General features: G+C 45.7%; 4 protein-coding genes across 4 annotated transcripts in view; all 4 read left to right on the forward strand.

Annotated features, from left to right (window-relative positions):
* The window catches only part of ints3 (integrator complex subunit 3), a 31253-nt gene extending 28677 nt beyond the window's left edge, over nucleotides 1-2576 (forward strand). The window contains exons 27-29 of the mRNA XM_056298349.1: nucleotides 1-4; nucleotides 255-411; nucleotides 699-2576. The exon at nucleotides 1-4 is cut by the window's left edge and continues 69 nt beyond it. Of these exons, the coding sequence (XP_056154324.1) occupies nucleotides 1-4; nucleotides 255-411; nucleotides 699-776 (239 nt within the window). The 3' untranslated portion in view covers nucleotides 777-2576. The remainder of the gene's footprint in view (nucleotides 5-254; nucleotides 412-698) is intronic.
* A 2260-nt stretch (nucleotides 2577-4836) lies between these two features.
* Nucleotides 4837-37404, forward strand: gon4la (gon-4 like a). The gene is made up of 26 exons (XM_056298046.1): nucleotides 4837-4849; nucleotides 6992-7245; nucleotides 9399-9607; nucleotides 11860-11934; nucleotides 12066-12116; nucleotides 12258-12308; nucleotides 12804-12899; nucleotides 13005-13097; nucleotides 13397-13558; nucleotides 13865-14072; nucleotides 14869-14970; nucleotides 15100-15140; nucleotides 16736-16851; nucleotides 17759-17942; nucleotides 18757-18843; nucleotides 20818-20995; nucleotides 21496-21646; nucleotides 23701-23848; nucleotides 28434-28550; nucleotides 28789-29646; nucleotides 29781-29954; nucleotides 30108-30305; nucleotides 33102-33245; nucleotides 33352-33719; nucleotides 34327-34429; nucleotides 35729-37404. Exons 2-26 carry the CDS (start codon nucleotides 7005-7007, stop codon nucleotides 35843-35845), a joined length of 4272 nt encoding a protein of 1423 aa, XP_056154021.1. The 5' UTR covers nucleotides 4837-4849; nucleotides 6992-7004; the 3' UTR covers nucleotides 35846-37404.
* Nucleotides 37405-37772: 368 nt separating this feature from the next.
* pdia8 (protein disulfide isomerase family A, member 8) lies at nucleotides 37773-60351 on the forward strand. Its single transcript, XM_056298350.1, has 15 exons — nucleotides 37773-38007; nucleotides 42822-42900; nucleotides 43130-43247; nucleotides 44497-44604; nucleotides 44782-44911; nucleotides 46240-46353; nucleotides 46533-46658; nucleotides 48880-49062; nucleotides 50212-50320; nucleotides 50430-50558; nucleotides 53866-53945; nucleotides 54372-54429; nucleotides 55148-55268; nucleotides 55383-55822; nucleotides 59721-60351. The coding sequence occupies exons 1-13, from the start codon at nucleotides 37844-37846 to the stop codon at nucleotides 55235-55237; spliced, it is 1488 nt and encodes a 495-aa protein (XP_056154325.1). The 5' UTR covers nucleotides 37773-37843; the 3' UTR covers nucleotides 55238-55268; nucleotides 55383-55822; nucleotides 59721-60351.
* Nucleotides 60352-61655: 1304 nt separating this feature from the next.
* Nucleotides 61656-71087, forward strand: part of cct3 (chaperonin containing TCP1, subunit 3 (gamma)) — a 12635-nt gene continuing 3203 nt past the window's right edge. Inside the window, exons 1-8 of the mRNA XM_056298260.1 lie at nucleotides 61656-61759; nucleotides 63853-63914; nucleotides 65121-65171; nucleotides 65269-65331; nucleotides 66309-66405; nucleotides 66907-67024; nucleotides 68419-68605; nucleotides 70848-70997. Of these exons, the coding sequence (XP_056154235.1) occupies nucleotides 61732-61759; nucleotides 63853-63914; nucleotides 65121-65171; nucleotides 65269-65331; nucleotides 66309-66405; nucleotides 66907-67024; nucleotides 68419-68605; nucleotides 70848-70997 (756 nt within the window). The 5' untranslated portion in view covers nucleotides 61656-61731. The remainder of the gene's footprint in view (nucleotides 61760-63852; nucleotides 63915-65120; nucleotides 65172-65268; nucleotides 65332-66308; nucleotides 66406-66906; nucleotides 67025-68418; nucleotides 68606-70847; nucleotides 70998-71087) is intronic.

Below are 71087 nucleotides of genomic sequence, written 5' to 3' on the forward strand. Positions count from 1 at the left end.
TGAGGTACAGAGAGATAGGGCGAGATGGTAACAGACATAGACAAGATGGCTCTTAGACCCGCAATTGTGAACAACAAAAAATATGCACTTTCATATTTTACATGCTTACTAAAGTCTTCTATCAAGGTTACGTCATTAATTGTTCTGAATCTCTATTGCTCTTATCTGTCTCTGTCTCTCGTCTGTCTCTTGTTCTCACTGTCCCTCCCTATTCTCTTCCTGTCTGTCTGTCTTTTCATATATGTCTCTCTCAGATTCAGTGACTTGTTCGCCATTGCTGAGGAATATGAGGATTCCCAGTCCAAACCTCCCAAGTCTCGTCGTAAAGCCCCTGCCTCCTCCCCCCGCTCCCGCAAAGGAGCCGCGCCTCCCACCAACAATGAGGAAGAGAGCGCCTCCAGCAGTGCATCCGTACGTAACCTGGCCGTCACAGGTCCAATCCACCCCACTGCCCTGGGGCAAGGCACTAAGTCCCAGCCAGGCCAAGAAGTCCTTTTCTGCTTCTAGTCTGTTGGACAAAGTGGTGGAAAAAGGACAAGACTTGAATACAGATATATTAGTCTATACTGTTAGCCTAGATTCACTAAACTCTAGAATTTGACTGAGAAACAATGTTTGTTAAATCAAGTTCTACTTTGTGTGTGTGTGTGTGTGTGTGTGTGTGTGTGTGTGTCTGTGTGTGTGCGCGCGTGTGTTAGGAGGAAGAGGATTCGAAGCCTAAAGCTCCAAAGAGGAAAAGGAAAGGCTCATCGGCCGTCGGCTCTGACAGCGACTGATTGATCAAACACATGCCAGTTGCCATAGTGACCAGCCCAACCACTCAAGGAAGCCCGTCCTCCTTGCTAAGAGACACACCTGTAAGCACTGAGGAAGGGGCGGGACTCTCAAATGGACTCTGAGGCACCATTGGCCTGAGCCATAGATACACTCCCACTTCTTCCCACTCCTCCTCTACTCAATGCTTATTGGCAGGCGGGACAAGTTGCTCCTGTGTTGATTGGTGGATCGAGGGAAAGGGGCGGGAGGAGGACAAGTGACCAGAGTTGTCAAACAGTTTGGCAACAGACGGACGGACATTTTGATGTTGAATCTGCTCTCGTTTCCTTGGAGACAAGAACTGACTAGTTGACTCGGTACTGTTGGAGGGATGGGATGGGAGGTTAGAGGTCAAAGGTGACTCTGTCGCCACTCTGTGGATGTCCTGCCGCACTTGATCTGGTCTGTTTTTACCACAGTCAACATGACAGTGATGATGATGACAATGGTGGTGTTGAACATGAAGATGAAAGCAGGCCTAACAGGGAGGTGACCTCTCTGTTGTTTCTTCTTCGACAATTCTGGACTCAAACGTTACTCTGGTGGAGAATCTTGACTTCTTGTTTTTTGCCAGCTACTTCCTGTCTCAGCCTGGCCCTGATCTTAACATTGCTCTCAGTTGACGTCAAGTCAAGTCAATTTTATTTATATAGCCCAGTGTCACAAATTACAAATTTGCCTCAAGGGGCTTTACAGCAACACAACATCCTGTCCTGAGACCCTCGCATCGGATTGAAAACTTCTCTGTCCTGAAAATCAGTTTGTTATCCAGCTTTGTAGCCATGAGTTATTTTAAACCATTAGATGTGTTCAAAAAACCAACAGATGTGGAGGTGTTGGGAGTGTGACTCCTGAAGTCATTCAGAAACGAGGAGCAGACGACTGACGACTTTTACGTTTAGCTGATCCACCACAGAGAGTCTGATAAATGGAGACCAAGTGCTTGAACAAAGGGTTTTTATCATGACAAACCTTCTGAACTGCAGCAGATTTAAGCTGTCCAACCTAACCTGGATCCAAAACTGAGATTCAGGAGAAACCAGAACTAAAGTTAATCATGAACTGCAAGGAATATTGCCTGAAGTTTAAAGTTGTTTTTTTTTTCAAGGCCTGGAAAAAGTTTTGGAAATTTCCTTGTTGTTCCAGTTATGTTCCTCTGGTTATCATAGATGTTGTGATGGAACAGGTGAAGTGTTGGACTTCTCTTTGGCTGGTTTTATATTTAGATATACAGTGTCAACTCGGAAGACATTTCCTGATCACACAAGTACCCAAGACCAGACCTTTTAGATTGAAATCAGAATTTTAATCAGGAAAAAAAAAGCAGTTTTAAACTCGGTCATATTAAATGACGTGGAACAGTGCTGGAAGTTGAAAAGAACACGCCAACGTGCCGTATATGCTTTAAAATGACGGTCAACTTGATAATTGGGGTTCATACAGTCGATGCCTTCATTTTCATGTCCTGCCAAACCACCACCAGTTTGATTCTGGACGCAACTGGTACAGCCGGTGACCTGCGAGGGTGTTTGAGAACATACCCTGCCTACTGCTTCATAAACTCACGAGATTGGTTGATAACCTGCTGCTCCTCTTTCAAATTGGCCACAGATGAGACCACGGAGATTCTCACTGTATAATTTTTAATAAGACTATAGGAGGGAAAGAAAAGAGGAATTTTTTTAATGGAAATTTCTTTCTACTGACCTATTTTCATAAAAAGGAACATAACTATGTTAAATATTAATAAAAAGGGCTAAAAAACGAATTGTTTTCCTTGTTAAATGAGTTCAGCAGATGCTTTCACGGTGTTACTGCAGCGTTGGTCTGTGGCCAAAAGGTGTTTGAATATGTCGCAGTCCAAACCACAGAAAGTTGAATCGGTTCATCTGGACACGGTTATTGACAGATACGTTTCATCACTCATCTAAGTGGCATCTTCAGTCTCAACTGGCTGCAGGTATCCCCACCCTTATAAACAGTACAGTGGTATAACGACCAAACACAACATCAGTTTCATATGCAAATATGGGTGTGATCACTGTGTAGCGTTACAATGGCCACGTGTACTATGCACAGAGGATTTGGGAATGTTTGCAGTCACAGCATTGTAAGATGGTGGCAGATGTACTCTTGGGGCCCCCCCCCCCTCGGTTCAGGGATGGTCGTTCCCTCTTCACACAGGTGGCCTCTTTGACTCCCCGTTCAAACCAGCGTTCCTCCCTATCAAGGATGTGCAGGATGTGTTATAGTCCAAAAATACATTTACTGTGAAAATACTTAATCATCCATTTGTCACAGCTGACTTGCCCTCAAGGAGGCTTCAGAGCACCCTTCAAGTGTCGGTACGAATGTTCACCTGTGGTCAAAGAAGGAAACAATGTATACAATGGTTCTCCATCCTGTTCTCCCATATCACCAATGTTAATGGATTTATTCTACCAGGTTTTAAAAAAAACCCTAAGAAGCGTCCTAGCACAGTTTCTGGGGCTTCAGAGGAACCGAAGAGGAAAAAAGTCTTTCTATGCCTTCTATGCATTGCCTCTGTGCACCTGCATCCTGTCTCAGACTTGGCTTTGTGGCCCTGTTGTGTCAGCTCTCGCATGTACGTTGCTTAGCTAAAAGCGTCTGCTAAATGAAACTGCGGATTGTAGTAAATAATAAAAAAAAGAGAGAAAGTGATCGACGGCGAGAACAAACAAGGATAACCATTACTTTTTTCTCGATGGAGAGCGCTGAACGAAGAGAAGTAATTACTCTCCCTGCCAGAAGAGGGCGACAAAACGCCGGCGCTACAGGTTTACACATTTTAGAGGAACGAAGAAAAATACTTCTCATCCGAAAACAACGCCGCTGTCTGCCAGATGTCCCCGAACCCGGTCGCAAAGGATTCGTCGATTTATCCACAAAATTAATCACAGTTAAATGCCCAAATGTTGTAACAGCTAACGTCTTGATCCGCTGATTTCTTCTCCTCTTTCCAGCTGTCTCCCGTTAGGGGGCGCCACAGCGGATCATCCGTTTCCATCTCTTCCTGTCCACTGTCACACCAGCCACTCGCGTCTCTCACCACATCCATAAACCTCCACTTTGGCCTTCCTCTTCTCCTCTTCCCTGGCAGCTCCATGTTCAGCATCCTTCTCCCAGTATACCCAGCATCTCTCCTCCACACATGTGCAAGCCATCTCAATCCTGCCTCGCTTGCTTTGTCTCCAAACCCTCCAGCCTGAGCTGTCCCTCTAATACAGTGGTTCTCAACCTTTTTGGGGTCCTGGACCCCCTGCTTATTTTTGATCTACCCTGAGGACCCCTCCACCTGATCTTGGGGGAGGGGGGTTGCAATTTGATAGAAACAGTAGAAACTGCATTTTAAATTGCATTATAGCATTTATTCACTCTTTGGGGCAAAAATAAGAGCTTTCAGTTGTAACTTAGATATAGTTAACATAACAGAATTCTTATGCAGTAACTTTCAGATATATGTAACAACAGAATTTTTATGCAGTAACTTTTAACAATGCAAACGGGAGCGAGATTTCTTATTAAAATACAATAAATTACACTTGTGAAACAGATGTAATTAGAGAAAAAAGTCCTGTTACCCTTTATAGTTTAGGTAGATAAAGGTCTCATTCACATTTGAGTAAAATAATCCTATTTCTATAAATGTCATAGGCTCTTTTTTGTAAAGATATTTTATTTTCACGGACCCCTTGCAATGACACCACGGGCCACTAGGGGTCCGCGGACCCCCGGTTGAGAAACGCTGCTCTAATATACTCCTTCCTACTCCTGTCCTCCTCCGTCACTCCCAATGAAAATCTCAGCATCGTCAACTCTAACGCCTCCAACTCCGCCCGCCGTCTTTCCGAAATTATTATTTGTTTATTATTGTTTATTTGGCTACGCGAACGCCACATTTACGTGAGGTCATTTCCGCCACTCACGTGACGCGCCGGACAAGAGTGCGCGTTACCCACCCGGAAATGTAGTTTTTTTTTTCAACGGCAGACGGTCCGCGGCGTTGTGGCGGGTAAGTGACGTGACCTTTTAACGAAATACCCGGCGAGAATTTCAAGTTTTGTCTGAATAAAACTTCTCCCCCGCGTTAAATTGACGCGGCCAAACTTAGCGCGGGCGTGGGTTTGTTTTTTTTTGTTTTTTTTCAAAACGCGTCTCGTCGTTGAATTGTCGGCCGGCAGCGGTCCGGTCAGCCCCGACGGCGGACGAGCGGACGGAAAGTAGCCATTCATTCGCGTTGTCATGCGGACCGGACGCCCAGGGCTGCTCTCGGACTCCAGCCGGTCCGCTGAGACGGTCTTGGTTACTTGCACAGGCGACGCGTTTTGGTTTCGGGGTTACGGGGAGCTTTAATGGCGACCTGACGTGCATGAAAACAAGAGCTGGACATTTGTACCCCCCTTCACTGCAAAACAGTGAGTGCACGCAACGTGTGTGCGCATCGGCTGCGGAGCAGCCTGAGACACGCGTGAAGCCTGGACCTGGTCTCTGCTCCGCCAGCATGGACCCGGCCCGGTGGGTCTCATGTGTGGTGTGACACAGGGGAAACAGCTGAGATGTGAGTGCCTACAAAACTGTTAAAACACCGGAACACTGCGAGACTCAACCCCCTGATGTAAACCGCCCTGTGAGTCTGACATCACTTGGCTTAACGTCCCATGAACTAAAACCGGACTTAGTCCAGTTCTGGTCCTCTGGGAAGTGGTCTCGGGAGAGTTTGACAAACTGGTAAAAAGTCAAATGGTTTCGGGCGTCCGGGTCGCGTAGCGGTCTATTCCGTTGCCTGTCAACGCGGGGGTCGCCGGTTCGAATCCCCGCGTTATCTCCAGCTTGGTCGTGCGTCACTACAGACACAATTGGCCGTGTCTGTGGGTAAGCCGGATCCCAGAGAGCAAACACTCTTTGGCCCAAATATGGCCCACATCTGCAGTTATTTTACGGACCACATTTGGCCTTGGATGACGGCGTTGACTCAGGGTGAGTGTGGCTGCCTCAACTCAGCCGCAGGTCCACCTTATATGGCCCACATCTGGCTCACATAGTGTGTGCTGTAACCCAAGTCAAGACCGGCTCATTACATTTGGGCCAGACTCGGTTTATGACATTTGGGCCACGTCTGGCCCACACAACAGGTGCCAGTGCCGTAACTGAGCCGTAAGTACCAAAAGTGCCCCAGATTAAGCCCAAATGTGTCTGCTATCAGGGATGTGGGTGTGTCCTGGTCGCTGCACTGGCGCCTCCTCTCCTGTTCAGGGGGCGAAGGGGGAACTGGGGGGGGGGGGGTAGCATGATCCTCCCACGCGCTGTGTCCCCTGGTGAAACTCCACTGTCAAGTGAAAAGAAGCAGCTGGCGACTCCACATGTATCGGAGGAGACGTGGTAGTCTGCAGCCCTCCCCGGATCAGCAGAAGGGGTGGAGCAGTGACCGGGACGGCTCTGAAGAGGGGGGTACAAGTACAATTGGGGGAGAGAAACCGGGGGTGAAATGGTTTCAGGTTTCACATGTTTTGGAAATTGGCAAAAATCTTTGTTATTATAAAAGAACCTTATTTTAAGTTTTGTTTTTTTGTTTGTTTTTTTGGTGGTCAAGTGGTCTCTCCTTCACAGAGAGTTGAATCGGTTCATCTCCACACAACGTTTATTGCAAGAGAAACGTTTCATTACTCATCTAAGTGACCTCTTCAGTCTCTACTGACTGCAGGTATCCCCACACTTATAAACAACACAGTGGCATAGCGACCAAAACCAACGACCAGTTTCATATGTAAATTACCATGACCATAATGTGGCCAGCTCAGGGGGGCAGCCGGGGACCGACCCCGGATCTCCCGCACCACGGGCGACAACGTTAACCAGTCGACTAAAGGGTTTGACCCGTTAGCCAAGGGCTAACGTGTCTACTTATTTGTGTACGTTACACTACCCCCCCCCCCCACTTTCGGGAAGCACGTCCCCGCGCATGCGCTTCCGCCGAAGAAGGGGAGATACGCAGGCAGAGCCTCCGTATTTTCCTCTCTCCCGGCAGACGAAATAAGGGGTGGTTTGTCACCAAGTGCCAGCAACGGAGAGGGGGAGATGCGCCTGTTGGGGTTCTGCACTCTACTCAGTACACTCTTCTAGTTTTTCTTTGTTTTATTTTCTGTCTTCTCCTCAGGTTATGGTTCTCCATGATGAGTTCGGTCCGCAAATGGCCCAAACTCAGCCCAAGCAAAACTGCACCTTCCACCAAACCCCCACAGCATGACAGCAAGGAACAGCTGGCTCCTCCCACCACATCCCACAATGCACTGCTCTTCCTGCCGGTGCTTTCAGAGGGAGGAGAAGAAGGGAAGGAGATCCAGGAGGAAGAGGAGGGTTACCTCCTGGTAGAGGAAGATACAACAGACTCCAGTCTAGTCATTACAATGGGTGAGAAACTCTCACATTCACAACACTGATTACCAGTTATGAAAAACAAATGATTCTTTCACTTCTTGATCATCCATCATCATTCTGTCTCTTATCACTCTTCTGTCATCCATGATCTTCTGTTATTTGTACTTGGTAGCTTCCAAGTGTGATGTATGACAGTGTATAACTCTGAATCATGTTGCTTCTTCTTAGTGTTACTCAGATTCAAGACAATATCTTCCACAACACCTAAAAGGAAGCTTATGGCATCAAACCAGAAAGTGATCCAGACATTGGCTTGATTTCTTTAGATCAAGAGAAGGCTTCTGACAGGGTTGATCATTGCTATTTGTTTAAAACACTCGAAGATTTTGGTTTTGGGGATAAATTTATTCATTGGATCAAGTTGTTGTATTCCGGAGCCAGTGTTCTGTTAAAGGTAGGAGGTGGACTCAGCCGACCTGTCTATGTTCAGAGAGGTATAAGACAGGGTTGTCCCTTATCTGGAATGCTGTACTCCCTGGCCATTGAACCTCTTTTATTTCAGCTGAGGCAGGGGCTCTCAGGACTAACCTTTTCAGGGAACATCACCAATACAGTTAGCTTATCAGCATACGCTGACAATGGCATGGTTTTCTTAACTCAAAACTATCTAAAAATTCTCAAGCAGAAATTGGCCTTATAGTAACAAGCTTCCTCTGCAAAAGTCAATTGGTCAAAATCTGACGGTGTCTTACTGGGGGAGTGGAACAATAAAGAGAAGCCAACATTACCAGCGGGGCTGCAGTGGAGTACAGAAGGGATAAAATGCCTAGGTATCTTTCTGGGGAGTAACCGCTTTCTGAGCAAAAACTGGGAGGATTTAATTTAAAAGATCAGTGCCCGATTGTCTAGATTGACTTGGATCCAGCCGCAGTTGTCCTATAGGGGGAGAGTCTTGATTGTTAACAGCTTGATTGCCTTGATGTTCTGGCACCGGTTTACAGTTGTAGAGCCTCCAGACACGCTCATAAGGGAAGTACAGAGGACGCTGATGAACTTCTTCTGGGGAGACTTTCACTGGACCAAGTCTGCTGTACTATTCCTACCAGCGCTAGAAGGAGACCAGGGCCTGATTGACCTCTGCAGTCGTATCACGTTTTTCAAACTGTGTCAATCCGTGCAGCAGTGGAGGACCAGGAGGAAGTGAAGGGGGCCATTCGGTCTTTCAAAACACCAGAACTACATAACTTCTTAAGTACATCACAAAAGGCCTTGTATGCAGTCACTCTAAAGGTTCTCAACAGAACATCACTGGCCGGCGTACAGGAGTCGAGGTGGTTGAGTGTGTGGGCACCAGGCCCCATAGAGAAACGCACTACGGATCTACAGTGGAGGGTGGTACATGGGGCTGTGGCTACGAGCAGACATGTGGCACCCATTGAGCCTAGGGCAGGGAGCCACTGCTGTTTCTGTAATGATGAAGAAACTCTACAGCATATACTATACCAAGTCCAGTTGCACTTGATTAAACTCCTTTGGATAACCATTACCTGGATCAATGAGAACATTCACAGACAAACTCTACAGCACTTGTGGCTCAGATGTCCCAGGTTGAGCCCTCTTTTCTCTGTACTGCAGCAGTGGCTCAGAGGTTTAGGAGAGGTTCTCGAAGACAGCCTGTTTGTCTTTGCTCTGAGGTACATGGCAGCACAGTGCAGACGTGTCACCTTGGTTAATTTTCTGATAGGTCAGGCAAAAATGAGTGTTTGGCTTAGCAGAAGAAACAAAATGAAAGGCACAAGGTCCACGGATGCTACACTTATATTCAGGGGTCTAGTGGCTGCTTGGCTGAAAATTGAGTTCATGTTTTTCAAAATGATTTCAAACTTGAAAGAATTTCTTTCTATTTGGGGACATGAGGATGTGCTGTGCACCGTAGAAAACCAAGTGCTTCTTCTTAATTTCTGAAAAAAGGGAAGGTCTGTATCTTTTTGTTTTTACTGTGTATGGTGATTGTTGTGTTTTTCACTATGTAAATGAGTATTTGTGTTAATATTGTTATCTTGATGTGAATGAAAAATTGGACCATTAAAGGCTTGGTTAAAGGTCTCTCTCTCTCTCTCTCTCTCTCTCTCTCTCTCTCTCTCTCTCTCTCTCTCTCTCTCTCTCTCTCTCTGTTTCTCTTTCAGAGGAGAGTCAGCCTGTGGGGCGAGGCAGGAGGAAGGGGGGGCCGAACAGAAAGCGGAGGGTGCCACAGGAGGAGGAAGAGACAGGAGCATCTGAGAGTGAGGAGGAGGTGGGAGTTGAGGTGGAGATTGACAGGCAGCTGGACCAATCGCTGGAGACCAAATCCAAACAGCACAACCTGACCACTGTGAATGTAAAGAACATTCTCCACGTGAGTCTGGTCCCAGAACGCTTTGTGGTGTGAAACGCACAACATCAGAGAGAAACCCGGAAGAATAGTGTCTATCCTGCTTTTTCGTGGTGAAAAAATGTGTAAAAGCTTCAGCAGCTGTATGAATTCAGTACTGTCAATATTAAGAGAAAACTTATATTATCACTCCAGCAGCACTGATACTGGATGACCAGGTAAAATGGATAAACACACTGAAGCATTAATGAAGCAATGATCAGTAATCAATCTGATCTCTAATAAGTGTCAAAGAGCTGGTAAACGTGGGGGGTCTGGGTAGCGTAGCAGTCTATTCCATTGCCTACCAACACGGGGATCACAGGTTCGAATCCACGTGTTACCTCCGGCTTGGTCGGGCGTCCCTACAGATACAAATGGCCGTGTCTGCGGGTGGGAAGCCGGATGTGGGGTAATTGGCTATGTTGGGAAGAAAAATGGGGGGAGCTGGTAGACTTAAAGGGTAATTCCGGTGTTCTTAAACCATGACTGTATTTTCCCATCATTTGGGGTCTAAATAGCTGCTACTACTTTTGGCTGCTCCCATTAGGGGTTGCCACAGTGGATCATCTGTTTGCATCTCTTCCTGTCCTCTGTATCTTCCTCTGTCACGCTAGCCACCTGCTTGTCCTCCCTCACCGCATCCATAAAACTCCTCTTTAGCCTTCCATGGAAAAAATTGGTGTAATATGGTCAAATTTTCTAGTTTTAGTTAGGATTCTAGCTGCGGTATTCTGAACCATTTGAAGACTTTTAGTACTAGCTTGTGGCAGACCTGACAACAGAACATTACAGTAGTCAAGTCTGGATGAAACAAATGCATGTCTTAGAGTCTCTGCATCAGCAATGGACAGGAAAGACCGAATTTTAGCTGTTAGGTGAGATGGAAAAAAGGCAGTCTTGGTGATTTCCTTAATGTGCTTATCAAAGGAAACAAACCTTAACCTTATAAGAAGCACATTTGCACAACATCCACACAGTCACTTAGTTGAGTGATGAAACATTTCTCCCACTAAACGTTGTGTCCAGATGACCTGATTCAGCTTTCTGGGATCACAACCTGATGTGTAATGATGGTGATGGGTTTATGAAACGCGAATATGCATATGAAACCGGCGATTGGTTGCCGGTTTCGGTCGATGACTACTGCCAGCCAAAGAAGCTGGTTCACCCTCCTCTGCCTGTTGCCTCTCTTTCTCCTCATCCTCTCTCCAATTTCTAGAAGAAGGTCAGGATTAGGAACGAGTATATTACAGGGACAGCTCAGGTTGGACGGTTTGGAGACGAAGCAAGAGAGACAAGATTGAGATGGCTGGGACATGTGTGGAGGAGAGATGCTGGGTATTTTGGGAGAAGGGTGCTGAATATGGAGCTGCCAGGGAAGAGGAGAAGAGGAAGGCCAAAGAGGAGGTTTATGGATGTGGTGAGAGAGGACATGCAGGTGACGGGTGTGACAGAGGAAGATGCAGAGAACAGGAAGAGATTGAAACGGATGATCTCCTGTGGCGCCCCCTAACGGAAGCAGCCGAAAGTAACAATAGTAGAATCAGCTGTGACTTTGGAAATAAGTTATTGCTAGCAGTTCCTCTGTGTCTCAGGCTATGCTACCTCAAACGAATGGTCAGCTCTGATAAGATTCTGCGTGACTTCTTTTGTAACCCCCCCCTCCCCCCATGCACAAATAGTAGCAGCAGCAAGGGGATGTTACAACAGAGACCGGAAGACGTGAAATGTAAAGAATAAAAGTCTTATCTCTGTAGGGATCCTTTCATAATGGTGTCAGACACTTATAATAACAATGTGAGCCTGTCAGTGGCAAGACAAGTACTTTTAGTGATGTGTTTTGATGAGCGCAATTGCCCCCAAGGATTACATTACAGCCTGTTTCACAGCTGCAAGCTAAAGCGTTCTCATTTACACCCCAAATAGGGCCCAGGTTAAAAAAAAATAGCGGAATGGCCCTTTAATTTCACGAGTAGCACTTATGGTTAGTAGAAATAAATAATAGAAGCAAATAATAGTGCAACTGTAAAGCACAAAAGAAAGGCTGGTTACTCCCCTCTAGTGGTGAAAGACTGTTAATACAGGTAATCAGCAGCTTTAAAGGGAAGGACCAGTCCAGTGTTGCTAATTTCTGCAGCACACACACACACACAAGTCTAAAATTAAGTTATTTGTTAGTAATGAGTTTTATGTTTGGTTCTGATCAGTGAAGACATGTGACCTTTGACCTACAGGAAGTGATCACCAATGAGCATGTGGTAGCCATGATGAAAGCTGCCATCAATGAGACGGAGGCTGTTCCTGCTTTTGTGAGTCTCTCTCTCTCTCTCCCCCCCCCTCTCTGTCCCTATCTCTATTGAGGAACATTAAAACTGATTTTCACAGAATCTGTGAATGGTTCTCAGCTGTCTAAGTGATTTCTCTGTTGTTCTCCTTCCAGGAGCCCAAAATGACTCGCTCCAAGTTCAAGGAGGTGGTGGAGAAAGGGGTGGTGAGTTCTCTTGCTTTCTCGGGTATTTTTACAGTACATTACATTTGCAATTATGTTGCGGTCTGGCCTTCACTGTGTGTGTGTGTGTGTGTGTGTGTGTGTGTGTGTGTGTGTGTGTGTGTGTGTGTGTGTGTGTGTCAGGTGATCCCGGCATGGAACATCTCCCCCATCAAGAAGTCTAGTGAAGTCAAAGTAAGTTTACAGCAGACTTCCTTCTGTCAACTCTATTTCTACTCACTTCGTTCAGATGCTGCATCACACAGATGGGGTTTATAACACAATTCATTTCAGAGATAAGATACATAATGGACATAATTCTCCTGGACAGTGATTTTTTTTTTGTTTAGTTTGCATATATGTGTTAGTTTGGATATACATGTTGTTGTAGTTCTTGTAGTTTTTGGTTGTGTGTTGTCTTTGTGTTGCACGGCTGTGGGCTGGGGCAAACCATGTTCGTTTCATGTGCGCAAGTGCATGAAATGAAATGACAAAGTGTTTCTGATTCGGATTCTGATTCTGATCATGACAGAATGTAAATCTCAGACCCTGACACACTGTTCAAGCCTTGCTGTGTCATGTTCTCGTTCCTCCGAAACTACACAGCTGAACCCGGGAGGTGACCAACACACAGGATCCATCATCCCGACTTTACTCTCTATACACTGATCTGTCTGTCTCTCTTGCCAGGCTCCACAGTTTGTAGATATCCCCCTGGCTGAGGAAGACTCCTCTGATGAAGAGTACCATCCTGAGGAGGAGGAGGAAGATGAGACGGCTGAAGATGTGAGTCAGTCAGGTTGTTTTTCATGGTAGAGTGAGTGTAGGGGTTTCACTTTTTATTGCAGAAAACACAGTCTCATCTGAGGAATTCTGTGTGTGTGTGTGTAGACATTCCAGGAGAGTGACTTAGAGAGTACGGCATCATCTCCAAGGGGCAGTAGAATCTTCAGACAGGAAGAGGAGAGCTGGAGCCCCTGGCAGGTAAAACCTAAAGCGCTTCACATTGAAGGGGGTGACTCACTTCAACCACCACCACGTGCAGCACCACCTGGGTGGTGCACGGCAGCCATTTTGCACCAGAACACTCACCACACATCAGCTTGGGGTGGAGAGGGAGGAATCATTGAGCCAGTTACATGGGGGGGCGATTAGGTGGCCAGATGGAGAGAGCCAGTTGTCAGGCTCGTTTAAACTGTAACATGTGTTTATTGTCTGGGAATGGATTTATTTATTGATTTGTTTCAGTGAATTTTTTTACATATTACATTTTCTCTGCCCAGAGTTCTCGGTATAGGTCAAGATGTTTAAGAGCGGGGTCTGTGTCAATGGGCCCGCCTCCTACACCTCAAGCCCCTGCCCCTAGAGCTGTGACTGACAGCTCCTTCCTGGAGAAGCTTCATGCTGTGGAAGAGGAGCTAGCTGTCTGTATGGAACCTTACCAGGTATACACACACACACACACACACAAACACTAACACAACACACAAAAATGAAACCCACTTTGCACATATAGCATAAATAAACACACACCATGCACACACAATACACACACCACTACACATAGGATACACACATTATACTTAGACACACTTACATTGATACTCATGAGGGACACACACACACTGGCATATATACAAGCACAAAATGCAGATGACTCTTCCTCCTCCACTATATTATAATTAGGGTGTAATCCAGGTACTGAGCATGCATCAAGACACTTCCTCTCTCTGTTTCGGTCGCCCTCTCAGCCCCTGTCAGATGAAGGACACGATGGCATGATGGCCTATCGGACACGCTCTAAACGTCCATTACGGAATGTCCCGTTGGGCCGGCTGGAGGCGGAGCTTAGGGCCCCCGACATCACCCCCGACATGTACGACTCAGGCACCGCCCACGAGGACAGGGATTGGACTAATTGGCTGAGAGGGCTGATGAGCTCAGACGTGGAGAACGAAGGTGAGTGGGGGATGAGTATGTGAATGCCAGACCGACCGGGAGGGAACCAGCCGACTTTATAAGAAGGCTTCTTTCACACCTTCCCTCTTCTTTTTTTTAGTTTGTTTTGTTTTTCCTCAACTCAAACTTCATGGAGGAGACAGCAGGTCAGGTGGGGTGCAGCAGGCCACTAAAAGCACCGCTGAAATTTAACGCTAGCTTTTAATCAAAATATTCCATCGACCAACTTTAAAAACATCACATCCAACCAGCAAAGCAAACCCCTGGGTTTCACTGAGACACACCTCAGAGCTTCACAATAGCGTGTTTGGTTATAAAGTTTAGTATCAGTGAACATTTAGTATCAGTGACCATCCTGTACAGGATTGTAAAAGTGCCTTATCACAAAACTAGCATTGTTTGGTAATGTCGCCATCATAGATGTTGTGTGAGCACGTGATTATTCTATACCAGATTTCCTCTGGTGATACTGCTACCTCCATATTCAGCCCGCCTGTCGGTTAATCTGTGAGACGGAGAACACAACGGCCTCCCTGTTCTGTGTTGGGATTGGTTGGTTCGTTAAAATGAGCAGATTACATCATGTTTGGTTGAGCAGAGGCAAAACACCGCACTGTCCAACATGGCTGCTCTCTTCCCACCTTGGGTCTGCTTGACTCTCGCTTCCATGGAAAAACGTTCTCTCCTCTTCTCCTGTGGTATTTCTGTCTGTTTTCTCTCTCTCTCGCTCCCTCTCTAATATTTGTGCTTTCTCTCTGTTTCTCTCTCTTTCTGTCACTTTCATGGTCTCTACCAGAAGAGTGTGATGACGAAGATGATCCAGAATATAACTTCCTGGCTGACATTGATGAGCCGGACCAGGAGGATTACCGTGATGACAAGGCTGTCCGCATCACCAGTCCGTACACACACACACACACACACACACACACACACACACACACACACACATATATATGTATTACAATAAAAACACACCTTTTTGTTGGTGGGTTGTTGTCATTTTCTCCTGTTGTCTCTCCTCCAGAGAAGGAGGTGAACGAGTTGATGGAGGAGTTATTTGAGACGGTGAGAACCTTCTGGTACCAGACTGACACACACACACTCACTCCTAATTCCTTGAATTTATAGTATTTTATAGCTTGTAGTGTTATATCATTTGTTGTAATCAGATGTGTGTTAGGGTTAGGCCACTTCCAGTCATATTGGATGTTAAAACAACACATAGGAATCAAGAAGGTTGGATCAGTTCAACCAACGACCAGTTTCATATGTAAATATAGGCTACAGTTTCAGTGGCCATGTGTACTTTTCACAGAAGTTTTGAGAATGTTTGCAATCACAGCATTGTAAGATGGTGACAGATGTTTTCTTAGCCCCCCCCCCCCCCCTCGGTTCAGGGATGGTCGTTCCCTCTCAAATTCATATCTATACAATGAGTCACTGATGATCCCTGTTATTACGGCTTTTGAGACCATCTCTCTTGATACTTTGACTCGGCTCGTGTCAGCTTCTAAACCAAGTACATGCCTACTTGAAACCTTACCAGCAAAACTTTTTTTCGAAACGCTGGTATGAACAGGGAGTCAAAGAAGTCATCTATGTTAAGAGGGAACGACCATCCCTGAATTGGGGGGGGGGGTCTAAGATTACATCTGTCTCCATCTTACAATGCTGTGATTGCAAACATTCCCAAATCCTCTGTGAATAGTACACATGGCCATCGAAACTGTAGTTAATGGTCAGGCCCGTGTTTGCACATGAAACGGGTCGTTGGTTTCGGTCGTTATGCTGCTGTGTTGTTTATAAGGGTGGGGATACCTGCAGTCAGTTGAGACTGAAGAGGTCACTTAGATGAGTGGTGAAACGTTTCTCTCAATACACATTGTGTTCAGATGAACTGGTTCAACCGTCTTTGATTTTCTTACCTGGATTATTGAGCATGCATCAAGACACAAGTCTGTTAATGTTTCTAAGCTCCTGGTTCGCCACCTTGTCGTGGTGGAGAAGCTTGCGTGTACTAATGATCCCAAGAGCTACGCCGTCTGGAGCTTGGCTCCTGGTAGGGTCACCCAAGGCGGCTAGGTCAGGGGGGAGGATCCAGATGAAGCGTGATCCAACAAAGACCTCAATGGTGGAACTGGTGGAGGATGTCTCCAGGTCACAATGGCAGTGAAGGCGGGTGAAGGCTGTAGCATAGGGCGGTCCCCAATCGTCTTGGTTCTCCATGCCATTGGACCCTGGCCACCTCCTGCCAAAGACCGTGTGGTGGCTGCAGGTGCATCAGCCACTCCATGTAAAAAGCTGTCACGCGCAGGCGTCCTCCCGCAAGAATACCCACAAGGACCTAGAAGGAGGACAGTCATATGAGTGACCACCGATGATGATGATGTTTTTAATCATCAAAATGAAGTGGAAGTTTATCGTTCAAATTTACATTTAACTTACATATATTACCACTTTAGCGGTGAGTTTAGAGCTGTTGACTGCCATGTTCCTTTATTTAGAGAAAATCTGTTCTACAGTCTCCTGCTCACCGGAACCTTCTCCTTAAGTTGCATTCATAGAATTCCGTTTGCCGAAAGTGTTTGTCCTTATGCTAAGTGCTTTTAATTTTTGTATGTGTGTGTGTGTGTGTATATATGTGTGTGTTCATTCACCAGTTAAAGGAAGACCTCACTGGTCGGGATGTGGATGATGAAGGTCATGAGGAAGAGGAGGAGCCACAGGATGAGACACAGACTGTCAATGCACACACTGTGCAAGAGGATGTCACCATGTTAGTCTCTCACACACACACACACACACACACACACACACACACACACCCTTACTGGGCAGAACTCCATGATATGTACATAAGTTAAAGAAATGACCATAATCCTATTAGTCAAGTTAAAGAGTTATTCTCATATTACATCACATATCACGCGATGGCAACACATCCGCCATGTTGGAGGACAACGGCTCCAATCCATAGGGTGGTGTGTTGCTCTCACTGTGTGATGCTAAACGTTTTCTAAACAGTCAGAGTGGACAGAATGTGTTTCAAGGTGTGATTCATACAGAACAGCTCTCGTGGTTCAATATTTCACAACGGCTAATTTCTGTGGTTCGAATCTGATCCTTTGCACCGTCAGGCCAGAACTTTGTAAAAATTTATTATGCAAACTATTTTTCGAAGAGCGGAGCAAAACTGCGATGTTTTATTTCTGTGCGTTTGTCCGATTTTCGCTTAAAATTCCGTTCTTGTGTGTAAACACAGACTGGCGATGAGAACTTGGGTGTAAACAGTGGCTGCTGAGGTCTAGCTGTCCTCCAATATGGCGGAGGTGTTCGTTGGCAATGAAAAAGTTGCGTGACCGATCATAACCCATTCTGTACAATCTGAATCAAAAGTTAACAAAATACAGTAAATGTTTATGCATGCTCAATAATCCAGGTAAGGAAATCACAGAAAGATGAACTGATTCAGCTTTCTGGGAAAATACAATTAGATTAACTGTAACATATGACTGGATTTAAAGAATGAATTAATCAACAAACAGGAGGAAAACAAACTTATTATTAGCAATAATAATAATAATAATATTCCCCAACAGCAACAGAGATGTGACAGTCCAGCTACAGGCACACGTTCACTCATTCATACACTTTGTGGTGACCTTTGACCCCTTACCTTGTAGCAGATTGGATAAGGCTGATGCTGAAGAGCGGCCAATCCTAGAGCTCCGCACGGTGAAACAGCAGCTGGCTCTGATCCGGCAGCAGAGGAAACGTGGGTCAGACACGCACACACACTGTCCAGAACCCTTCACACTTACACTGGACCACGGACAGAAGGCCAGACTGCAGCAACAACTCCAGCAGGTCAGCGACACAACAAACACACACAGATACAGGTACAGAGGATACACTGCTGGACTGTCATGGTGTCTCATTTTTGCACCTCTGTTACTACCGTGTAATAACACTGATAACAGTGTTATTACACGGTAGTAACACATTAGTGTGTGGCCGCCAGATGGGAGTGGTTATCCTTTACATGAAAATTTGGCCGATAGTCGAATACATCAGGACTCTGCGATGGGAAGTCCCTGGCCAGTGGATCACCTGGCCAAATTTAAAGTCCTTCACTTTGTTTATTTATAATTCTGCATCCTTGAGCATTGAAGGCATCAAGTGTGACTCAAGCAAGTTGCAGTTTAACGTGCAGCTGGGCTTCATTCAGGACACAAAGTCCATGTCAGACAACACACCCCCCCACATACCATCAGCACACAGTCACACAGAGCTGTTTTGCTAACATGGCTCATTTGACAGCCGAGCAGGTTAACTCTTATTCCCACTGTGTCTTCCTTTGGGGGCTGCAAGTGAAGACAGACAGACAAGGTGGCGTTTCAGCCGCATCAGTGCTGAGACGTCTGTCTGTCTGTCTGTCTGTCTGTCTGTCTGTGTCTGTCTCCTGAACACATCGACAGTCACTGATTGAAGGCATGGCGGTGGCTGAAAGGAACATTTTGACATCACTTTATTCTCTCCTCCACCACCATTTTTCATAATGGCTCTCAACATCTGAAAACTAGTGCTGCTTTAAGATCTCCATGACGAGTCTTTAGACGATGGTTTCATTTGTTCCCCTTTTCCCTGGTTGGAGCGCTGACTGATTCTCTCTGTCCCTCAGCATGTCCAACTACTGACCCAGGTTCACCTGCTGACCTGCCCAGTGCCAAAACTACACAGCGAGGCTGAGACCACCAGACAGTTCCTGGTAACACACACATAACATTAAAAAACAGTGCCCTACCTTGTTATGATGAAAACGTATTATATTTTATTATAATATTTTTATTTTATTTATTTTTTTATTATTTTTAGCATTTACCCTCATCTTTCCCCTAATTTGTGGAGGCCCCCCCTAGTGCCCCCTGGGACCGTGGCCCCCAGTTTGAAAACCACGGGTTTAAGAAACAGTAGCTCTGGCGTCCGGGCAGTGTAGTGGTCTATTCTGTTGCCTACCAACACGGGGATCGCCGGTTCGAATCCCCGTGTTACCTCCAGCTTGGTTGGGCGTCCCTACAGATACAATTGGCCGTGTCTGCGAGTGGGAAGCCAGATGTGGGTGTGTGTGTCCTGGTCGCTGCACTAGTGCCTCCTCTGGTCGGTCGGGTTCCGGGGGGGAGGGGGGAACTGGGGGAATAGTGTGATCCTCCCACGTGCTACGTCCCCCTGGTGAAAACTCCTCACTGTCAGGTGGAAAGAAGCAGCTGATGACTCCACATGGTGAAAGACTGTTAATACCGCTTGGAAGAGTGGGGTAATTGGATGGGTACCACTGGGGAGAAAAGGGTGGAAAAATAATTTCAAAATAAATAAATAAAATAAGAAACAGTAGCTCTTAAACAGCTGAAACCCTATTTACATAAATAGACAGACAGAGATACACTACATGGACAAAACTATGGAGACACCCTTTCTAATTAGTGGGTTTGGCTATTTAACAGGTGCATGAAATCGAGCACCTCGCCATGCTGTCTCTATAGACAAACATTGGCGGTAGAATGGGTTGTACTGAAGGGCTCAGTGACTTTCCACGTGTCTCTGCCATAGGATGCCATCTTTCCAACAAGTCCGTCGGTCAGATTTCTGCCCTGCTCGATCTGCCCAACTGTAAGTCTGTTGAAACGTCTCGGAGCAACTGCAGCTCAGCCGTGAAGAGGCAGAACACACAAGACCACAGAACGAGACCGCCGAGTGCTGAAGCGCATAAAAATTGTTTGTTCTGGGTTGCAACACTCACTACCGTGTTCCAGACTCGCTCTGGGAGCAATGTCAGCACAAAAACGGTTCATCTGGGGTTTCCTGAAATGGGTTTCTATGGCTGAGCAGCCGCACACAAGCCTAAGCTCACCATGCACATTGACAAGCGTTGGCTGGAGTGGTGTAATGCGCACCGCCATTGGACTCTGGAGCAGTGCAAATGCGTTCTCTGGAGTGATGAACCATGCTTTACTAACTGGCAGTCTGACGGATGAATCTGGGTTTGGCGGATGCCAGGAGAACGCTACCTGCCCCAATTCATAGTGCCAACTCTAAAGTTTGGTGGAGGAGGAATAATGGTCTGGGGCTAGTTTCATGGTTTAGGCTAGGCCCCTTAGTTACAGTGAAGGGAAATCTTAATGCTACAGCATACAATGGCATGCTAGAGAATTGTGTGCTTCCAACTTTGAGACATAGTTTGCGGGAAGCCCTTTCCTGTTTTGGCATGACCATGCCCCCGTGCAAAAAGCGAGGTCCATAAAGATGTGTTTTGCAGAATTTGGTGTGGAAGAACTTGACTGGCCTGCACAGAGCCCCGATCTCAACCCCATCCAGCACCTTTAGGATGAATTGGAACACTGACTGAGTCAGGCCTTCTCTCCAAAAACAATCCCGACCTCACTAATGCTCTTGTGACTGTATGGGAGCAAGTCCCTAGCAGCCATGTTCCAAAATCTAGTGGAAAGCCTTTCCAAAAGATTGGAAACTGTTATAGCAGCAAAGGGGGCCAACTCCATATTAATACCTATAGTTTTGGAGTGTGATGTTCAACAAGCACATATGAGTGTGATGTTCTGTTGTCCACATACTTTTGGCCATGTAGCGAAGCTCATCATACATATAATCATAAGACACTCTTCTCTCTCGCCCACTCTCTTTCTTCCTCTCTCTCTCCCTTGCTCGCTCTCTTGCTGTCCTTTGTCAGTTTGAGTTGGACTTCCTGGCTCAGAGAGGAGAGATGGTGGTCGGGGGTGAGCGGCCGGGTTTCACCAGCACTTTCAGAGCTCCTAACCTCCAGGAGGCGCTGAAGCTGCTAGAGGAGCTGAGACACGCTCCCATTTCCTACCAGCCGAAGTACCAGCAGCCCAACGCACTAGGGCGCAGTGAGTAGGACTTCCTGCAGACTAAGGACTTATTTGATATTGAAGCTGTATTTCATGACTTGCAGTATGTAGATATCTGTTTTATGAAATACAGCATGTACATATGTGTTTTTATGAAGTACAGTGGGTACATATGTGTTTTTATGAAATACAGCATGTACATATGTGTTTTTATGAAGTACAGCATGTACATATGTGTTTTTATGAAGTACAGTAGGTACATATGTGTTTTTATGAAGTACAGTATGTACATATGTGTTCAATGAAAGAGTGGTTTGCTGTATGTATTTTGATGTTTTAAGTATTTGGGATGTTTAGTCTCATTCTGTTCTGATGTGGAGTGGCATTTCAAGACCGTACTTCCTGTTGCTGAGGTTCTTTTTGATACCTCGTATAAATGAAAAGGGTACTTATCTTTTTTTAATATCTCGATCTTGATTCTCCTGCATTTAGCTGAATGTCAGTGTAGTTGTTTGTGTCTTGGTTGTGTTGGTGTGCAGTGCGTCAGTACCCTGTCATGCCTGCCCAGCTGGCCTGGCTGTTCGCCGTGCGATCCGTCTTCCTCTACCCTCAGTTGTTGCCGTGTGCCAGCCTGGACCCAGCCCTCTACTGCCCCCGCAGGGCCATTGTCTTCACTGCAGCCGAGGACTGGTACGCTCTCCTCCCTCCTTATTCCTAGTGATTATGGGGTTTTTTTGCGAATCTCTTTAAAAATCCTGAAAACACTGAAACATACAGAAATACGTGCAAACAACTGCACATTAAGTGCAATCGTAGATCCTCTGACACTTTATTTAAGAGTAACTAGGCTTCGTTTGGCAGCACGGTGGCAAAGTGGTTAGCGCGGTCGCCTCACAGCAAGAAGGTCCTGGGTTCAAGCCCCAAGGTAGTCCAACGTTGGGGGTCGTCCTCTGTGTGGAGTTTGCATGTTCTCCCCGTGTCTGTGTGGGTTTCCTCCGGGGGCTCTGGTTTCCTCCCACAGTCCAAAGACTTGCAGGTCAGGTGAATCGGCCGTACTAAATTGTCCCTAGGTGTGAATATGTGTGTGGTTGTGTGGGCCCTGTGATGGCCTGGCGGCCTGTCCAGGGTGTCTCCCCTCCTGCCACCCAATGACTGCTGGGATAGGCTCCGGCATCCCCGTGACCCTGAGAGCAGGATAAGCGGTTTAGATAATGGATGGCTGGATGGATGGATAGACTTCGTTTTTGTTCAGTCTGTGGGTCTCTTGACGTGTATGAAGGGTATAAAAGGGTGTAGATGTAGAAGACAGTGGTGGTGGTGTAAGTAAGTAAAGTTTATTTATATAGCACCTTTCACAGACACATCACAAAGGGCTTCACAATCAAATAAAACAAAGATGAACAACAGATAAAACACCCCAGAGGAAACACAAGTAAAAACACAAGTTAGAATATGAAATACATGTGCTACCTAAATGCCTGTCTGAACAGATGGGTTTTTAACAGCTTTTAAAAAAAGACCTCAGACTTACTGGGAGACTATTCCAAAGCTTAGGTGCTGCAATTGGAAAGCACGATCTCCCCGAGTCTTAAAATGTGTCCGAGGGACACCTAGGAGCTCCTGGTTAGAGAACCTAAGAGTTCGGGTTGTGGTGTGAGGGTGCAGAAGGTCCATGATGTCATGTAGGGCTCCAAGATTAACAGAAAGCCACTGCAGAGAGGTTAAAATAGGTGACCATCTTCTGGACCATGTTAAAAACCTCGCAGCAGCACTTTGGATGGTTTGTAAACAGTCCAAGGAAAATGCATTAAGGCGGGTAAAAAAATAATTATGATAATCTAGACTTGATGAGATAAAAGCATGTCTCAGCATCTCCATTTCAGCGCTTGACACAACAGACCTGAGGTTGGCCATGTTTCTTAAGTGAAAGAAACACGATCAAGTCGGCGTCCTAACATGAGCGTCAAACTCGTGGATTGGTCAAAATACACCAACATTACACAGACGAGACCGAGAAGACCAGGATAATGCACCACGGTTCTGCCTGAGCACCGAGGGAAGGTTACCAGGAGTGATAATCCGTGGCGTCCATGTATAAAGGATATAAAGGGGTGTAGAAGTAGAAAAGTGATGGTCGCGTCTCCTTGTGGTTTATGCAGTTCTGAGGGGGTTGATGGTGATGTGATGAGTAAAAAGTTTTGTTGAATTTCTCATGAGGACAATTAGTTCTATCTTAAACCTATATATTTACTATCTTTGAATGTGATACTAGTGGTAAAATGATTTTCAGTTGGAGATTGCCGGTTCGAATCCCCGTGTTACCTCCGGCTTGGTCGGGCATCCCTACAGACACAATTGGCCGTTTCTGCGGGTGGGAAGCCGAATGTGGGTATGTGTCCTGATCGCTGCACTAACGCCTCCTCTGGTCTGCGCCTGTTTGGGGAGGAGAGGGGAATAGCGTGATCCTCCCATGCGTTACGTCCCCCCGGTGAAACTCCTCACTCTCAGGTGAAAGGAAGCGGCAGGTGACTCCACATGTATCGGAGGAGGCATGTGGTAGTCTGCAGCCCTCCCTGGATTGGCAGAGGGGGTGGAGCAGCGACCAGGACGACTTGGAAGAGTGGGGTAATTGGCCAGATTCAATTGTGGAGAAAAGGGGGGAGGGGGATATAATAATTTTCAGTTATACAGCGCTATGGTCCAGTTGGTGTGTGTCTAAGTCACATGTTCATATTGTTCTCCAGTCTCTTGGTTCTGGGTTTGCGAGCCATGGAAGGGACCAGTGACCCAGCTAAACTGGTGTCCCAGTTCCTGCTGAGGAAGAGTCTGGCTCAGATAAAACGAAGAATCCTGCAGTGCTGCAGGCCAGGCTGCCCGGATAACCTTATCAAAGTAACAATACACACACACACACACACACATACACATAAACGTACACACACACACTCACGCAAATTTATTAACGTGTACACAAACATGAACTTCATCATCGGTGTTCACTCGAAGTGAGTATGACTGTCAAGTCAATTTTATTTGTGTAGCCCAATATCACATATTACAAATTTGCCTCAGGGGGCTTTACAGCAACACAACAGCCTGTCCTTAGACCCTCACATCAGATAAGGAACAACTCCCTAAAAAACCCTTTAACAGGGAGAAAAAATAGGGAGAAACCTCAGGGAGAGCAACAGAGGAGGGATCTCTCTCCCAAGACGGACAACGTGCAGTGGATGTTGTGGTTACACAATTTACACAATACAACACTGAAAGAGGATAAAAGAATTATAATGGAAATATAACACATATGAAAAATATGATGAGGAGGATGCCAAGCAGTGTCCACATGCCACCGGAACAGCCCAAGACCCGAGCCACGTGATCACCATCACCATGTAGACCAAAAACATGAGTCACAAGTCTGAGTGAACCAAGCCACTGAGGATGCACAAGCATTCTTAGTGCCGGTCCCAAGCCCGGACAAATGGGGAGGGTTGCATCAGGAAGGGCATCTGGTGTAAAATCTTTGCCAAATCAAATATGTGGATCATAAATCAGATTTCCATACCGGATTGGTCGAGGCCCGCGTTACCAACGACCGCCACCGATACGGTTGGCCAGCAGGGTGCCGGTGGAAACTATGCTGCTGTTGGATGAAGGAGAAGGAGAGGGAAGGCATGTGCAGAGGCAGCGGGAGAGGAGGGGAGGGTAGGAGTGTGGAGGTGAGTGTCAGAACTTCGAATGTTGGAACTATGACTGGTAAAGGGAGAGAGCTGGCTGATATGATGGAGAGAAGAAAGGGATCTCTCTCCCAAGACAGACAACGTGCAGTGGATGTTGTGTTTACACAATTTACACAATACAACATTGAAAGACGATAACAGAATTATAAAATTTGATAATAATAATTAATCAATCTTATATAGCACTTTTCTCAAAGTCGCTTTACAATAAATGGAGTGAAACAAGACGACAGATGAACATAACACAGACATACAGGGGTGGATGGGAAAGGCGGCTATGAGAGGGAGAAGCGGCAGCCACACACGACGCCAGCAGTACTCTCCCACTTGGACAGATATAAAGGGAAAGAAAAACAAACATCATAAATCACAGATGCAGGTCAAGCGCTCGGTCCCCAGACCAGGGGTGGATGAGCAGACGGGGGGGCACGAGAAGGCAATGGAGAAAAGGTGTGTCCTGAGATGGGATTGGAAGAGCAGGAGGGATTCTGAGTCTCTACTGATTTGGGGGAGTGAGTTCCAGAGCCTGGGAGCTGCTCTGGAGAAGGCTCGGTCACCAAAGCTGCGGAGGTTGGACCTGGGGGTAGAGGGAAGGGAGGCTGAGGTGGATCTGAGGGACTGAGAGGGTTGGTAGGGGGAGATGAGATCGGTAAGGTATGGGGGAGCCAGTTTGTGAAGGGCTTTATAAGTAAGAACCAGGATTTTGTAATTGATCTGGTGGGAGATGGGTAGCCAGTGGAGGTCTTTTAGGTCTGGGGTGATGTGGTGCCAGGATTTGGTGAAAGTTAAAAGTCGGGCGGGTGCGTTCTGGACCCATTGGAGAATATGATGGATTGGAGAATAACATTTATGAAGAATATGATGCACAGGATGCCAAGCAGTGTCCAGACGCCACCGGAACAACCCAGGACCCAAGCCACGGGACCAGCATCACCATGTAAAAAAAAAAAAAAATTGTCACACATCAGTGAGAGAAGGATATAACATTAAAACAGGATAACAAAATTATATGGATTTATAAGATATATAAAAAGAAAATGTGATGGGGGGGGGGGGTGCCAAGCAGCGTCCCGGTGGCGACCACTATCACCACGGAGACCTGGGAGGAGGATCGACTGCACGTGCGTGCACACAAAGGAGACTCAAATGACACCATTCACACAGAAAAAGAGATAGGAGAAGACATCATTCAGAGAGAGAGAGAAAAGACATGTGAGAGAAGAGAACAGTTTGCAATAGTCATTAGTCATAATCATTTAAGTCATCAATTAGTCTTAATCTATACGCTATAATCTCATCAGCAGAACAGTGCTTGATAAATTCATTGAGACAGAAACCGACCTGCTATGCAGTACAGGTTGTGAAGCACTCAAAGGCAACTAATTGTAGGCTAAGGCAAGAAAGATGAGTTTTAAGTTTGGATTTAAAGGACTCAACAGACTCTGATTGTCTTGATGGCAGCAGGCCGGTTATTCCACAAGAACGGGGCCTGATAGGAAAAGGCCCTGCCACCACCTGACTTCTTTTTAACTTTGGTACACACAGGAGCCCTGCATTTTGATAGCGAAGAGCTCGAGATGGAATGTACGGTTTAAGGAGATCAGACAGGTAGGATGGGGCAAGCCCATTTAGGATTTTATAAGTCAGCAGAAGCACCTTGAAGTCTGATCTAACATGGTAGGAAGCCAATGAAAGGAGTCAAGAATTGGTGTAATATGGTCAAATTTCCTAGATTTAGTTAGGATTCTGGCAGCAGCATTCTGATACATCTGAAGACTTTTAGAACTAGCCTGTGGCAGACCTGAGAACAGAACATTGTAGAGGAGCTCAAGCAGGAGTCGTGACAACTTTCTCTTTCGGCTACACAACGTGCACCATTTATTCCTTCCACACATAACCACTACAACATTACAGTAATCAAATCTGGATGAAACAAATACATGAATAAGAGTCTCTGCATCAGCCATTGACAGAAAAGACCAAATTTTAGCTATGTTATGTAAGTGAAAAAAGACAGTCTTGGTGATTTCTTTAATGTGCTTATCAAAGGAAAGGTTGGGATCAAATGTAACACACCAAGATTTTTGGCTGCCACACTTTGTGAAATAACAGCGTTGCCGATTGTTATCATTATTTGATCAAATTGGTATCTGTGCCTACCAGGGCCAATGACCAGCATCTCGGTTTTATTTGAATTTAAAAGCAGAAAGTTTAGTGACATCCAATTTTTCACAGCAACCAAGCAGGCCTCTAAATTAGTCATTTGAGTTTGATCATCAGTCCTTGTAGGCACATACAGCTGAGTATCATCAGCATAGCAATAAAAATGTATTCCATAATTGCGTATAATTTGGCCAACAGGTGAAATGTAAAGAGAGGAAAGTAGAGGACCAAGAACTGAGCCCTGAGGTACACCATATTTAACGTCAGAGAATTTTGGACGAATGGGCAAAAATTCCCACAGACACACACCAAAATCTTGTGGAAAGCCTTCCCGGAGGAGTGGAAGCTGTTATAGCTGCAAAGGGGGGACCAACTCCATATTAATGCCTATGGATTTAGAATTGGATGTGATAAAAGCTCCTGTAGGTGTAATGGCCAGGTGTCCCAATACTTTTGTCCATATAGTGTATTTGTGAGGGCAGTATCTTGATAGTATGCTCCTCAGAGCCTGGCGGTCTACCGAGTCAAAGCCGTTGTCAGGTCTATGAAAGGCATGTACAAAGGCGGCCTTTGTTCACAGCATTTTTCCTGGAGTTAGCATGTTGTAAATATCATGTCTGCCGTACCTTTGGATGGGCGGAAGCCACATTGAGATTTTGGGAATACTACCTCGGCCAGTGGTAGTAGTCGGTTTTATGAGGACGTGACCGAGGACTTTGCCTGTTGTTGATAGGAGTGAGATGCCCCTGTAGTTTCCACATTCCTCATTGTCCCCTTTCTTGAATATGGCCACTAGTAGAGCATCCCTGAACTCTGAGGGAAGTTCTTTTTTTTCCCCAGACTGAGGAGGAGGGCGTGGATATGGTACAGGAGCTCTGGTCCACCTTCCTTTAAAATCTCAGCTGGGATCCCATATGGACCGGTGGCCTTGTTGTTTTTAAGGCTCCTGATGGTATCTTGAACCTTTGTCATGGTGGGAGGTTCCCCAGTGTCTTCTCTGATGGGACTCTGGGGAATGTGGCTGGCAAGGTCTGGTTCAGCTATGCCGTTTGGGTTGAGGAGTTCCTGGAAGTGTTGTCTCCCATTGAGTGTTAATGGACTTGTTGTCCTTCAGCAACTCCTGCCCGTCCTTTGAGCGCAGTGGGTTTAAGCCGTGGTTGCTTAGACCATAGATGGTCTTAATAGTGCTGAAAAAGCCTCTGGTGTCACCTGAGTCTCGCAGTTGCTGGATTTCCAGAGCCTTCTGTTCACCAAGAGTTCTAAAGCTCCCTCACCCATCTCTGGATGTCCGCCTTGGCTCAAGAGTGAGCCGCTCTTAGCCTTGCAGGTTACGTCATTTTGCTAGGCAGGAAAGGCTTTCCTTTTCTGGGAGATGAGCTGTTGTATCTCTGTGCCATTCTCATCAAACTTATTAACATGTACACACAAACATGAACATACACACATAGACACACACAAATGTGATTCAAAACAGTTTTGAAAAAATCCTGCCATTTTGTCTTTTTTTTTTATGAATGTACAGAAAATAATTTTGTTGGCTTGCCCCTGTGTGTGGGTGTGTGTGTGTTACACAGGCTTATCGTTATCAGCGTGTTGTGATGCCGATGCCTGTGGCCTGTGGCAGAGTGAATCCTGGAGACCTGCGCCCCCCTGTGGAGAGAGAGGAGAACATCCTTCCTCTCTGGTTGGCGGTAGGCGTAGGCGTTTTGATATTTTAACTTAACATTCTAATTATTCAGCTGCCTTACTTAGCCAGAGAAAATGAACAATAAACTAAATTACAGTTCATTCATTAATGACAGCGAGAGATAGAATGATGATGGATGATAGAGAGATAGATAAGTGACAGATTTATTTTTTCTGAAGTAATTTTTTATCGATATGGTGTTGTCAGTTCCTCTCACATTATCCCTACTTCCCTCCCTACAGAGGAGTCTGCCTGTCATCTATCCATCAATCAAACAGTTCAACTCTCCATCTGGCTCCGCCCCCCAGCCAATAATGACCAGCAGGCCCAGTCGCGTGCGGCGATCCCACAGGGCCCTGCTTAGGTCTGGCAGGAAGTACAGCTTCCCCACAGGGACGCGTTACCCACCCCGTCTCCCTGACAACCTGGACTTCCAGCGAATGGGTTTTGTACTCATCCAATCTCCTGGCCCCAGCCCCAGCCTGCCTGCTCCACCCAAACCGCCTGCTCCTCGCTCCTTCTCTCCCTCTCTGGGGCCCTTGCACCGCCCCAGAGCTCCACCCACTTCTAACACAGAAATTACCCAGTGTTCTCCACATGTCCTCCTCCACAGGCTTCCCAAAATAGATAGCGCAAGAGGAGACTCCGCTTCTCCTGCTGTGATGTCACAGGTTAGAGAGAGAATCACTTGGCACTACAGAACCTTCGCCAGCCTGCGAAGGAGACCACTGTCACCCAGCCCCCCCCTCCCTGACACGAGGGCAGACAGGTGGAGCAGGTCTGCTCTTATCAGAGAGGACAATCACAGATTACCTCCTCTCCCCACCCCTTCTCAGCAGGAGTCTGAAAGAGATGAACAGAGAGAGAGTGAAGGAGAGCAGGAGGAGGGGGGGAGCGAGGTCGACATGCCTCTCCTTGCTCTCTCTGAATCTTCCTGCAGTCCAGTAGGAAGCACTGTCCCCGGAGAGGCGGACTCAGAGGAGGAAGAAGGGAGGGTGGAGATGCAGTTGCCAGAACCATTGAAAAGGAGGAGGGGAGAGATGATGTCACCATCATCATCATCATCAGATGAATCCACGTTGTCAGTCCCCGAAGAACAGGTTTGTTTGTCTGTGTGTCTGTTACCCTGGATTCCAGCTCTGTTTGTTTTTCTATGTGATGTGCCACAAGAAATGTGTGTGTGTGTTTGTGTGTGTGTGTGTGTGTGTGTGTGTGTGTGTGTGTGTGTGTGTAGGAGACGATGGCTAGGTTGGGGTCAGAGGGAAATGAGAAAGAGGATGAGCATGAGGAAGACACACTGGGGTCCCGATCTGCCCTGATTCAAGATGATAAAGAGGATGATGATGAAGATGCCTATGGTCAGACAGAGAAGGAGGAGCTAGCCTTTGCTCAGGATTACGTTCACCGAGTAAGAGAAACCACTGCAACCAGATGCCGTGATCACTGACAACCACACACCACTACCACTTTGTCAACCACATGGCATCATCACCGTGACAACCAAACACTACCATCACCATGACAGCCACACTCCTCCTCTCTCTTGTCATCTGTGTGGCAGGTGTGTGAAGTGATCCTGGGAGTCCCAGGCCAGGCACGGTGGTTGCTGGAGGTGTTGGAGGGTTTTAGGGAGCAGGGGGAGGAATCGAGCCCAGTGGAGCTCTACTACAGCCTGGCCAAAGTGCTGGAACCCTGGCCCCGCCTCCTCCAAGACTATGCCGCCTTCCTCACCGAACCACAGGCACAGCGCTGTGGACTGGTAGGGCAAGTGTTTGTGTGTGTGTTGTGTGCCTGTGTGATTATTTGATGAAGAGTAATACACTTATAGTGAAAAAAACAAAGAAAGTTGAGTCAGTTTATCTGGATAACTTTATTGACAGATACGTTTCATCACTCATCTTAAGTGGCATCTTCAGTCTAAACTGACTGCAGGTGTCCCCACCCTTATAGACAATACAGTGGTATAACGACTGAAACCAGCCACCAGTTTCATATGCAAATATGGGCGTGACCATTAACTAGAGTTTCAATGGCCATGTGAACGATTCGCAGAGGATTTGGGAATGTTTGCGTCACAGCATTGTGAGATGGTAACAGATGTACTGTTAGCCCCCAGTTCAGGGATGGTCGTTCCCTCTTCACATAGATGCCATCTTTGACTCCCCATTCAAACCAGCGTTCCTCCCTATCAAGGATGTGCACATCCTCATCCCTGAAAGAGTGGCGACTGGTCTGTAGATGGTGTAGACTGTGGAGTCCTGGCCTGACATGTTAGCTCTCCTGTGTTGTGCCCATCCTCTTGGCCAGCATCTGTTTGGTTTCCCCAATGTACAAGTCACGGCAGTCCTCCTGGCACTTAACAGTGTACACTATATTGCTCTGTTTGTGCTGGGGGACTTGATCCTTGGGGTGGACCAACTTCTGGCGCAGCGTGTTTTGGGGTTTGAAGCAACTGAGACACGGTTTTTGGAAAATATGTGTCTCAGCTTTTCCAGCACCCCAACCACATATGGAATCACCACTGGTTTATGCTTAGACAGCTGTTGTCCTTCTCCTCTCTTCAATTGACTGGTGCACTGTTCTGGCATCTTCCTGGCTTTGACAAACGCCCAGTTAGGATAACCACACTTAACCAGGGCCTGTCCCTCCCCCCCTGCCCCTTTTTTCCATCCTAATTGTACCCCGCCAATTACCCCACTCTTCTGAGCCGTCCCGGTCACTGCTCCACGCCCTCTGCTGACCCGGGGAGGGCTGCAGACTACCACATGCCTCCTCCGATACATGTGGAGTCACCAGCCACTACTTTTCACCTGACAGTGAGGAATTTCACCAGGGGGACGTAGCGCGTGGGAAGATCACGCTATTCCCCCCAGTTCCCCCTCCCCCCCAAACAGGTGCCCCGACCAACCAGAGGAGGCGCTAGTGCAGCGACCAGGACACATCCCCACATCCAGCTTCCTACCTGTGGACATGGCCAATTGTGTCTGTAGGGACGCCCGACCAAGCCGGAGATGACACGGGGATTCAAACTGCCGATCCCTGTGTTGGTAGGCAAAGGAATAGACCGCTACGCTACCTGGACACCCAACCAGGGCCTGTTTAATATGGCCGCTGTGTCGTTGGGGATGTTGTCAGCTTGGTGGTACAGTGTCCTGATGACTCCTAGTTTGTGCTCCAGTGGATGATGAGAGTCAAACCTTAAGTACTGATCAGTATGTGTTGGTTTACGGTAAACATCAACAATCAAATGTCCTCCATCACCAATTACAATTTCACAGTCTAAGAAGGCTAACCTGTCATTGCTCACATCCTCCCTGGTGAACCTGATGTGGTTGTCCACAGAGTTAATGCAGTTGGTGAAATGTGGTACATCCTGAGATTTAATTTTAACCCTGGTGTTGTCCACAAATCTGAACCCTGGATATGACATCAGAGCCCTCTTTCCACTTCCTCCATATACAAGTTGGCCACTGCAGGTGAGACTGGGAAACCCATAGCACACCCATGCCTCTGCCTATACTACTGCCCCCTGTATGTGAAGTACGTGGACTGAAGACACAGCTTCAGGAGCAGACACACTTGGTCAGTGTTAAGGGTGGTCCTATTGCTAAGGGTGGGGTCGTTTTGTAATTTCATACAGACTACCTCCACTGCTTCATCAACAGGAACGCACATGAAGAGAGACTTAACATCATAAGAGGCCATTGTTTCATCCCCTCCATAATGATGTCCCTCACCTTATCCACAAGTTCCATAGTGTTGTGAATGTGGTGTTCATTACTGCCTACCAACGGGTTAAGAACAGATGCAAGAAACTTAGAGATGTTATAGGTCACTGAGTTAATCATACAAATAATAGGCTGTAATGGCACATCCTGTTTACGTATCTTAGGTAACCCCTGTAGCGCCCCCTGGGTATAATATGTGGTACAAAATTCTGTCAATAGCATGGTCCTGTTCTAACAGCTTCAGATAACCTATCACTTTTTTGTTGCAACCACTGCCTGGCACAGTAGAGCACACTGGCACACTGCCTGACCATCTCTGAACCGAGTTGGGGGGGGGGGGTGTTTCTAAGTACATCTGTCGCCATCTTAGGTCACGTCTATTTGCTTATGAAACTGGTCGTTGGTTTGGGTTGCTATGCCACTGTATTGTTTTTAAGGGTGGGGATACCTGCAGTCAGGTGAGACTGAATAGGTCACTTAGATTCAGATTCAGACAACTTTATTTATCCCAGAAGGGCAATTCAGTTCTTAAAGTCTACCCAGACATACACAAACTCACAAACAATCGGCAATCATCACTGTGTCAGAGACAACAGACAAATCAGCACATGGGCAAGAGATGAGATGAGATATGAGGAAGAGATGGGCAAGAGATGAGATGAGATGAGTGATGAAACGTTTCTGTCAATAAATGTAGTGTCCAGATGAACTGATTCAACCTTCTGTGATTTTCTCACATGGATTACTGAGCATGCATCAAGACGCTTCCAGTGAAAAACGCTGGAAACCCTGTCGCACCTTCTACCACCTCTCTCTCTCTGCTGCAGGTGACAGAACAGCGTCTCTTTCAGCGCAGCCGACGGTTTCTGCGGGAACTGGGGCGCTGTCTGGGAGAAGGCTCCTCCTGTTACCAGGAACTGGTGTCTGTTCTGCAGGGAGGCCCTGCCCCTGGACCGGATGACATACAGAAGGTAGGAGGTTTATCCTGCCCTTCATGTCACGGTTCTGTGTTGCCTCTGCTATCTGGATGTTTTCTTTACATTTTAACAATCTAATCTCTCTCTCTACTTCTCAAAGATCTCCTACCTTCTTAAAGACCACGCTCACATCCAGCAGGAATTCTGGGAATTCTTCAGTGAGCTCTACACAAAACCGTTTCCCATGACAGCCAACTCTGAGACTACAAGCAAAAACCCTGCTTCCCAGAGTGCCAGGAGGAGAAACGGTTGTAAGAGCGGTCAGCAAAGCAAACCGTTGGAGCGGAGAGGTAAACGTGATGTAGAGGAGGAAGACGGTGGGCAGGATGGAGAGGAAGATGAAAGAAAGGAGGAGAAAGAAAGAGGAGTGGAGCGCGAGGACTCTCTGTCAGTCTCCAGAGGGCGTCCAGTTTGTGCCAAAAATATCTCGCTCACCCCGACAGGAGAGAAGGTCGTCCTCTGGACACGGTGTGTGTTAATGTTGTTTGTTGAGGACTATCAAGTTTGGGAATGACCTCTAGATGTTTGGTGCTAAATATTTATCTGTGTCTGCTAAAGTAGTCTCTACTGTGGCAGTCCAGCCTTCCATTCATTTGAACATGTTTTGTGTTCTCTGCCAAAGACTATTTGGTTGGTAAACTGGTGAGGAAAATGGTGAATTGTGGGATTTCAGCCTCTGTCCGGTGAACGTGTGTATTTGACAATACACGTATTTCAATTTCTAAAAGTCTACAGTGTTATATTCATTTCATGTGTAAACTGATGTGGTTCAGAGTGGACAGAGACATACCAGTTCTCGTCTATCACTCTGTGAGGAGTATTTTAACGTCCCGCTACAGGAAACCTGCGTGATGATCTGAGGACCGCGTGGGGAGGAAAGAGTAGGTGGTCATTAGCGATGGATCACATCTTCTGCTTGGTCTATGTGAGGTGACAGATAGAGCACCACGCCACGTGTCCCATTCATCTGACTCACGGGTCATTAATATCTAACAGGATCACGCCGCTAAATCAATCAACTGATTATCACCAGTCCCACCCGTTGACCTGTTAATTTCCTGTTGATGTGTTTCAGCGAAGCGGACCGAGCCATTTTGACCGCCTGCCAGCAGAAAGGAGCCAATCAGAAGACCTTCCGCCTCGTCTCTGCCCAGCTTGGCAACAAGACGGCCAAACAGGTGAGAGGAGTAGAGCACTTCCTGTTTCAGAGAGCAGAATGAGGGAATGTCATTATTTTGTCATCAACTCCTGAGTTGATCAAGTCCAGAGTTAATTTTCATCTAAATGAAGTCACCAAGAGGACACTGACTATATTAACACATGCCCAAGAAACCTGATTAAGATCCTTATTCTAAGTAGTCTGATGAATTTGTTTATGTGAGACACTTCTTCCTTTCATATGCACTTCCACAGTACATCCTTATAGTGAGTGAGTGACTTGAAAGTATTCCCAACTGGGTGTCCAGGTAGCGTAGTGGTCTATTCCATTGCCTACCAATGCAGGGATCTTCGTTTCGAATCCCCGTGTTACCAACGGCTTGGTCAGGCGTCCCTACAGACACAATTGGCCGTATCTGCGGGAGGGAAGCCTGATGTGGGTATGTGTCCTGGTCGCTGCACTAGCGCCTCCTCTGGTCGGTCGGGGCGCCTGTTCGGGGAAGAGGGGGGGGAATAGCGTGATTCTCCCACGCGCTATGTTCCCCTGGTGAAACTCCTCACTGTCAGGTGAAAACAAGCAGCTGGTGACTCCACATGAATCGGAGGAGGCATGCGGTAGTCTGCAGCCCTCCGCGGGTCGGCAGAGGGGATGGAGCAGCGACCAGGATGGCTTGGAAGAGTGGGGTAATTGGCCAAGTACAATTGGGGAGAAGAAGGGGGGGAAATCCCAATTAAAAAAGAAAAAAGAAAGTATTCCCAGCTAATATCAGAATACTCCACTTGACCATCACTCCTTCCACCAGTTAAGACCTTAACTGACTGTGCTAATCAAGCAACACTGTGGACATAGGCATATCTTAGTCACAGTAGTCTCTTAATCAGGTTAATATTGAAATTTGCATGTCATCACAGTCGCTGTTGTACAGACAGACTATCCTACATGTACTTTCCAGACCACCACCAGTTTAACCAAAATGTCCAGATAATAGTTGGACAAATTTCACTGTGACCTTGAATTGATTGTAAATTGTATATTGCAAATTGGAATGCGTGTGTACCTGTTGTACTTTGCTGTTTGCACATTTCGGAGCTCGTACCTGTTTTCATTTCACTGCACTCGGGATTGTACTTGTGTGTACATGACAAATAAAACTCTTGAATCTTGAATTAAAATAGTCTCAGAAACGGATTCTCACTTTCAAAAAACCTTTAAACCAAATCAAAACAAACATAAATTTAGACACTCTGGAGTTGAAACATCATTGTGTTCACAATCCTGAATCCATCTTACTTTCTTCCTCTCGTCTGCTCCTCTCCAGGTCAGCAGTCGTTTTCAGGACCTGATGAAACTTTTCCACTCAGCTGCCCAGAAACCCATTTCCTGTTTAGTAGAGGACAATCAGCCAATTGGCAGCCAGGAGGCAGCCCCAGATTGAACCCTAGCCAATCACGTGAACATCTCAGACACAGCTCTGTGCTGTGATTGGTCTCTGGCCGTGCTGGACAGCGTGTGGCCTTCTAGTCGTTTTCCTCTACGCTGTGATTGTAGTCATCTGCCATATAGAGTGCTTCCCAGTGGCCGACCGGCTCAAACAGACTCGTGCTGAACAGGGGCAGACACATTGACCGCACGAAACCTGCCACAGCTGAGGGACAGGACGGCGTCTGCCTGTTTGTCAGAACCCGTCCCAGGAGTTTGTATGAATGGCACTGGCTTTCACATTTTATTTTCGTTTTTCAAGTGTAGAACTTTTTTTGTATTTTTTTTTTTATCTCCCTTTTTCTCCCCAATTGTACCTAGCCAATCACCCCGCTCTCTGAGCTGTCCCGGTCGCTGCTCAACCCCCTCTGCTGATCCGGGGAGGGCTGCAGACGACCACATGTTTCCTCCGATACATGTGGAGTTGCCATGTTGCTTCTTTTCACCTGACAGTGACGAGTTTCGCCAGGGGGACGTAGCACGTGAGAGGCTCACGCTATTCCCCCTGGTTCCCCCTCCCCGCCGAACAGGCGCCATTACCGACCAGGGGAGGCGCTAATGCAGTGACCAGGATACATACCCACATCTGGCTTCCCACCTGCAGACACGGCCAATTGCATCTGTAGGGACGCCCGACCAAGCTGCAGATAACACAGGGATTTGAACCTGCGAGCCCTGTGTTGGTAGGCAACGGAATAGACCGCCACGCCACCCAGATGCCCTTTTTGTAATTTTTTTGAGGCTCATCACACCACAGACAAGCCTTCATCACCACGACAGCTGAATATAGGCTGACTGGAAACACTGAGTGAAGCTTATCCATCCTTTCTCATAAGACCTGGATGACCTGACGAACCAATGAACCATTGAAGAACTGGACAGTATTAAGACCACCTGCTGGAGCAGCTGGGAGGGGTAGTTAAGTGCCTTGCTCAATACTAAAACATGTTAATATTGCTGCGAATTAGGGGGGCAGTCCGGGAACCGCCACAGCCGGGACGCAGACCCGTATCTCCTGCACCGGGGGCGACAGCGTTAACCAGTCGACTAAAGGGTCCGACCCGTCAGCCAAGGGCTAACGTGCCTACTTATCCATGCGTGTTACAATATGTTTTAATATACATACATTCAGAACCTCCACCTCAAAACCAGATCCTCTCAGCCTACTCCGGATTTCACTAGGCTTCGTCATTATTAACATTAATACTTATTATTATTTTCATAATTATTAATATGAAGAAGCAATAGGAGAGGAGGAGGAGGGAAAGGCAGAAAGAGAATACAGTTTACGTTGGGACGTCTACTAAAACCGTTTGAGGCCTCACCTGCTGCCTCTCTGTTTGGGTCCGTTGCTGTGAATAGTTCGGTTCATTGTGTGGTCGTTGAGAATGATCATGAATAAAAATGTGAATAATCAAAATCACTTATCACAGGTGTTCTGTGATCAGTTCTCCGATTTAAAGGTTTTTGAATACAATTGCTGAACTGCTTGAATGTCAATAAATTATTTTTTTGCAGAAAAACATTTTCTGTTTGCAGCGTTTGATTGGTTGTATAACGGTATAAATTAGATGTGAAACGTTTTGGTCATTGATTATTTGGTAGAAACGGTGATCAGTGGATGGGGGGGGGGGTGTTCTGGATGTTACAGGTCCAATGATGTGATTACATCGCATCACCGTTACCCACCCTCGACCAATGAAACGCACGTTTTCCGGCACGCTCCCCAATGCCGTCGAGCTGCAGAGCCCCCCGCAGTTCTACGGCAGCAGCGGTTTTAGACGTGCGCATGCGCAGTTAACGGCGTGTTCGATTAAGTCCCGCCCCTTGCCGCTTGACAGCTTGAGGCAGGCGGGAGGAGAGTACCGCGTCCCGGCGCGTCGTTGGTCGTCACGTTACCGACATCGGCCGGTCGGGATTTCTTTCGGGTTCCGGACGTCTGGTGGTTCCCGGCATGAGCTCCGTCCTGTCGCCGCTCCGCACGCTGACGCTGCTGTGCGTCTGCGCGGCGGCGGCGGCGCTCTCCTCCCGCGGGGACGTGCTGGAGCTCAGGGACGCGGAGTTCGACTACCTGGCCGCGGAGCACGAGACCATGCTGGTGACGTTCTATGCGCCCTGGTAACGTCCGGTTCCGCCCGCTTAATATGGCCAGCTTCATGTTTATTATGACCAGCTTCATGTTTATTATGACCAGCTTCATGTTTAATATGACCAGCTTCATGTTTAATATGGCCACCTTCATGTTTAATATGACCAGCTTCATGTTTAATATGACCAGCTTCATGATTATTATGACCAGCTTCATGTTTAATATGACCAGCTTCATGTTTAATATGACCAGCTTCATGATTAATATGACCGGCTTCATGTTTATTATGACCAGCTTCATGATTAATATGGCCAGCTTCATGTTTATTATGACCAGCTTCATGTTTAATATGGCCAGCTTCATGTTTAATATGACCAGCTTCATGATTATTATGACCAGCTTCATGTTTATTATGACCAGCTTCATGTTTATTATGACCGGCTTCATGTTTAATATGACCAGCTTCATGTTTATTATGACCAGCTTCATGATTATTATGACCAGCTTCATGTTTATTATGACCAGCTTCATGTTTAATATGACCAGCTTCATGATTATTATGACCGGCTTCATGTTTAATATGGCCACCTTCATGATTAATATGACCAGCTTCATGATTAATATGACCGGCTTCATGTTTATTATGGCCAGCTTCATGATTATTATGACCAGCTTCATGTTTAATATGACCAGCTTCATGATTATTATGACCGGCTTCATGTTTAATATGGCCACCTTCATGATTAATATGACCAGCTTCATGATTAATATGACCAGCTTCATGTTTATTATGGCCAGCTTCATGATTATTATGACCGGCTTCATGTTTAATATGGCCACCTTCATGATTAATATGACCAGCTTCATGAGTATTATGACCAGCTTCATGATTATTATGACCGGCTTCATGTTTAATATGGCCACCTTCATGTTTAATATGACCAGCTTCATGATTAATATGACCAGCTTCATGTTTATTATGGCCAGCTTCATGATTATTATGACCGGCTTCATGTTTAATATGGCCACCTTCATGATTAATATGACCAGCTTCATGATTATTATGACCGGCTTCATGTTTAATATGGCCACCTTCATGTTTAATATGACCAGCTTCATGATTAATATGACCAGCTTCATGTTTATTATGGCCAGCTTCATGATTATTATGACCGGCTTCATGTTTAATATGGCCACCTTCATGTTTAATATGACCAGCTTCATATTTAATATGACCGGCTTCATGTTTAATATGACCGGCTTCATGTTTATTATGACCGGCTTCATGTTTAATATGACCAGCTTCATGATTATTATGACCAGCTTCATGATTATTATGACCAGCTTCATGTTTATTATGACCAGCTTCATGTTTAATATGACCGGCTTCATGTTTAATATGACCGGCTTCATGTTTATTATGACCGGCTTCATGTTTAATATGACCAGCTTCATGATTATTATGACCAGCTTCATGATTATTATGACCGGCTTCATGTTTATTATGACCGGCTTCATGTTTAATATGACCAGCTTCATATTCAATATGATCGGCTTCATGTTTAATACGACTGTCTCATGTTTAATAGGATCAGCTTCATGTTTAATATGACCAGCTTCATGTTTAATGTGACTGGCTTCATGTTTGATATGACTGGTCTCAAGTCAAGTCAATTTTATTTGTATAGCCCAGTATCACAAATTACAAATTTGCCTCAAGGGGCTTTACAGCAACACAACATCCTCCAGGGGTGGGCAGTCTTATGCAGAAAGGGCCAGTGTGGGTGAAGGTTTTTGTTCCAACCAAAGAATTACACACCTGTGTCTCCTAATCAAGTTCCTCAGCAAAGACCACAAGACTCTATTGGTTGATTAGTGGGATCACGTGTGTAACTGCTTGGTTGGAACAAACCCTGCGGCTTAGACCCTCACACTGGATAAGGAATGACTCCCTAAAAAAAAAAAAAAATCCTTTAACAGGGAGAAAAAAATAGGAAGAAACCTCAGGGGGAGCAGCAGAGGAGGGATCTCTCTCCCAAGACAGTCAGCGTGCAATGGATGCTGTGTTTACACAATTTACATAATACAACACTGAAAGAGGAGAACAGGATTATAATGGAATTATAAAATATATCAAGAATATGATGAGGGGGGATGCCAAGCAGTTTCCAGACGCCACTGGAACATTCTAGGACCTGAGCCACACGACCACCATCACCATGTAGACCTGATAGGACAGACTGCACATGCACATAAGGTAGACTCTCATCCCACCATTCACATAAACGAGAACATCATTCAGAGAGAGAGAAAAGACATGTGAGAGAGGAGAACAGTTTGCAACAGTCAATACTGTATACGCTAGAATCTCATCAGCAGAACAGTGCTTGGTATATTCACTGAGACAGAAACCGACCCGCCATGCAGTACAGGTTGTGAAGCACTCGACGTAAAGGCAACTAATTGTAGGTCAAGGCAAAAAGATGATTTTTAAGTTTGGATTTAAAGGACTCAACAGACTGATTGTCTTGATGGCAGCAGGCAGGTTATCCCACAAGAACGGGGCCCGATAGGAAAAGGCCCTGCTGCCACCAGCGGACTTCTTTTTAACTTCGGGTACACACAGGAGCCCTGCGTTTTGAGAGCAGAGAGCTCGAGATGGAATGTACAGTTTAAGGGGATCAGACGGGTAAGATGGGGTAAGCCCATTTAGGATTTTGTAAGTCAGCAGAAGCCCCTCGAAGTCTGATCTAACATGGATAGGAAGCCAATGAAGGGAGGCAAGAATTGGTGTAATATGGTCAAATTTCCTAGTTTTGGGAGTGATGAAGATGCAAGGAGTAGAGGTGACGAAGGTGTATGAGTTTAAATACTTGGGGTCAACTGTTCAAAGTAACCGGGAGTGTGGAAGAGAGGTGAAGAAGAGAGTGCAGGCAGGGTGGAGTGGGTGGAGAAGAGTGTCAGGAGTGATGTGTGACAGAAGGGTTCCAGCAAGAGTTAAAGGGAAGGTTTACAAGATGCTGGTGAGACCAGCTATGTTATATGGTTTGGAGACAGTGGCACTGATGAAAAGACAGGAGGTGGAGCTGGAGGTGGCAGAGATGAAGATGATAAGATTTTCATTGGGAGTGACGAAGAAGGACAGGATTAGGAATGAGTATATTAGAGGGACAGCTCAGGTTGGACGGTTTGGAGACAAAGCAAGAGAGGCAAGATTGAGATGGCTTGGACATGTGTGGAGGAGAGATGCTGGGTATACTGGGAGAAGGATGCTGAATATGGAGCTGCCAGGGAAGAGGAGAAGAGGGAGGCCAAAGAGGAGGTTTATGGATGTGGTGAGGGAGGACATGCAGGTGGCTGGTGTGACAGAGGAAGATGCAGAGGACAGGAAGAAATGGAGACAGATGATCCGCTGTGGCGCCCCCTAGCGGGAGCAGCCGAAAGTAGTAGTAGTAGTAGTTGCTGTAGAGTGTCTGCGTCAGCCATGGACAGGAAAGACTGAACTTTAGCTATGTTACGTAAGTGAAAAAAGGCAGTCTTGGGGATTTCTTAATGTGCTTATCAAAGGAAAGGCTGGGCTCAGACGTAACCGCATTTTTGGCTGCCACACTTTGTGAAATCACAGAGTTGTCGATTGTTATCGTCACCTGATCAAATTGGTGTCCATGTCTAGCAGGGCCAATGACCAGCATCTTAGTTTTATCCGAATTTAAAGGCAGAAATTTAGTTCATTCATTCATCTTCAGCTGCTTCTCCGGGGTCGGGTCGCGGTGGCAGCAAGCTAAGTAGGGCACTACGGATGTCCCTCTCCCCAGCAACGCCCTCCAGCTCCTCCTGGAGGATCCCGAGGCGTCCCCAGGCCAGATTGGATATGTAGTCCATCCAGTGAGTTCTGGGTCTACCCCGGGGTCTCCCCCCAGTCGGACGTGCCCGGAAAACCTCCAAAGGAAGGCGCCCAGGAGGCATCCTAATCAGATGCCCGAACCACCTCAACTGGCTCTTTTTGACGCGAAGGAGCAGCGGCTCTACTCCGAGCTCCCTCCGGATGTCTGAGCTCCTCACCCTATCTCTAAGGCTGAGCCCAGACACCCTACAGAGGAAACTCATTTCAGCCGCTTGTATCCGAGATCTCACCCTTTAGGTCACTACCCAAAGCTCTCGACCATAGGTGAGGGTTGGAACGAAGATTGACTGGTAAATTCAGAGCTTTGCCTTCCAGCTCAGCTCCCTCTTCACCACAACGGTCCGGTACAACGTCCACATTACTGCTGATGCTGCACCAATCCGCCTGTCAGTCTCCCGCTCCATCCTACCCTCACTCGGGAACAAGACCCCGAGACACTTGAACTCCTTCACTTGAGGCAACAACTGAAGGAAATGTAATGACATCCAGTTTTTCGCAGCAGCCAAGCTGCTGAATTAGTCATTTGAGTACAGCCTCATGTCTCATATGACCGGCCTCTGACTGATGCGGCGGGCTTCGTGTTTAAACACAGTTTTTGTTTTTACTTACTGGAAATTTAGCTTGGCCGTCAGAGGTTGAATGATTGGCTTAAGGGACGTTCACATATCTGTATGGTACTGGCAACCGTCGATACAGATATTGACAATAATGCTGCGAATGCCACATGTCCATCTTATAATGACTACAGATTGTTTGTTCACACACACGCACACACACGAATACACAAACACTAATTTCATGTGTGGTCTTTATTGTGTAAGGTTGTTCTGGAGGATGTGTAATGGCTTTGTGAAAACTGTTTCCTTCCTTCCTTTACTCACCCTTCCTTCCTGTCCTCCCCTCCCTGCTGCTTCCTCCCTCTCCCCTCATCTCCGTCAGGTGTGGTCATTGTAAGAAGCTGGCTCCAGATTTCGAGAAGGCGGCGACGCGCTTGAAGGGGACAGTGCAGCTGGCTAAGGTAGTGTCCACACTTTGGTGTCCACACTTTGGTGTCCACACTTTGGTGTCCACACGTCGGGCTGGCAGCCAAATGTGGCCCTCAACACAAATAATTTGCCCCCTAAAGTGTTTCGGAGTAAAGTGTCCTGTCAGTGCAATCTAAAAATGTCAGAGGCGTGGCCACCATGTCAAACATGTGCCGAAGATGAAAGAGGGTCTGTGCGTTATGTTCTCTTGTCGTCTTCCAGGTGGACTGTACAGCCAACGCAGAGACCTGTGTGCGTTTTGGGGCGTCAGTATATCCCACGCTGAAGATCTTCAGAAACGGAGAGGATTCTGGATCCTATGATGGACCACGCACTGCTGGTAAGGCTGTGTGTGTGTGTGTGTACAGATGCACACAACCCAGCCCAGCCATAGTCCTGCTAACTAGCTAGCCATGTAATGTTATTTAATGTATTTTCAGTGTCGGTCAGGTGCCGCGGCAGTTATTTAATGCCACTCTTGACAGTTAATGAGGAGCGAGACAAAAATCTCTTGCAGTGTTGTCACACTTTAATGTGTTCATGAACAGATGCACAAAGCCTAGCTACTTAAACCTGACAGGAGGACGGACTACACATGCACACGGGGGAGACTCACATCACACCGTTCACATCAGGTCGTCGGGTGAGGATGCCCTGTATTAGGGCTAAGGGATAGCATAACAACAGGATGACAAAATTATATGGATTTATAAGCTATATAAAGAATGTAATGAGGAGGATGCCAAGAAGAGAAGAAGACATGGTTCAGAGAGAGAGAGAGAAGATAACAACTGGAATAGTCGGGGGCGTCCCCGTCGCTCACCTGGTAGAGCGTGTACCACATCAGGCTGAGTCCTTACCGCAGGGGCTTGGGTTCGAATCCGGCCCAGGCCCTATGCTGCCCATCCTCCCCTCTCTCTCCCCTGCCTTTCTTGTCTCTGTCTATTGCTATCCAATAAAGGCGGAAAATGCCGAAAAAAAAATCTTAAAAAGAAATACAATTGCAGTAGTCAATAATCTACTACTACTACTACTACTACTACTACTACTACTACTACTACTACCACTACTTTCAGGTTTTATCTGAATTTAAAAGCAGCAAGTTTAGTGACGTCCAATTTTCCACAGCAACCAAGCAGGCCTCTAAATTAGTCATTTGAGTTTGATCATCATCCCTTATAGCCACATACGGCTGAGTATCATCAGCATAGCAATGGAAATTTATTCCATCACTGCGTATAATTTGGCCACGAGGTGAAATATGAGCGTAGAGAATTTCGATGTAATGTTTTTATAGACATAGTATAAATATATTATAGATCACGCATGGTCAAAGAATAAAAGTAAGCAAACTTCATATAGGATTATATGGCAGACAAATTCCCTTCACGTCGGGAAATGTATTTTGAACCATGTCACTCTTCATAATCTGTGTCTCTGTTTAATACACACATACAGCATCTGCACACAAGGACATGATATAACGCTCATTTATAACATTTATAACTCATCATTATAACATTGATAAATGTCTATTTACAGAAATATTGCCTGGAAGATTTGGCTCACTAATCTGTGTGTGTGTGTAGATGGCATTGTCCATTATATGAAGAAGCAGACGGGCCCAAACTCGGTGCCGCTGAAGAATGAGGAAGACCTAAATGCCTTCACTGAAAACTTTGATGCCAGTATTGTAGGTGAGGTTCTATTCTAGAAATAGATCCTTGTTCATATTTCAGCAGTATTATGTTCCACTGAATTTCATGTCTTTATGCTGTTTTATTATATCTGAATTTATCATGAGTAAATCCACAGCAGAATCCGCAATAAAACACACTCTGAACCTCTCACTCTCTCTCTCTCCCTCTCCCCAGGGTTTTTCTCTGGCCCTGACAGCCCTCGGTTGGCAGAGTTTCTGAAGGCGGCGAGCATCCTGAGAGAGCAGTTCAGATTCGCCCACACACACATCTTCAGCCTGGGCCTCCCGCACGGCGTGGACACTGAGTGAGCGCTGTGTTTGTGTGTGGCCAAATTTAGGGAAAGAAAGGAAGGGATGTCGTCTTGGTATAGGTAATGTCTTCTGGACAGGAAAGAATGTCCCATAGTGCTAAAGAAAGCAGTTCCACCTGTCAAGTTCTGTCCTCGAATGAGGGGACAGGTTAGCTGTTGTCGAGGACAAACGTGCACACAGTCATGAGGCATCGCCTCTCTGCCTGCTGAAACCCAAACATGCAAAAAACTAGGTATCTCTAATGAATCTATCTCTGCCCGTCTCTCAACTAACCTCCAACCACACCGCCTGCTACTTACAAAGTCAGGATTGTCTGTGAGCCTCGCGTTTCTGTCTTTCTGCATTGTGGCGTTTTTGGGCATGTTTGTGGTCAAAAACATGGCGGAATCCGGTCACACACAAACTATGATCCAGCGTTTCTCTATCACTGACTGACCGTCTCCAGAGATACCTGCAGTGAAGGGGCAAGGGTATGCTTTCTTGCTCAGTCACTCTCGGGTAGGACACATGACCTGTCCTGTAACCTCCTCACTGTTATCTGTCTGTAATGTAAAGAGTTGAATCATACTAGGAGTCATCAGGACGCTGTACCACCGAGCTGACAACGTCCCCACCGACAATGGCCGGGGAAGGGGAGACACCCCACATTAAACAGGCCCTGGTTAAGTGTGGTTATCCTAACCGGGTGTTTGTCAAAGCCAGGAAGATGCCCGAGCAGTGCACCAGCCCATCGAAGAGAGGAGAAGGACAACAGCTGCCTAAACATAAACCAGTGGTGATTCCATATGTGGCGGGCGTGTCGGAAAAGCTGAGATGTGTATTTTCCAAACACAGCGTCTCAGTTGCTTTCAAACCCCAAAACACGCTGCACCAGAAGTTGGTCCACCTCAAGGATCGGGTCCCCGACACAAACAGAGCAATACAGTGTACCCTGTTAAGTGCCAGGAGGACTGCCGTGACTTGTACATTGGGGAAACCAAACAGACGGCCACTCTTCCAGGGATGAGGATGTGCACATCCTTGATAGGGAGGAACGCCGGTTTGAAGGGGGAGTCAAAGAGGCCATCTATGTGAAGAGGGGACGACCATCCCTGAACCGGGGGGGGGGGGGCTAAGAGTACATCTGTCACCATCTTACAATGCTGTGATAGCAAACATTCCCCAATCCTCTGTGAATGGTACACATGGCCATTGTAACTCTAGTTAATGGTCACGCCCATATTTGCATATGAGATGAGATTTTTCTGCCTATAAAACGTGTGTGTGCGCGTGTGTGTGTGTGTGTGTGTGTGTGTGTGTGTGTGTGTGTGTGTGTGTGTAGGAGTGTGTTACTGTTTAGACCTCCCAGGCTGGCCAGTAAATTTGAGGAGAGTGTTGTTCGCTTCAGTGACCACCTGACTATAGGATCACTACGTCGTTTCATCAGGGATCACATGTAAGACAATCTGTCTGTCTGTCAGTCTGTCTATCTGTCTATCTGTCAGTCTGTCTATCAGTCAGTCTCTGTTTAACAGCATGTTTGTGTGTTTCAGGGCCTAGATCATACTCAGCAAAGATAAATTTTTATTTTTGTGACACCAAAATCTCTCTCTCTCTCTCTCTCGCTCTCTCTAGTTATGGCCTGTGTCCTCATCTTACTGCGGAGAACAAGGACAGGTTGCGAGTTCGAGACCTGCTGACAGCATACTACGACCTGGACTACATCCACAACCCCAGAGGGTCCAACTACTGGAGAAACAGGTAGATACACACAGTTGGACATGGCAATCTGCTGTTTGCTTCCAGGATGAACGAGGCTGTGGTGATGTTTTTGCAGGAGGAGCGTCATGTTAGTGAGATGGGTGTAGTTAGGGGTGTAGTTATCATGGATATCTATACTACTGTTTCCCCATCGTCGGTTCCTCTACCAGAATCACAGCGTTCCACCGTTTATCTCCACCGAGCTGTTGGAGAAGGAGCCGCAGAGGTTTGGCAAGTTCACCGGTGCTTTCATAACTGTCCGTCTCGGATGTACAGATCTGAAGCGGAAACATGTTCAGTCACTCAGGAGACGGGTGTTTATGTTTTTGGACTCTCCGACACAGAGTTTAGAGGTTTTCTTTAGAGTTAAACACGGTAATGGCTCATACACGGTGTATGCTAGTTCAGGGCAGGTGAAATGTTTTGAGTGTGGCGATGTCGCCACAAGCGGTTCGCATGTCCACATAGACAGCAAATGGAGGCAGACACAGATGCTAACATCCCACCCCCTGATAATGTCTCCGAGGTGGGGAGAGGAGAACGGAATACTGAGAGTGTAGAGGAGATCCGCAGTAGCCAGGTAACAGGTGAGGCTGAGGACATGGACTACAGTTCAGAGTCTGATGGTGTGTCAGCTAGTGAAACATCATACCGTAGCACAGATCTGTATTCTCTGGAGGACATGAATGGTTTTTTTGGATGAAACTTTTGGGAAGTCAGTAAAAGATTATTTCAGTAATACGGAGAAGTCAATCAGGTGTGCTGATCATCTGCAGAAGCTGGTTAGTTTGGAGCTGCTTGATGAGAAAAGTGTTTTCGCCTTAAGAAACACCACGTCACAGCCTTGAGAAAGGCAGCAAAGGGGAAAACTGTGAGAAGGACAAAAGTTGTAAAATAAATTGTGATCACCAGGCAAGCATCACAGGATGCTTTATTCTTTTTTTCTGGTTCGTGCCAGCCTGTTTTTACCCATCTTATGCAGGCGCTTAGGATAGGATCTTTTTTCTTCTTTTTTCTTCTTTTTGGATTTTTCTCCCCTTTTTTCTCCTCAATTGTACTTGGCGAATTACCCCACTCTTCCAAGCCATCCCGGTCGCTGCTCCACCCACTCTGCTGATCCAGGGAGGGCTGCAGACTACCACAGTGGGCTTTTTCTGATCAGAGCAGCACGGGATCTGAGCCCCTGCTTTATACTTGCCAGTGGAAAAAGGAGGACAGGGTCTTGCGGACGTTACCCCACAGGTGATGGCCTTTAGGCTGAAGACCACACAGAGACTGCTTTATCCTGCGTATAACTGGTTGTCTGGAATCCAGTCAGCAACTGTTTCAGCTGAGGCTGGAGGAGGTAGATCTGCCAGGCCTGTTGCCTTTTTACACCACTATTCTGGATGCATGGAAGATCCTGAAGGCCTCCAGGGAGCCTGCTGCTATGGCTGATCTGTGGCTGTTTGAGAAGTCACTGTTTTGCAACAGCTTTATCAGGCCCGGAACCTGTCCTCAGCCAGCATAAGATCTTCTCTGAAGGAGACCAAATGTGTGAAGCTGGGACATCTGCTGACGCCCACTGGGACCCTGCAACAAGGCATCTATATCAGATCCAGATTGTTGAGTCATATTATTGAGGAGGTGTGTGCATTGCTTCCAGAGTACCTGAGGACATTTATGATAGAGCTAGCTGGCCAGTGAGAGGAGGATGTGGAATATAGATTTCCACAGTTGACTGTCTCTCCTAATGTCAGAGAGTGGCAGGAGGTGGAGGCCTGACTCCTCTCTTTCACAATCCCATGGCTGGATAAGTTTGTTTGTCCGTGCTTACAAATACCTAGCCAGGTAGAACAGTATGCCCACATTTATAAATGTGATATCATCTACTGCCAAATTAGCCATCTGGCTGAGCCATAAGAACAGGGCCCGGGCGGTGGGCTGTCTACTACAAAATTGTAGACGATCTGGAGGCGTTCAGCCATAAATGGGCAGTAGTGGGAGTATTGCGCTCAGTGGGAGATGATGAAGACCTGGTCTTCTATTTATAAGTGGTGTAATGAGGGAGAAGTCCTGGCTTTTTTGTTGGCTCATGTTTTTTTTACACTTGCACTATTGTAGTTGATGTCCTTTTGTCTATGTACCAGTTGTAGTGCTTAATAAACGTCTCTCTCTCTCTGTCTCTGTCTCTCGCTCTCTCTCTCTCTCTCTGTCTCTGTTTCTCTCTGCTTGTTCCCAGAGTGATGAAGGTGGCATCCCAGTACGGGTCGCGAGGCCTAAGTTTTGCTGTAGCTAATAAGAAGGACTTCCTGTCTGAGCTGGAGGAAGACTTTGGTTTGGGGACGTCAGATGGAGGGGGGCTTCCCTTCATCACCATCCGAACCCGCCTGGGACACAAATACACAATGAGGGAGGAGTTCACGTTAGTAAAAACCCCATGCTAACCTAGCTAAACATTACAACGTTAACCTAGTCAAAGAAAGTTGAGTCAGTTCATCTGGATACAATGTTTATCGATAGATACATTTCATCACTCGTCTAAGGGACCTCTTCAGTCTGACTGCAGGTATCTCCACCCTTATAAATAATACAGTGGCATAACGACTGAAACCAACGATCAGTTTCATATGCAAATATGGGCATGACCATTAACTAGAGTTACAATTGCCATCGGAAAAGTTAAGACGCATATTTTCCAAACATCGCGTCTCAGTTGCTTTCAAACCCTAAAATACGCTGCACCAGAAGTTGGTCCACCACAAGGATTGGGTCCCTTGGCACAAACAGAGCAATATAGTGTACACTGTTAAGTGCCAGGAGGATTGCCATGACTTGTACATTGGGGAAATTAAACAGACGCTGGTCAGGAGGATGGCCACAACACAGGAGAGCTAACATGTCAGACCAGGACTCCACAGTCTACACCATCTACAGTCTACGCCATCTACTGTCTACACCATCTACAGGCCAGTGGCCACTCTTTCAAGGATGGGGATGTGCACATCCATGATAGGAAGGAACGCTGGCTTGAACGGGGAGTCAAAGAGGCCATCTATGTGAAGAGGGAACGATCATCCCTGAACCGAGGGCAGGGGGGGGGCTAAGAGTACATCTGTCACCATCTTGCAATGCTGTGATTGCAAACATTCCCAAATGCTCTGTGAATAGTACACATGGCGATTGTAACTCTAGTTAATGGTCACTACCATATTTAATCATGAGACTGATCGTTGGTTTCAGTCATGATGCAACTGTATTGTTTATAAGGGTGGGGATACCTGCAGTCAGTTGAGACTGAAGAGGTCACTTAGATGAGTGATGAAAGGTATCTGTCAACAAACGTTTTGTCCATATGAACGGATTCAACTTTCTATGATTTTCTTACCTGGATTTTCGAGCATTCACCAAGAGAGCACTAACCTAGCTGAGCATCACCGTTCTGATCTAGCTAAATCTCACAACACTGACCATGCTAACAAAGCTGAACATTACTGTCGTTGCAGAAATCACTTAGAGTCAACAGTGATCATAAAAAAATGCTATATAGCATGTGCATGTTTGTGTCTATCAGGAAGGATGGTAAGTCTTTGGAGAGGTTTTTGGAAGACTACTTTGCAGGTCGACTCAAACGCTACATCAAGTCTGAACCCATCCCTGAGAGGAACAATGCGCCTGTGAAGGTAGGAGTGTGTGCCTCTGGGTTTTTATGTATTATATGTGTGTAATAGGGGTGTGTTTATGATTATTTATTATGTGTATATGTAACAGATCTGTATGTGTGTATGTTAGGTAGTTGTAGCTGAATCATTTGAGGACATTGTGAATGACCCAGAGAAAGATGTTTTGATTGAGTTCTACTCCCCCTGGTGTCCACACTGCAAAAAACTAGAGCCTGTTTACAGAGACCTGGCTGAGAAGGTACACACACACACACACACACACACACACACACGCACGCACGCACGCACACGCAGTAAGTCAAGTCAATTTTATTTGTGTAGCCCAATATCACAAATTCCAAATTTGCCTCAGTGGGCTTTACAGCAACACAAAATCCTGTCCTTAGACCCTCACATCAGATAAGGAACAACTCCCTAAAAGAACCCTTTAACAGGGAGAAAAATAGGAAGAAACTTCAGGGAGAGCAGCAGAGGAGGGATCTCTCTCCCAAAATGGAAAGATGTGCAATGGATGTTGTGTGTACAGAATAAAAATCAACAGAATACAACATTGAAAGAGGATAACAGACTTATAATGGAATTATAAGATATATGAAGAATATGATGATGAGGATGCCAAGCAGTGTCCAGATGCCATCGGAACAGCCTAGAACCTGAACCACGCAACCACCATCACCATGTAGATCTGATAGGAGGACAGGCTACACATACACACAGGGGAGACTCACATCACACCATTCAGAGGAGACATACACCTGGGGCAGAGGACTTTTCTAGTATAGTAGCCAATTCATTAATGTCGATATTGTGGAGTGCAGGGCTGAAGTTACAGCTACTGACGGACACCTCGCCCTTGGGTAAAGGATTCTGTTCTTTTTTTTGCCAATTTCTATGCTGCACATATTGCCAGAATACATTGATTTAATAATATCACATGTTTTACCCCCTACGCCACTCTCAATAGCTTTGTAGAACAGTCCTGCATGCCAAATAGAATCAAAAGCTTTTTGGAAGTCAGTAAAACAGGCATATGTTTTTGTTTTATTTTGTGTTATATGTTTATCAATTAGGGTATGTAGGGTGTAAATATGATCGGTTGTGTGGTGTTTTGGTATAAATCCAGTTTGGCTTTTGCTCAAGACATTGTGCTTGATAAGGAAGTTCAGAAGTCTGGCATCTTCTATATATATAGAGAGCAAGAGTGTATGTTTGTATGTTCCCTTAAAACTCCAGAAATACTCATTATAGAACAAAAAGAAAGGTATCTTTAGAATCAGCTCTTTCCAAGGATTGCACACTTCGAAAAATATTTCAAAAACCAAGTAAAAAACTGTGATTTATTTGTGAAAGACGCATTCCAACGATGCTTTGTGGAGACTTCGGCAAATCCGTCCAGTGGTCAAGGGAGGCACTACACCTAACATTGTCAATGCTAGCCTGAAGACACGTTACGTGGTTTACCCTGAGGTGCTTGAGCACTGAGTGATTAATACACATTGGCAAAGAAGTTTGATGAATGGATTGAAAACTGTGACATTTGATAATTTTCATCAATAACATTTGTTTATTCTACATTCGTTTATCTCATGTATCATATCATAAATTATCATATATTGCATCATCGATTATATCGTAAAGATCAGATCATGTTGTTGTTCATAATACTACAGAAAACCTTCCCCAGATTACTGTTCACACAGATGCTGTGGTAATTATTAGGGTCAAGTTTGTCTCCGCTTTTATAGATTGGGGTTATAAATCCATGATTCCAGATGTCAGGAAAATAACCTACACTCAGAACCATCCACAGTTCATCCACAGTCACACAAGGTGTTCCCCAAGGTTCTGTACTCGGCCCATTCCTTTTCATCATCTACATCCTCCCTCTTGGTCAGATTCTCCGCCATTTCAACTTGGACTTCCACTGTTATGCTGATGACACCCAGATATACCTCAGCACCAAATCCCCTCACAATCCACCCCTCTCTCACATCGACTCCTGTCTGTCTGCAATTAAAGTCTGGATGCAGCAAAACCTTCTCAAACTCAACAGTGACAAAACTGAACTCCTCCTCATTGGCTCCAAGTCCACTGTCAGCCAAATCAACAACCTTGCACTCACCATTGATGGCACTACTGTCTCCGCTTCCTCCCAGGCATGCAACCTTGGTATGATCCTTGATTCCACCCTCTCCCTTGAGCCACATATCCGCCAAATGGTCAAATCCTCCTTCTACCACCTTCGCAACATTTCAAAAATAAGATCCTCTCTCACACGCCCTGCTGCTGAGATACTGATCCATGCCTTCATCTCCTCCCGCCTTGATTACTGCAACTCACTCCTCTATTGCATCAGTGCTAGCTCTATCAAGAGACTCCAATTGGTCCAGAACGCATCTGCCCGACTTTTAACTTTCACCAAATCCTGGCACCACATCACCCCAGTCCTAAAAGACCTCCACTGGCTACCCATCTCCCACCAGATCAATTACAAAATCCTGGTTCTTACTTATAAAGCCCTTCACAAACTGGCTCCCCCATACCTTACCGATCTCCTCTCCCCCTCCCCCTACCAACCCTCTCGGTCCCTCAGATCCACCTCAGCCTCCCTTCTCTCTACCCCCAGGTCCAACCTCCGCGGCTTTGGTGACCGAGCCTTCTCCAGAGCAGCTCCCAGGCTCTGGAACTCACTTTCCCAAATCATTAGAGACTCAGAATCCATCCCTCCCACTTGTCTGTGAATGTTCTCATTCATCCAGGTCATGGTTATCCAGGTCATGGTTATCCCTCTCACTCTTCCAATCCCGTCTCAAGACACATCTTTTCTCCATTGCCTTCTCGTGCCCCCCCGTCCGCTCATGCACCCCTGGTCTGGGGCAGGCTGGGGACTGAGCGCTCGACCTGCCCCCTCCCCCAACTCCCTCCCCAAGCGCATCGGACACAGCTGCGGGCTGCCCACATTCAGGTCATTGGTTGGGACTCACCTCTTCAGACTTCATCTGTGATTTATGTGATTTATGATGTTTGTTTTTCTTTCCCTTTTGTATCTGTCCAAGTCAGAGAGTACTGCTGGCATCATGTGTGGCTGCCGCTTCTCCCTCTTGTAGCCCCCCTTCCCATCCACCCCTGTATGTCTGTGTTATGTTTACCTGTCGTCTTGTTTCACCCCGTTTATTGTAAAGCGACTTTGAGTACTAGAAAAGCGCTATATAAGATTTATTTATTATTATTATTATTATTATTATTATTATTAATGTAGCCAATTGGAATTTCTTGTTCAAGTTTTTTAGCATTTCGTTCAAGATGTCGTCAGGTCCACAAACTTTTTTAGATTTGGGGGCCTGCGGTTTCTTAAAGAGTTCCTGCTCAATAATTGGGGAGTCTAATGGATTCTGATTGTCTTTTATAGCTAGCTCCAATTTAGTCAATTCAGTCTCTCTCTCTCTCTCTCTCTGTGTTTCTCTGTTTCTCTGTCTCTCTGTCTCTCTCTCTCTCTCTCTCTCTCTCTCTCTCTCTCTCTCTCTCTCCCTCACTCTCTATTCCAGCTCTACGCTGACACCAACATCATCATCGCTAAGATGGATGCAACTGCTAACGACATTCCACTGGGCTATGATGTGCAGGGGTGAGAAAGAGAGAGAGAATAGGGCAGCTGAATGGAAATACAAACACAGTATAATAACTATAGATGTCTATCTGTCCAGTGCATTCAAGCAAAAGTCATGCAAAATGGCCTTGAAAAGTCCTGAAATATGAGTGTGTCATGTGGTAACTGGTTTGTTCCAGGGCTGTGTGGGGGACGAGCTGGTGATTGTATGGCATGGATACTTGCACACAGTAAATGTCCCTTGTGGGTGGGAGAGCGAGTCCGGTGATGGACTGTTTGTGTTTATCCCGAACTGTGGTGGCTTGTGGGGACAGATAGACAGCGAGATGAAGTTCTCTAAACTTCCTTTATCAGACATGGAGAGCGAATACAAGATAGAAACTGTCTGTAATATGAGATCCTGTAGATCAGGATATCCTGTGCTTCCTCTGTCCTCCTCTTCAGGTACCCAACCATCTACTTTGTGCCAGCAGGCCAGAAAGACCAGCCCACACGATATGAGGTAGCGCACACACACACACACACACCTTTAGAGCCGGCCATGTTGGCTCATGTTACCTGGTAATCTGCTACCCTCCAACACACGATTCAAGTTGAGTCTGTTTACACTTGAATCTGTATGTGGTTTGACTAAATTGGATCGCTATCAAATTTACTTGAGACACATTTTTATGCTAAGTGCTATGAGGGGGACTGTAAACTAGAAAGGTGGGAACGTCTTCAAGTCCAGTGGGCTTTACAGTCTGTTCCTGGACTCCTCCTGCAAGAGACTCTAAAACAACCGCAGTCTGAGCAACACAAAACTGACGTAAATCATGTCTGAATGACCTGGGGTCTCATTTGTAACCGTTGCGTACGCACAAAACGGAGCCTGAACGAGGCGTACGCCACTCCCCGCGCAAAATGTGTGATCTATAAAAACAAACTTGGCGGGAAGATGTGTGCACCCGTACATAAACACAGGTGGTGCGGTGGTGAGTTGAAGACAGATTGTATAATGATGCCTCTCACACATTTAAGTCTGGTTTTTTTTGGCGCATGCCATTTTTGGCTTTTGTGTGCACATACACTTTTAGTAAGAATCCTCCAAACTGTTTTATGAATGAGACCCCTGGACTTCAACATGTCCTACCTGATAACTCTTCCAGCACTATTACCCAAGTGATGGTGTTCCTTTGGTGTGCGTGTGTGTGTGTGTGTGTGTGTGTGTGTGTGTGTAGGGCAGTCGAGAGCTGAAACACATCCTGCGGTTCATAAAGCGAGAGGCAACTCGTGGATTAGTTCTGAGTGGAGTGAAGGCAGAGCTCTGAAAGCTCTGAAAGCTCTTCATCCGTGGGTCAGGTCAGGACAGCACCATCAGCTTTCTGAAAGACCGACAGGTCGCAGGGGGGGTGGGTGTAGAGTTCTGTTTGAACCTTGCCAGCTCTGAACGACTCTGCTTGCTAACTTCCCCAGATCCTGACCGGCCCGTCTTTTCTCAACCTAGGTTGTGGACAGGAAGGAGAAGAAGAAGAATGAGGAGGAAAACTGAGGTTTGAACTGTGTCATCACATGGCTGGACTCATCCAGTTTCTTCTCTCTTCACTTCCTGTTTGTTCCTCCACCTGCAAACTGATGGCATGGCTTTCTTTTGTCTCGGTACGATCATGTCTCGACCTGGTTCCCTGTGATGAAGACGCCCGTCCTCCCTTCTTCCACCGTATCCTTCTGCAGCGGGAGGTTTTGGGAAATGGAATTTGAAACCACTGCTTGAATTCCAACTTTGGGAACGTCACAGAACAAATTATCAGATATCAAACAAAAGGAAACTTCTTCTCAGAAAGGAGGCAAGAACAATTCTCCCCCTTGTTAGAGAACCACAGGACCCGTCAAACCAACGGTCAACATTATAACCGGTACACTGACTCACAAAACACATTAGTACCTTTAATATTGGACAGTGGCAGCTAATATTAACACTGTTTGTGGAACACTGAAACACATGCCTGTCTGCCTGTCTGTCTGTCTGTTTGTCTGTCTGTCTGTCTGTTATTTAACGACTGGATTTTAAAATGCTATTCTTAGACAACACACTGAGTGTAAAACATCAGCGACACCTTGAAGGGACAGCTGAGTCTCTGATGTTCAGATGTCATTTGGCATTCAAACACAATTCCACCTTTACTAAAGTTCCAAGTGTGTGTCATGTAAAAACCCACAGCACCACACCGCACAATGCAACACAATACAGCACAACACGACACAGCATGGCGGATACACCGACCTGGAGTTTTCTCCGTCAGGGTTAAACGGCCGTCAGCCTCACCTATTCACCTCTATTGTCAGCTAGGTGTCTCTCAGCTGATCGGCAATTCCAGAACAGTACACTGTCGAACGTAGAGAGCATGCAGAACCCGAGCAGCGCCGCTCTTACTGACACACTCAAATTTACCTGTCTGGAATCCACTAACACCCTGTTATAACACCGTTAACACACCCTGTTATAACACACACTGTTATAGATACACCCACTAATATACCCTGTTATAACACCCTATTAACACACCCTGTTATAACACCGTTAACACACCCTGTTATAACACACGCTGTTATAGATACACCCGCTAATATACCCTGTTATAACACCCTGTTATAACACCGTTCAACACACCCTGTTATAACACACACTGTTATAGATACACCCACTAATATACCCTGTTATAACATCCTATTAACACGACCTGTTATAACACCGTTAACACACCCTGTTATAACACACGCTGTTATAGATACACCCACTAATATACCCTGTTATAACATCCTATTAACACACCCTGATATAACACCGTTAACACACCCTGTTATAACACACGCTGTTATAGATACACCCGCTAATATACCCTGTTATAACACCCTGTTATAACACCGTTCAACACACCCTGTTATAACACACACTGTTATAGATACACCCACTAATATACCCTGTTATAACATCCTATTAACACACCCTGATATAACACCGTTAACACACCCTGTTATAACACACGCTGTTATAGATACACCCGCTAATATACCCTGTTATAACACCCTGTTATAACACCGTTCAACACACCCTGTTATAACACACACTGTTATAGATACACCCACTAATATACCCTGTTATAACACCCTATTAACACACCCTGTTATAACACCGTTAACACACCCTGTTATAACACACGCTGTTATAGATACACCCACTAATATACCCTGTTATAACATCCTATTAACACACCCTGTTATAACACCGTTAACACACCCTGTTATAACACACGCTGTTATAGATACACCCACTGATATACCCTGTTATAACATCCTATTAACACACCCTGATATAACACCGTTAACACACCCTGTTATAACACACGCTGTTATAGATACACCCACTGATATACCCTGTTATAACACCCTGTTATAACACGCTGTTATAAATACACCCACTAATATACCGTTATAACACCCTGTTATAACACATGCTGTTATAAATACACCCACTAATATACCCTGTTATAACAAACGCTGTTATAAATGCACACGCTAATATACCCTGTTATAACACCCTATTAACACACTGTTATGAATATGACCACTAATATACCCCGTTATAACACCCTATTAACACACACTGTTAACAGTGCGTTAACAAGGTGTATTATAACAGAGTGTGTTAACAGGGTATTATAACGGTGTGAACAAGGTGTATTATAACAGAGTGTGTTAACAGGGTAGTATAACAGTGTGAACGAGGTGTATTATAACAGAGTGTGTTAACAGTGTGCATTCAGAGTGTGTTAAAACACAGAGTGTTAACAGGGTTTTGTTACAGTGTGTGTTATATCATGGTGTACACCATGATATAACACACACTGTTAACACACTCTCTTACAACACCCTGTTAACACACTCTGTTATAACACACCCATTTACTCCTACTACTACTTTCGGCTGCTCCCGTTAGGGGGCGCCACAGCGGATCATCCGTTTCCGTCTCTTCCTGTCCTCTGCATCTTCCTCTGTCACACCAGCCACCTGCATGTCCTCCCTCACCACATCCATAAACCTCCTCTTTGGCCTCCCTCTTTTCAATTCAGTTCAATTTACCGTCATTAAAAACAATGTGCAGGCACGTGTAAAAATGAAATGAGGGATGTGGCCTCACCAAACAGTGCAAGACAGACATACACAAACAAGACATATACAGATGAAGACTAAAAGCTAAAGTAAAAAAGACCACGAGTATAAACATATTTACAGACATTCAGTGGGTGGCCAGGTTCAGGTGGGTAACAGCTTGGGGAAAGAAGCTGTTTTTGAGCCTGGTAGTGTGGGCTCTGAGGCTCCTGTAGCGCCTCCCAGAGCGCAGGGGGGAGAACAGTCCGTGGTTGGGGTGGGTGGGATCTCTGCTGATGCTGCGACCCCTTCGAAGGCAGCGTTTGGGATAAATGTCTTTTATGGCTGGGAGCTGGGTACCGGTGATACGCTGGGCCGCCTTGACGACCGGCTGCAGAGCTTTCTGGTCTACTGAGGTGCGGTTGCCGTACCACACCGAGATGCAGCTGGTCAGGATGCTCTCTGTGGTGCAGTGGTAGAAGTTGGTGAGAATTGTGGGGGATAGACGGGCGCTGCTCAGCCTCCTCAGGGAATGCAGATGTTGTTGGGCCTTTTTCACAAGGGCCTGGGTGTTTGATGTCCAGGAAAGGTCCTCGCTGAAGTGGACTCCGAGGAATTTAAAGCTGGAGACACGCTCCACTTCCACCCCATTCCCTGGCAGCTCCATGTTTAGCATCCTTATATAGCATATATATATATATAGATAGATAGATAGATAGATAGATAGATAGATAACACCCTGTTAACACTGTTATAACACACACTGTTATATCGCCTGCTTATTATGACAAACTTTGTTAACATTGTCATTCAACAATGGGATTAGGTAGCACAAATCAAAACAGGCAAGACAAACTAATTCATATAGAGAGGAAAGTGACACACAGCACATTAGACTTATCAGATATTTGAGGTTTTAATGTCAGTTTTCTGTGATCTCTGCATGGAGTGTCTGCACATGTAGAAATCAGCCATGTGGGGCGGACATGAATTGTGTTTTTATCAGTACAAGTCAGCAGATCCTGCCCTTGTTAACTAGCCATATTTGCCAGTCACAATCATTAGTCATATTTTCACTAGTCATTATCATATTTACTAGTCATATGACAGTGTTTTCTAATATTTTCTTGTCGTGTCTATCGATGCCTCATTTGTCTTAAGCCTTAAAAAAAAACACAACAACACTGATCATGGTGGTTTTAACTGGTGAAATCTAAAAGGGATCTCAGCTTTGCTCTGGATTCATCTGCTTCAAGAACAGGAATGGTGTCCCTGATGTTTTATGTGTGTGAAAAGTGAATCTGTTCTGTTGCGAACGTTGTCTTTAGTTTGCTGGTAAAATAGTGAAAAAGGTTCATTTGAAGAATCATCCGTCCTGTATCTTCTGCTTTCACTATCTGTTCACACAGGTACTTTACCACGACGACTCTGAAGCGCTGTTTTTATATTGGTATTTATTTCTTGTTCAGGATTTTTATGTTATTTATTCATTCGTTTTTTTCCCCTCTTTGTATACACTGGACTGGCTGTTCCTTAGGGGGTTTTGTGGATGGAGGATTTTCACTACAGTCCTGAATTTTAACTTTTCAGGGATTTTGGAAAATAATTTTTCAGGCTAACAAATGTGCAATTTTGAAATGTTTTGGTTTCTTTGGTTCTACCCAGAGAAAGCATGAAACCTGGACTCAGACTAACAGGATACCAACACAGGGCTGGAGCCCATTCAACAAGCTAACAGCGCCAGAATGCAAATACAAGTTTGTTCTTAAGCGACACTGCCTCCAAATGAATCCCTGTTTAGTCTATAGTGTAAAACAGACTAATAATGCTAATAATAGCCTTGGAAACACATGTCATGTATTCATCATGTAGTGTCGATGATGATGATGAGCAGAAGGTGAAGACTATTATTATTATGCTATTTATCTAATGGGCTCTAGTTTTATGTGCAGAAATGAGTTGTTTTGTAAGACTGACGGCTCAATCACTTGCAGTGATTTATGATACAATAATTTGTTGCCTGACAATTTGTTCGTCTGTCCACAGCAGCAAAGCATTTCTGAATATTCTGTAAAAAGCTGGCAGATGTACAACATGTTGGTTTTAAAGATCTGAACTCTGTCTTTCTCTCTATACCATATTATTGACTAATTCTGGGACTTTTGTCTTGTTATTGTAAGGTTACAAGGGAAGAAAATGTGTCACATTTGTCTCTTATTGAAGACCAGGAGACATCTTTTCCTTTTGAGCACATGAGAAGAGCCTCTAATTATTTATTAAAATGATGTGGCATACAATGGCATCTACTCATATATCTTCGTAATGTGTGTGTGTGTGTGTGTGTGTGTGTGTGTGGTGTTAGTGTATGTGTTAGTTAGTTAGTTAGTGTAGATAGCGGGACCGAAAACTAAAGCACTTATGATCCTAATTCTTTTTGGAGGTGGTAGGTATTGTTCCAGAGAGGACCAGAAAAATAGCAGAAAATTAAAATAATTATGCATAAATATGCATAATTACGCAAAACATGCATTTTCTAAAAATGGCTAAAAACCACTTTTCTCGGCATTTCAGATGATTCTGAGCATCTCTGATTTTTTTCACCTATATAAAAAACATTTTCTGGGATTTAGAAATGTTTTGGCATTATGCAAGATATATGCATTTTTGCAAAAATGCACTTATGATCCTAATTTTTTTGGAGGTGGTGGGTATTGTTCCAGAGAGCACCAGAAAAATAGCAGAAAATTTAAATAATTATGCATAATTATGCAAAATATGCATTTTCTAAAAATGGCTAAAAACCACTTTTCTCGGCATTTCAGATGATTCTGAGCATTTGGGGGGAGGGAGTTGGAGTGGGGGGGGTTAGGGGCAGGGGGAAGGCGGTTAGCTGGCAGGATGAAGAGGGGGGGGGGATTTAGACGGGTGGAGAACCAAACCGCTACATTGTAGCGGGGTTCCTCTAGTGTTCTTTCTATTCATTCTATCTAGCCAGCTGTCTATTTACTGTTACCGGCAGGCGGTAACAACAGACGCCCCACCGTCCTTCCGGCTCTTGGTGATGACGACAGCTCTTGTTCGTCGGGTTTTAAATGTTTTTTCTTCTACGCGTGAAATGTCTTGCGAGCCAGCCTGGACATCGTGTTGGCGTCCTGCGATCAATCCTCGCCACTATTTTCTCAAGCGCTAACCTCATTATAGATCAGTGTTTCTCAACCCAGTCCTCAAGGGACCTCTATCCTGCAGATTTTCATTGTAACCCTGCATAGGTAGCCCCGCTTGTACTTACTCGACCAATCATCTCGCAGCACTTAATTATGCAAGGTGTGCAACGTCTGACAAAATTCATTGCTGATTGGTTGAATAACTACAAACAGGTACCTATTCAGGGTTGCAAAGACAATATGCAGGATAGGGGGTCCTTGAGGACTGGGTTGAGAAACACTGTATAGATTATAGGTCACTGATTAGGTAGAGAGAAGCCGATTGGCTATTACCATAAAAGGGTGTGCGGTTAGGGTAATTTATCCAATTGGTAGAGTTCATTATACCGTCATTCCTGTCCTCGCTGTCTATTGGCCGAGACAGCCGCTGTGTCCCGCCCCTTCCAGCTTCCCCTCCTTCTCGTGCCTCCCAGAACGTTCCAAGACGCCGTTGTCCCGCACGCGTTGTCAAAATGATGGGCCAACAGGTTTTAGTGCTCAGTAAGTAAACAAAATCCGTCTTTTATACGCCAGATGTGACGTGTGTGATGGGAAACGCGCAATTCGTTGTGTTTTTGTCTCGTAATATGTGAACACACAGCGTTAGCGGTTACCAGCGGCTAGCCAGCTACAAAGCACGCGCTTCCCCCCCCCCCGCCCGTCACTAGACAAACCGGCAGCTGCTAGCTAGCATGCTACCCTGGCTGGTTAGCCCGGCAGCTGCTAGCTAGAATGCTACCCTGGCTGGTTAGCCCGGCAGCTGCCTAGATAACGTTTAGCATGCTTGAATTGTTAGCATGTTGGGCTAGCTTGACTGCCGGTACTAGCGGTGCGCTAACTGCCCCCGGTGCCGTGACGGGTTCCGGGGTTTTGTCTCCGCGCAGATCGTGCAGGTCGTATATACGACGTATAGTCGTGTGTAGAATGAATTGATGAAATTATTCCAGCTTGGGGGGTCCCCCCCCCCCAAATCACGGCAGTACTAGCGAGCATGCTCCTTTGGCCGGCTAGCTAGGGCAACGTTCTGGTCCATTAATCCTCCGTTTGATTAAACCGTCGCCAATGTTAATGTTACTCTTGAGTCTTGGGACAAATGAAACGTTATATCTGCGCTGTATATGGAGAAAAAACTGCTGTAACATTTCTTTTTGTCATCAGCTGGTCTGACGGTTGTTCATTATGGCTGTCAAATGAGCAAGTCATCCTCCACATCACCAGGGCTGGTTGTCAAGTTATTGCATTGAAAAGCATAGAAAGCTTGTATACAGATCATAGCACCCACTCTTACCAAGACTAGCTGGTTTTTTTAAAGCCTTTGTTGGACAGCCACACCCACATTGTACCTACTGCGATGGGTGGATGGGACTTGTGCACCACAGCAGGATGATACACCACATCAGAACAAGAACACGAAAAGTAGAGTAGAGTATGCCAACTTCTGGTGAACAGCCACTTTGTTGCATGGTATATTCTATAGTGTATATTTGACATAAAACATGAAAAGTATAATTGTGCGAACGAGCCAACAAGTTACACTAATAAAGGAAACCATTACTTGTATAAGAAACAGGTGAAATCAGGAGGATTTGCCCGTTCCTCACCGATGAGACGACACAGGTGCTCATCCAGGCTCTGGTCATCTCCCGGCTGGACTACGGCAACTCCCTCCTTGCTGGCGCCCCGGCGTCGGTCCATCAGACCTCTGGAACTTGTTCAGAAAACTGCAGCTCGTCTGGTGTTCAACCGCCCTAAGTTCTCCCACACAACTCCCCTTCTCATGTCCCTACACTGGCTCCTAGTAGCTGCTCGCATCCAGTTTAAGACTCTGGTGCTAGCCTACAGGGCAGTGAAAGGAACAGCTCCTCCCTATCTCCAGGCCATGGTCAAGCCCTACACCCCTGCCGGACCACTTCGCTCTGCTGCCTCGGGACGCCTGGTTGCCCCGTCGCTCAGAGGCCCCTGCTGCCGATCGACCCGGTCACGGCTCTGTTCTGTCCTGACCCCACAGTGGTGGAATGAACGCCCCACTGATGTCAGGATAGTGGAGTCGCTGCCCATGTTGCGGCGCAGGTGGAAAACTCACCTCTTCAAGAACTATTACCGTTACTTGTTCTTAGCACTTAGCGTATTCACTCATTTAAAAAAAAAAAATCTCTTTCTCGCGCTTTTACTTCAGCACTGGTTTTGCTCTTAGATGCTTGTTTAGAGAGAAGATGCACTTCTGACCTCTGATGACTAGTAGTTCTCCTGGTTTCCTACATTAAATGCACTTATTGTAAGTTGCTTTGGATAAAAGCATCGGCTAAATGACTGTAATGTAATGAAAGTGGGAAATGCTTATAGAGCCACAGCTGGCCCTGTAGTAGTTTGTAGGGACTAGCACTGCACCTCATTAAGTTGCGTGTTCATTCATAATAAGCTTCAAATCCACTTCATGATCCATATATATCAGCCCAACTCCCTCTCTTTCTGTAGACCTTAAGTTATGGTTGAAACTTCTCAAAGATGATGCTAAAATGAACCTGATGTGCTGTGAACACATTTTGTCTGGATTCAATTCTGTGACTGATGCCCTTTGTCTTTTCCCCATTCAGATCAAAATATAAAAAGAGAGTCTGGACGCAAGGTACAGACTGGCAACATTAACGCTGCTAAGGTGAGTCTGTCAGTCACTGCAGAGTAGACTCCCAACAGTCAGACACATTATGTATACATTGATTTGTTGTATTTAACCCCGGCTGTGTGTGTGCACTGTTACAGTCTGTTTTGGGCTTGTTCAGAGAACCTTGATGTTTTACCAGTTCTCACTATGGCTGAATGATTTGGGAAAATAATTGCGATATTTTTGGTTGTTTTTTTTTTAGACCAATATTGCGATTACGATTTTTTTTTTCAAAGTTCATTATCTTCTGTGTTCTCCACTAAACACAGCAATAAATCACTCTATAGTATGACCAACACAACAGTCAACATATAAACTGCTCTTTCCTGTAGGCCAGGCCTACATGTTATGACATGAGATGAATTGATATGAATAACATCCATCCATTATCCAAACCGCTTATCCTGCTGTCAGGGTCACGGGGCTGCTGGAGCCTATCCCAGCAGTCATTGGGTGGCAGGCTCATTTTAACTATTTAATTGTAAAAAGAAAGACCTTCAATCACAGAATATTGACTGATTGATTTTAACTTCAAGCCTTATAAACGTAATATAATTATCACGACTTTTTAATAAAATCTGAAAAAGGAACAACAAAGCACTGCAGAACGGGCCTGGTGTGAACATTAATATGAAAATAAATACGAATCTTACTGATCTCCAGTCAGTAACAAATCACACAAAGTAAAGTGCAGAAATATAAAAAAATAACAAATCTGTGGCTCTACCACTCTAAAAATATTTAGATAACTCAAAGTCGTCGTAATAAACATGTAATATATAAACATGTGGATTGCAGTTTTAATGAAATCCAAAAAGAAAAACACTGTGAGCATTGCTATCTTACTGATATCCAGTCAGTTACAGTAACAAACCAGGACACATACTCGCATCCGGCTTCCCACCTGCAGACATGGCCAGTTGTGTCTGTAGGGACGCCCGACCAAGCCGGAGGTAACACAGGGATTCGAACCGGCGATCCCTGTGTTGGTAGGCAACGGAATAGACCACGACGCTACCTGGACAGCCATATTCTTTGAATATTTTACCATGATGAAACTTGGTAACTTTAGTGGTCTATAGAGGGCTTTGATTTTATTGTAAAGTTATGATTTCCTGTTTTCTCTGTTTGGGGTACTCGCTGGATTTAACATATCACATCCTGTACACAGCTCACATGCCGTATCTGTCTGTGTTTCAGACCATAGCAGATGTCATCAGGACTTGCCTTGGCCCCCGGGCCATGATGAAGGTGAGATAGCTGTCTGGTTAGTCCACCATCCGTTCAGGCAAAACAGTCCTGTAGTATTGTCTAATGTGTACGTCTTTGTGTTGGTGTGTGTCTACAGATGCTGTTGGATCCAATGGGAGGAATTGTGATGACCAACGATGGCAACGCCATTCTGAGAGAGGTGAGAAAAATGACCCGTCACTGCAAACAGGATGAAAAAATAATGGTAAACGGAGGAGTTCTGTCTGTTGGTAATAAAAAGCAAATGAGTGAAGAGAGGACTTACGCATAATAAAATGCCACCTTGCACACTGACATCACATGACAACCATTATGTCAAATAACTTCTTAATTTTATCAATATTGATGTTGTATGATAGAAAAAAGAAGCAAGTTTCAATACTCCAGTGACAGTAGTATTTAATACATTTACATTTAGAAGCATTGTAAGACATAATGTTAAGTAATTATCGTCAAACATTTTCAGGGGACATCAGTGTGGTCTGACCTAAGCAATGACATACTGGCGAAACTGGGAGTTGGACATTTAAAGCTGATGGAGAAAAAAAAAACAACAAATTTAAACATGGAAAATAAATCGTAAAAAAAGTTAATTCTGGAAACGATGCTTGCAGTGGAAGAGGTGACGTATCGATATAGGTTATGTATAAAGTGCGTTGGAAGAAGAATCTTGAAGGCGGTTGGTTTTGCTTGAATGGTTTAATAACTGCAGTCTTCTCGTTACCTGGGCAAAGTTAAACTGTATAAATGTCTAAATCCTGTCAAAGGAAACTCCTGGTTGCTATTGGGGAGGGTTCAGTTAGTTTGTTCAAAGCTACAATCCTTCGAACATAGATGCAAACCTCTTGTGAGATATTCTATCCCTGGTTTACAATAGCTAATCTACTAATGTCCTTGTCATTGTGGCTTTTGTTGTTCATATAAGTAAAACTCAGCTTCAGCCAGGTTTGTTCCTTACACGACAGCACCCGTGACTCGTTCATTTGGAATGGCGCTCAAACAACACTCACCTTACCAACACCGACATAGGACACACACTGTTCAACACAAATAACAATCTTCAGGACTGTAGATTTAAAGATGGCCTAAGATTTAGATGGAGACATAACTACAGACTGTTCTCCATTATACTAACAGATCCAGGTTCAGCACCCTGCTGCCAAGTCTATGATTGAGATCAGTCGCACCCAGGATGAGGAGGTGGGAGACGGGACCACATCAGTCATTATCCTGGGTAAGAACAGATGGACGAGAGATGATAATTAGATGCATTTATCAGAATCTAATTTTGATTTAGATGCAACATAAAGAATAATTGTGATTTTTACAACTTGAAAAAAAACAGAATTTTCCTTTTAAGGTTGTTGGTTTGTGTGAATGAGTAGATAGATGTTGATTGGTTTTGATTTATTCTTTTTTCAATGGATTTGCTATCCTTCCCTGCACAAGCCTAAAGGCCTGATCCCTGAACTTTCCATATTCACTTTTCTAATGTTGCTCTTCTGTTAGAGCTGTCCTCCATGATAATTCTCTCTCATGTCTGTCATCCATAATCATTATCTTATGTTTATGGACTATCCTAAAAGTTGACCTGTCACTTCATGATGACCATTCCATTGACTGTGATCTATTGACTGAAATGTGTTCTGCTGTTAAACTCAGTCAGGCGTTTCCCTCAGTTGAACCATCTCTGATTACTTCTGATTACTGTGTGTGTGTCTATGTGTGCATGTAGCCGGGGAGATGTTGTCAGTTGCGGAGCAGTTTCTGGAGCAGCAGATGCACCCCACCATCATCATCAGTGCCTACAGACAGGCTCTGGAGGACATGGTGGACGCACTCAAAGACGCCAGGTAAATGGACATGTCCACATTGAGCCTGGTTTATTAAGACTCGTTGTCACCATCCAACCACATCATGTTGGTTCCTGGTATTGATTTTTACCAGTGGTTTGAAGGTCGATTAGACTGAAAACACAATGCACAATAAATACCAGAAAGTTGAATCAGTTCATCAGTGCTGTGATTGCAACTATTCCCCAATCCTCTATGAATGGCCATCGTAACTCTAGTTAATGGTCATGGCAGTTTGCATATGAAACTGATAGTTGGATGCGGTCATTATGCAACTGTGCTGTTTATAAGGGTGGGGATACCTGCAGCCAGTTGAGACTGAAGAGGTCACTTAGGTGAGTGATTAACTGAGTTGGGTTTCTCTCAATAAACATGTCCAGATGAACTGGTCAACTTTCTGTGTCTTACTCAGTGGCACTCAGAGGCTCAAGATATACACTGATGAGCCAAAACATTCTGACCACTTGCCTAATATGCTGTTGGTCCTCCATGTGCCGCCAAAACAGCGTCGACCTACCAAGAGATGGACTCTACAGAACTCTGAAAGTGTCCTGTGGTATTTGGCTCCAAATCATTCTCCGCTGATCCTCCTTTTAAGTTGCATAGTGGAACTGTCGTGGATCGGACTTGTTGGCCCAGCACGTCCCGCAGATGCTCAGTCGGATTGAGATCTGGAAAATTTGGGGGCAGGGCAACACCATGAACACGTTATGTTCCTCAAAACATTCCTGAACAACGTGTGCAGTGTGGCGGGGTGCATTATCCTGCTGAAAGAGGCCACTGGATTCTTTCTCTGTCAGCCTCCCTAGTCTACAGGAATCTCTCCCTCATGCCCTGGTTAACATTAGTGTGTCTGCGTTGTGTTATGGGTGAGAGTGTGTTGTGGGAGAACAACGGAGCCGGGTTCTCTTACTCCGGTAGAGAGTTTTATTTCCTTGACAATGGAACTAAGCAGCCATCACAGGTCTAGGAACCTTGCAAGATGATGCAATATGTATGAAAGTACCATGTCCTGTGGAGCATACTGTCAAGCTATGGCTGCCCTGACAAACACATCAGAATGTTGAGGCTTCTACAAATGTTAGACTGACTTTTTCCTTAATGAAAATGAGATGATCTAAATGAAATTTTACCATAAATACTCACATTTCATCGTAGCACCTTTTATTTATCTATCTATTTATTGTAAAGGTACATTTGTTTCATCTTCATCTTGGAAAAGACAAACCTTTGTCCTTGACAAAGGTCCTGCTGATTTGAACAAACAGTCTTAATCCATCCACCCAAACAGGGGACATTATGCCGGAACAGGGGTTTGAACCCAAGGCTGCTCTCCTCTTTAGTTGTCCTGTAGACGCTAATCTGTCTGTCACACATCCTGTCCTCTCCCTCAGTACTCCAGTGGACCCCAATGATCGCAACATGATGCTGAAAATAATTAACTCGGCCATCAACACCAAGGCACTGAGCCGCTGGTCCGAGCTGGCCTGTAACATCGCCCTGGACGCCGTGAAGACTGTGGAGCTGGAGGAGAATGGACGCAAGGAGATCGACATCAAGAAGTACGCCAAGGTGGAAAAGGTAAGACCTTATTCCGTTTCTGGTTTAATGTGGCTGACAAATCTTAAGATGGAACCGGTCTATGGCATCTTTGTGCATTTGCAGTAACAATTAAAATCTTGGTTTCAAAATTTAGAATAACACAAACTGTGTTCTAGGCACTGCTCTAGCGCCTCCTCTGGTCGGTCACGGCGCCTGTTCGGGGGGGGGGGGTAGTGTGAGCCTCCCACGTGCTACGTCCCCCTGGTGAAACTCCTCACTGTCAGGTGAAAAGAAGCGGCTGGTGACTCCACATGTATCGGAGGAGGCATGTGGTAGTCTGCAGCCCTCCCTGGATCGGCAGAGGGGGTGGAGCAACGACCGGGACGGCTTGAAAGCGTGGGGTAGTTGGCCGGGTACAATTGGGGAGGAAGGGGGGGTTAGCACTATGAGACTCAACATTAAGTTACATCATTATGACCATCGGCTACCTATATAACGAAAATGGAGGGAGTCTGTCTGTATGTATGTATCTCTGTCTGTCTATGTGGAGAAATAAGGGACGCTCCCGATCTCCCTGCCCCCTGCCGCCGGGCATCCAGTACACACGGTTTGAAGTGCTTTTACTGCAAGACAAAATAACAGAAGCACTGAAATTACAAGTGTAACAAAGATATTATACTTTGTAATAATGGTTGGTTTGACACAAACAAGACTTAAACATCACAAGCACAACATTGTGTCCATCCCAAACAAAGCGACTGAGGGTGCTGTTTGTAACTGTACAAGGCAACCACTGAGTTATGAGTTAGGCCTAATGGCAACAATGATAACATGACGTTGACGTGCAATCTCACTCAGCACGCAGAGCTTGTGGGTCTCCACTGAAATTCAACTTCTACACGCCGCTTGTGTAACTTGTTTGACTTTACCAGATGTGTTATTCTCGGCTCTTTGGAGACCTAGTGTGTATATGAAACATGTACGAAAATATGGGACGAATTGCGTCCCTTACTGATTGAATATGGGACGCAGCATTTTATTTTCCAGTACAGGAGGACCCCGTATTATAAGGGACGGGATTTTCTCGACGACCATTCATCTGATCAACTTCGCACTTGGGTGGGGGTGGGGGTGGTGAGGACCCGAGGAACTGACGTGTCGGGTGCGAAATTGCTTGGATGAGCGGTTCTCGAGAAAGCGACAAACGGTTAATTTTTCAGTGAAGTTATTCATGATAAATTCTGCTTCTTCACTTCCTGCGGAGTCAGTGAGCAGAAACATGAACAGTACAACTCTTCCATTGCAACCCACATTGTGGTGGGAGGGGGAATTACACCCATATTCCTCTGTTCATCTGGACACAACGTTTCGTAGGAGAAACGTTTCAGGACTCATCTAAGTGACATCTTCAGTCTCGGGTGACTGCAGGTACCCCTACCCTTACAAACAACACAGTGTCCTCACCTGACTGCAGGTACCCCCACCCTTATAAACAACACAGTGTCCTCACCTGGCTGCAGCTACCCCCACCCTTATAAACAACACAGTGGCATAACAACCAAAACAGTTGCGTCACAGTCGAAACCAGCTGTCAGTTTGATACATAAATCATCGTGTACTATTCACAGAGGATTGGAGAATAGCTGCAATTGCAGCGTTGTCAGATGGTGACAGATGTACTCTTAGCCCCCCCCCCCTCTCGGTACAGGGATGGTCGTTCCCTCTTCACATAGATGGCCTCATTGACTTCCCGTTCAAACCAGCGTTTCCCTATCAAGGATGTGCACATACTCATCCTTGAAAGATTCCGATAATCATGAAAATGCTGAATATCGGATCCGATAATCAGCCAGGCCGATCGGTCGACCATTATTGTATACGTACATCTCTTTGTGCTGTCCAGCTGCTTAAGTATGGGAGCCTTCCACCAAGAGACTGATGAGCATTTCATGTTGAACCTCTCATTTATCTGACAGCACTTCCCTTAGCCATGTGGGTTTTTTTTTTTTTAACAAGGCTGCTCTACCAAGCAATAGAAGATGAGGTATTTTCACTGAGGGACTTTTTTATGCGAGGAGGTGCTCAAAGGTCTGTTTCAGGGGTCATGAGTGGTTGTCGTTGTCTGTCAACACTGAGCTGCACTGAAACAAATCCCTCTCGGTTCTTTTGCTGATGTGGCAGGAAAGGATCTTGATCTTGTTTGATGGTGGAGAAGATGTTGATTGGGCCTTCATATCTGTGTGTGTGTGTGTCCGTGTGTGTGTGTGTGTGTCCGTCCTAGGTCCCGGGCGGTATCATTGAGGACTCGTGTGTGTTGCGGGGGGTGATGGTGAATAAGGACGTGACCCATCCCAGAATGAGACGAATGATCAAGGAACCTCGCATCATTCTTCTGGACTGTTCACTGGAATACAAGAAAGGAGAGAGCCAGGTACACACACACACACACACACACAGAGGACTGTTCTCTGAAGGAGGAGAGAGGATGGTGTCTTGGTGTCCATCAGCTCAGTGATATTTG

Source organism: Lampris incognitus, chromosome 18 (genome assembly GCF_029633865.1).
Source record: "Lampris incognitus isolate fLamInc1 chromosome 18, fLamInc1.hap2, whole genome shotgun sequence".
Taxonomy (NCBI): domain Eukaryota; kingdom Metazoa; phylum Chordata; class Actinopteri; order Lampriformes; family Lampridae; genus Lampris; species Lampris incognitus.

Coding starts and splice junctions, on each gene's coding strand:
- gon4la (XM_056298046.1), top strand. CDS start 7,005: ATGATGAGTTCGGTCCGCAAATGGCCCAAACTCAGCCCAAGCAAAACT. Junction 12,117..12,257: donor AGGTGGTGGAGAAAGGGGTG/GTGAGTTCTCTT, acceptor TGTGTGTGTCAG/GTGATCCCGGCATGGAACAT. Junction 17,943..18,756: donor TGCAGCAACAACTCCAGCAG/GTCAGCGACACA, acceptor TCTGTCCCTCAG/CATGTCCAACTACTGACCCA.
- pdia8 (XM_056298350.1), top strand. CDS start 37,844: ATGAGCTCCGTCCTGTCGCCGCTCCGCACGCTGACGCTGCTGTGCGTC. Junction 42,901..43,129: donor GGACAGTGCAGCTGGCTAAG/GTAGTGTCCACA, acceptor GTCGTCTTCCAG/GTGGACTGTACAGCCAACGC. Junction 46,659..48,879: donor TCCAACTACTGGAGAAACAG/GTAGATACACAC, acceptor GCTTGTTCCCAG/AGTGATGAAGGTGGCATCCC.